The 72,089-nt window shown below is 38.6% G+C and overlaps 1 protein-coding gene and 1 pseudogene across 1 annotated transcript; one reads left to right on the top strand and one right to left on the bottom strand.

Moving 5' to 3' along the window:
* Positions 1-39,032: 39,032 nt before the first annotated feature.
* On the bottom strand, positions 39,033-41,657 carry LOC111891796 (uncharacterized; annotated as a pseudogene).
* Positions 41,658-49,158: 7,501 nt separating this feature from the next.
* On the top strand, positions 49,159-50,107 carry LOC111891795 (uncharacterized). Its single transcript, XM_023887851.1, has 2 exons — positions 49,159-49,425; positions 49,550-50,107. The coding sequence occupies exons 1-2, from the start codon at positions 49,159-49,161 to the stop codon at positions 50,105-50,107; spliced, it is 825 nt and encodes a 274-aa protein (XP_023743619.1).
* The last annotated feature ends 21,982 nt before the right edge of the window (positions 50,108-72,089 follow it).

Here is a 72,089-nt window from a genome sequence, read left to right as displayed (position 1 = left end):
CATGCGAGTGTGCACAGACGTCTACGCACCATCTTTGGGCCCCAAAAGTGTATAATCTTGTTTGTTGGGCCTAGCTAGCCCAATGACCTGATCTTAAGGCCCGAAGACCTCTATCTTACGAAGTGTTGGGTTTTACCGATCTAACACAACGTAAAAGGACTTTCAATGGCTTGTATACTACTGGTCCCCAAGGGTCCTTTGGTATTACTAGTAAAGTCTACATTTCATGCGAGGCGGGTCTGGGACCCTCGTACATTTTTATCCCCAACCGGTTAATGGAGTCATCGAGGTCTTCGTGTCCTCTTTCTCTTCGGATGTGGGACTACACATAGTCAGGGCGATTGGATAACGTGATTAATACGGACGACGCCTACGGGGTCGTTAGTATAGCTATAAACTGGTCGTTTGTGTAATGCGTGTTTGTAGCAAATAATCATGCTAAAAAATAATCCAACGTCGCCTGGGACTGACACTACGCGCTATGCAATGGTTTCAATGTGACTTCATGGAATTCAAAAAATTAGGAAAACATCGGGTTTTCCTAGGGTTTTTCAATACATACAGATTTGAAATGCATACAACTTCAATGAACAATTTTTACAAGCATAGAAACAAACAAGCATACCTATGGATCTTCACAAACGTTTTCAAAAGCTTTTCTTTTCAGAAAATATCGGATTTTCTGGTGGTTTTCAAACGATACGAACATTGTTTTTCTGCAAATACCGCTTATGAACTCACCAACATTTCATATGTTGACGTTTTTCAAAATACTTGTATTCTCAGGGAACCAGTGAAACAAAGGAAATCATATTCAGTGATGGCTTGCAGATTATTGATGTACGAATCGAACAAATTATTTTTGGGAATGTAATATTTAAACAATGTACTTCATGTAAACTTTACTGGTTGTACTATATTAATGCATGGTGACGAATGTTGTTACGTTTCATATATATACAATGTTATGGTATTCAATTGAGTCACAACAGCCCCCGGACGTTTCCGCCGTCTGGTTCGGGGGTGTGACAGGTTGGTATCAGAGCTTTGTTTATAGTGAACTAGCATGTCGAGCCACACATTGATATGCAACTATAAACCAAAAGGGGGACTAACATAACTCTGAACAAAACAAGTAAATAAAACACACTTGCTTGCATTAGGAATAAGGACCTAACGCCGAATCAAACACAATAATGCTGGTATCTCGGTTAATTCGGGACTGTTCTTAGTGATACCAAGGAGTGAATGTAGCCTGATCAACTAAATTCTCTCCAAATTAAAACTAACACACGTCTTGATGAGATTGGGATAGCTAGGGAACCTAAAACTATACCCTGTATCACCAAAAAGAGAATGTTCGCTTAGTCTGTATAATAGTCATAGTACCCTAGGAATAATGTTAGCATATTTGCATACTCGCGCAGACAGCATGGCTGGTTTTCATCACCCTGGAGACCCCTATTTCCCTAATCAGGGAAACAACGGGTGGCTAGAGGAGGAGGAGCCTGAGGAAGAGCAGCAGGGTATCCAGTTTCATCAGGTCCTAGTAGCTCACGGGATGCTTGTGGATGAGCCGGGAGAGAATCCAGGGGAAGCACACGACGTCGGACCCGACGAATACGTAGACACTGACTACGAATTTGGAGAGATCGACGATGATGACGAGGAAGGTCAGGTTAGGGACCAGGACCCCGTCCCGCCATGCGAGAACGAGGCACAGCCAGATCACCCCGCTCCACCAGTGAACCCCCCAAGAGAGAACCGTTCCCTCGAAGCTGAGATCGCCGCACTGCGACAATAGCTGTATGCTATGGAAGCTCGGGCAGTGCGAGCAGAGCATGAGAGGGATGAGGTTATTGGAGACATGGCAGAGATGGCGCAGCTACTGGCGCAACATTTCGGCATATGACCTCGGCACCACCCCCAGACGCAGCTCATCGCGGTTAGGGATAGACTTATCATAGTAGGTCATTAGGAACTATGCTATGTACTTCGGCTTTATGTTTAAGTGACTACACTACTCATGGAGCCGTTATGCTGTCGGATTAGTGTCACTTATGTATGCTCTTACGAGCAAATTTTCTTGTATTACATGCGGATAATATTAATGAACTTTTGTGCGTTTTGCTATGATATTACCAGTTGTTATGTGTTGAGACGTTATGATTGTATGCCCGATGGTAGTAATGTTTAGGTTCGTACCATACACCTAGTTAGTAGGATCACAACCTCACAGAAACCACGTACACTCAACATCTTTCCGTTTCATGACAAAAAGATGCCTCACCGAGCTACTCGTGGAAATCCCGAACCAACCCCGCCCGAAGTTGACACCATTGCTTTTCAGGCAGCCGTGTCTGGTGCGGTCACAGCAGCTATGGCACAACTTCACCGAGGGAACAACGGAGGAGGTAACGGGCAAGGATCCGGAAGTTCGAACAACGGGAAGAATCAAGGACCCACTAAAATGTGCACCTACAAGGACTTCGCAAACGCTAAACAACGGACTTTCAACGGCACTGGAGGGGTGATCACTCTGAAGCGCTGGATCGAGAAGGTAGAGTCGGTATTTGAGATATGCGATTGCCCCGAGCAGATGAAGGTGAAGTTCGCGGCCTGTACTTTTGTGGACCAAGCACTCACTTGGTGGAACGGACACGTGGAAGCTATGACGCTCCCTGTCACCAACTCTATCCCCTGGGCAGAAATGAAAGAAATGTTAATGGCTGAGTACTGCCCCCGAGGCGAAATACAAAAGATGGAGTAGGAACTATGGAACCTCACTGTGCAGAATGCGAACATCGATGCCTACATATCGAGATTTAGCGAACTATCTCTGTTGTGCCCGGGTATGATCACATCAGAAGGAAAGAAGGTTGAACGATTCATCTGGGGACTGACACCTCCCATTCAAGGGAATGTGATAGCTGCGAACCCTACAACGTTTGACAGTGCGAAGAGATTGGCGAAGTGGTTGTATGATCATAACAATAAAAAGGGTGAGAAGCCAGTGGAGGCTGAGAAGAAAAAGGAGGGTGATGGCAAGAAAGCGAGGAACAACAAGAGAAAGGGGCGTCAGGGCCCCGAGGCCTCTAAAAAGCAGCAAACAGTGGCAGTTAACGCTGTCACTGCACCGGTTCCAGCCACACCACATGCTCCTGCCTCAGCTGCTTCAAATGCTTCAAGACCCTATTCCGGTAATTTTCCCAAGTGCAACAAGTGCGGTTTCCATCACCATGGAGAATGTAAGGAGTTCCATTGCACCAGTTGCAACCGAAGGGGACACACTGCAAGGTTCTGCATGACTTATCCTCCCCAGAATCAAAATCAGGGAAACAACAACAACAACAACTACCGCAATAACAACAACACCAATGCCGGCGGCAACAATGCAGGGCCTAGCCACACCTGTTTCGGGTGTGGAAGGACGGGGCATTTCCGTCGAGATTGCCCTAACAACAACTCAGGAAACAGAGGAGCAGGAAGAATGCTGACTATGGGTCAGAGTGATGCAGTTCAGGACCCCGCAGTTGTGACTGGTACGTTCCTCCTAAACCACACTTATGCATGCATCTTATTTGATACCGGAGCGGAGCGAAGTTTCTTAAGCGAGAAGTTTAAACATTTATTAAAACAACAACCCCAGAAGCTAAATGAAACCTATGCGGTGGAAATGGCCAATGTAAAAACCGAATCCACTGGGGAAATCTACATCGGATGTACCCTAACCCTTAACCAACACGTCTTTCGAATAGACCTAATGCCAGTATCAATTAGGAGTTTCGATGTGATTATCGGCATGGATTGGTTAAGCCCCCACCATGCCATTCGCCTTCGTCTCCCAAATTATGAAACCCTAGTAATTTACGGGGACAAACCTAGCACGAATCTTCGTCTTATCTCGTGCATCAAAGCACAAAAGCATCTGCGAAAGAACAATTTGGCGTTCTTGGCTCACATAGTGGACAAGACCAAAGAAGAAACTAACATTCAAGATATTCCGGTAGCGTGTGAATTTCCGGACGTGTTTCCTGAAGATCTTCCAGGAGTACCCCCAGAGAGACAGGTTGAGTTCCGAATCGACCTCGTTCCAGGAGCAACTCCTCTCGCTAAATCGCCATATCGGTTGGCTCCGGCTGAAATGCAGGAATTGTCCAGCCAACTCAGTGAGCTTCTGGACAAGGGATTTATCCGACTTAGCTACTCGCCATGGGGAGCTCCGGTGCTCTTTGTCAAAAAGAAGGATGGATCTTTCAGAATGTGCATCGATTACAGAGAGTTAAATAAACTCACTGTTAAAAACCGCTACCCACTCCCACGAATCGATGATCTATTCGACCAGCTCCAAGGAGCTAGTTATTTTTCTAAAATAGATCTACAGTCCGGATACCACCAACTCAAAGTCCGAGAAGAGGATATTCCTAAAACCGCTTTCCGAACCCGCTACGGACATTATGAATTCGTCGTAATGCCCTTCGGTCTAACAAATGCACCTGCCGCATTCATGGACCTAATGAATCGAATATGTCGACCGTTCCTTGACAACTTCGTTATTGTGTTTATCGATGACATCCTCGTCTATTCTCGAAGCAAAGAGGAGCATGGCCAACATCTCCGACAAGTCCTAGAGACTCTGCGTTCGGAAAAGCTTTACGCCAAACTCTCTAAGTGTGAGTTCTGGCTCCGGAGCGTGAATTTTCTAGGCCACGTAGTTAGTCAAGACGGAATTCATGTGGATCCCTCTATGGTCAAAGCCGTGGAAGGATGGGCAACTCCGACTACGCCCATAGAAATTCGTCAGTTCTTAGGCCTAGCAGGCTACTATAGGAGATTCATCCAAAACTTCTCTAAGATCGCCAAGCCGCTTACCTTGCTTACGCAAAAGGGCGTGTCATTCAAGTGGACAGACCGACAAGAGATTGCGTTTCGAACCTTGAAGCAAGCTCTCTGTAGCCCTCCTGTACTATCTCTACCTGAAGGGACGGAAGATTTTGTAGTCTACTATGACGCGTCGAATCAGGGCTTAGGTTGCGTTCTCATGCAACGTGGAAGAGTGATAGCATATGCGTCCCGCCAGCTAAAGACGCACGAAGTAAATTACACGACCCATGACCTAGAACTGGGAGCCGTGGTCTTCGCTCTGAAAATTTGGAGGCACTACCTGTACGGTACAAAGTGCACCATCTTCACGGACCACAAGAGCCTCCAGCACATCCTGAATCAGAAAGAGGTGAACATGAGACAACGAAGATGGGTGGAATCATTAAACGACTACGAATGCGAGATCAAGTACCATCCAGGCAAGGCCAACGTGGTAGCTGATGCATTAAGTCGGAAGGAGTACTCTAATCGCCGTACAAAAACACACTCGATAACCATTCAATCTCATCTGGCCACTCAAATTGCATCAGTCCAGTCAGAGGCTATGAAAACGGAAAATAGAACTAGCGACGCATTGCGCGGGATGGAAAAGAACCTAGAAACAAGAGAGAATGGGGTATACTACTTCATGAACCGTATTTGGGTCCCAAAAATCGGAGGATTTAGGGAGGCCATTATGAAGGAAGCCCACAAGACACGATACTCCATTCATCCCGGTTCGGACAAGATGTATTTGGACATTAAACAACACTATTGGTGGCCTAACATGAAGGCGGAAATCGCGACCTATGTTAGTAAGTGCCTTACGTGCGCCAAAGTAAAGGTGGAATACCAGAAACCTTCCGGATTGTTACAGCAACCGGCAATCCCTCAGTGGAAATGGGAGGGGATTTCTATGGATTTCGTGACCAAGCTGCCCAAGACGTCGGACGGACTGGACACCATACGGGTAATAATCGACCGACTGACGAAATCTGCCCATTTCCTGCCAATTAAAGAATCCTACAAGATGGAGAGACTGACGCGTTTGTACCTACGAGAAATCGTAAGACTCCATGGAGTGCCAAAATCTATCATCTCAGATAGGGACAGTAGGTTCACATCGCGCTTTTGGCAATCACTCCACAAGGCAATGGGAACTCACCTCGACATGAGCACCGCATATCACCCACAAACAGACGGTCAAAGCGAACGAACCATTCAAACGCTTGAAGACATGCTTCGTGCATGTGTGATAGACTTTGGAAAGTCTTGGGATACCCACCTACCGTTGATCGAATTCTCATATAATAATAGTTACCATTCGAGCATCAAGGTGGCTCCTTTCGAAGCACTGTACGGGCGTAGATGTAGATCACCGTTATGTTGGGCTGAGGTAGGTGACACCCAGCTAGCAAGAACACATACGTCGGACAGGGCACTAACAGGACAGGAGATCATTCGCGAAACCACAGAAAATATCGTTCAGATCAGAGCTCGATTACAAGCATCGTGTGACCGACAAAAGAGCTACGCCGATAAACGGAGAAAGCCCTTAGAATTCCAGGTCGGTGATCGAGTACTGTTGAAAGTCTCACCCTGGAAAGGGGTTATACGTTTCGGAAAATGGGGAAAGCTGAACCCGCGATACATTGGACCTTTCGAAATCGTTGCCGGAATAGGCCCAGTAGCATACAGGCTACAACTACCTGCGGAACTAAACGGTGTACACCCCGTGTTTCATGACTCTAATCTGAAGAAGTGCCTATCATATGAAACCCTTGTCATTCCTCTTGACGAAATCGAAATCAATGAGAATCTCCTGTTCGTCGAAGAACCAATCGAAATCATGGACAGGGAGGTGAAGCGTACTAAGCAAAGTCGCATCCCGATCGTGAAGGTACGGTGGAACGCAAAGCGTGGGCCAGAATTCACGTGGGAACGCGAAGATCAAATGAAGCAAAAGTACCCTCACCTATTCTAGCATTCTCAAATCTAGCTTTCAAACAGAATTTCGGGACAAAATTCCCTCTAACGGGGGGATGATGTCACAACTGAAAATTTTGTGTCATGTAATCTATACACTCAAGCTAATGAGAATCAAAAAAAAAAAAACTTTAATCAAATACATCATACAAGTACTACAAATAGTCATCAAACAATTGGAGACCCTAGAAGTCCTTGTTTAAGACCATTTTGGACTAGGACTCGCTTATTGGATCCAAATGGACCAATAAGCTTCCAATTAGACTATCATGGGCTTAGAACCGTAATTGGGCTCTAATTGGACCCACACTAAATTATTTCAACATTTTGGGCCATGTTGGGCCTAGAATGAAATAAATTAATAACTATGAACCATAATTAACCTAATTTGACCCTAACAAGTCATAAAAATCACCTTTATATTTATTTGGACCAAAAATCACTCAACTTAACCATGAAAATTGGGCTTAAGCATTTAAGGCCCAAACATTCTCTTTTCCCCCACCATTCTCGGCCCAAGCCCAAATAAAAGGGAGGAGTTGACTTCTTGCATGACACATCATCTTTGTATGGAGGATATCTAAGCATTACCCTTCAAACATCCATGCATTCTCATTCTTCCAAGCAAACATCACCTCAAGGTCTTTTCTTCTCTCTCTCCCTCTCCCTTCTTGTTTCGGCCGAGAGTAACCCACACACACACACCTCACAAACTCTCTCTAAATTACCCAAGAAATCATCCCCTCTCTCCATTCAAAAGTCTTGAAAATTTGGCTTGAAGCCTAAGAATCATCCTAAAGAAATTCACCATCTAAGGTAAGTTAATGTTTAACTTATGATCTAACTCCCTCTACTTCATTAAAATCTCTTCTAAATTCATTCACTCTTGTGATCTTGCATCCTAGAGGTCGAAATCTTCATCAAAGGGTGCTAAGGCCAAAAATCACTTCGTTTTTCTTCCATCTTCTCTCCAAAAACCGAAATCACACCCAAGGTGAGCTTCATACCCCCTATTTTCTGTTTTTATGAGTTTTCGGCCCTAAGACCAACTCCACATGAGTTCACGTCCGTGAATTCATGGATGAGGGGTTTTATGGTGCTAAATGGTCAAATAACACTTGGGAAAGGTTGCTATGATTTAATCTAAGGCATAGGAATGAGTCTAACCATTAAGGACATTACCCAATGGAGTTTATGGCTGTAAGATCCTATGTGACCATTCCGTTCATGAATTTGTGGCCCTAGATCAATCACATGTGATTCAAACCAATTATACAAGCCATAGAATGAATTTAGGGCATCATATGACTTGTATATGTGAGTTTATGGCCCAGGCACCCATTCTTGGGGGGTTTACGTATGTGATCTCCAAAAGGGAAGGTTTTCATCATGTTTAAGGCCTCTAAATCAATTGTGGTTGGTTCTAGACTTTAATCCAAGGCTATTGGTGTGTTTAAGAGGCATTTAAACACTTGAAATTGAGTTTACTACCCATGATAATGAGTTTATGGCCCAAGCATGTTCTTGGGTAGTAAACTCAAGTTTACTCCCCAAAAGTTAAGTTCAAGGTGTTCTAAGTCCAATCCATTAAGCCATTTAGCCATATCTAAGCTCCAAAGGTGGATTGGAAGGGTTTTAAGGCTCAAAAACCCCATCTATGTGTGTTCACGGCCCAAGAGTGTTCCAGGGTCGTAAACACATGAATATGGTCCTTTTTCATAGATAAAACATGAATTTGAAGGCTAAGGATGTTAAGCTATGAGTTAGGGTAGTTACCTTGATGATTTGGAGCCTTAATTTGATGATTTTGGACCTAAAGCTTGGGTTTGAGGAGAGAGGTTAGAGAGAGAGTAGTGAGAGAGTGAAAAAGCTTCAAAATGAAGTCTTTTGGGCTTTAAATAGGTTCTAAGTTTGGGACACGGTGGAATTCTACCCGATACCGATGTTAGACGTGACTTTTGGTCGCACCCGATTAAGTTGCCGTAACCCGATATGGTCGATCCTAAAAAAATTTCTGATTCCTAAAATGGGGTGTTATTATGAGTTCTAATTGTTTTTGCACACCCATTAAGTCATATTAGCAAATCTCAATTTATGACTTAATTTAATGACGTAAACGGAACGAATTCAAAAAGGACGAATTTATTAACGGAAAGGGTTACAAATGTTGAAACGAACTTCGGGTTGTCACATTATCCCCCCGTTAGAGGGAATTTCGTCCCGAAATTCAGAATTAAGATACAAATCATGGATATGGGAAGAGATGCGGATACTTTTGTTTCATCGAGTCTTCACGCTCCCAAGTGAATTCGGGTCCCCACTTGGCATTCCAACGAACCTTCACTATCAGGATGCAACTTTGTTTCGTGCGTTTGATCTCTCGATCCATGATTTCGATCGGTTCCTCCACGAAGTTCAAGTTTTCATTGATCTCAATCTCATCTAGGGAAATCACGAGGGTTTCATCGGATAAGCACTTCTTAAGATTAGAGACATGGAAGACGGGATGGATGTTGCTGAGTTCATGGGGTAATCGAAGTTTATAGGCTACCAGACCGATCCTGGTGAGGATCTCGAAGGGTCCAATGTACCTCGGATTAAGTTTCCCACGCTTTCCGAAGTGTATCATGCCTTTCCAGGGCGAGACCTTCAGCAGGACATGGTCTCCAACCTGGAACTCCAGAGGTTTCCGTCAGTTGTCAGCATAACTCTTTTGGCAATCTCGTGAAGCTTTCAATCGTTGCTGGATTTTGATGATCTTTTCGATGGTTTCGCGGATGATTTCAGGACTAGTGAGAGCACTGTCGGGGACTCGACTCTTAGCTAGCTGTGTGTCCCTTACCTCGGCCCAGTACAGAGGGGATCCGCACTTCTAACCGTAGAGGGCTTCAAACGAGGCAGCCTTGATGCTGGTGTGGTAACTGTTGTTGTACGAGAGCTCGATCAAAGGAAAATGTGTGTCCCACAACTTCCCGAAATCAATGACACATGCTCTAAGCATGTCTTCCAGGGTTTGGATAGTTCTCTCACTCTGTCCATTGGTCTGAGGATGATAGGCCGTGCTCATGTCTAGTTTAGTTCCAAGAGACTTCTAGAGACACCGCCAAAATCTGGAGGTAAACCTGCTATCTCGATCAGAGATAATGGACGCAGGTACACCATGCAGTCGGACTACCTCTTGGATGTAGAGTCGCATGAGTCTTTCCATCTTGAATGATTCTTTGATCGGAATGAAGTGAGCGGATTTTGTCAAACGATCGACAATTACCCAAATGGTATCGTACCCACTCGGACATTTGGGTAACTTGGTGATGAAATCCATGGTAATCATCTCCCATTTCCACTCAGGTATCTCGGGTTGCTGGAGCAGACCCGAGGGTTTCTGATACTCGACTTTCACTTTGGCGCAAGTCAAGCACTTGCCCACGAAGGTAGCAATCTCGGCTTTTGGCCACCAGTATTGTTTCTTGAGATCCAGGTACATCTTATCCGAACCTGGGTGAACAGAGTATCTAGTCTTGTGCGCTTCCTCCATGACAATCTCCCTGAATCCTCCGAACTTTGGGATCCAGATTCGGTTCATGAAACAGTAGACTCTGTCACCTTTGATCTCAAGTTTCTTTTCCATTCCCTTAAAGGCTTCGCTTGACATGTTCTCGGTTTTGAGGGCTTCTAATTGGGCTTCTCGGATTTGCATGGATAAATGGGAATGGATAGTCATCGTCAGGGTCTTCACTTTGCAGCTCGAACTTTCCTTTCGACTAAGGGCATCTGCTACCACATTGGCCTTGCCGGGATGGTAGCGGATCTCGCACTGATAGTCACTGAGTAGCTGTACCCATCGTCGTTGCCTCATGTTTAAGTCTTTCTGATCGAAGACGTGCTGCAGGCTCTTATGGTCAGTGAAAATCGTACACTTCGTTCCGTAGAGAAAATGTCTCCAAATCTTCAGTGCAAAGACTACGGCACCTAACTCCAGGTCGTAGGTGGTATAGTTGACTTCGTGTTCCTTCAGCTGTCTCGAGGCATAAGCAATTAGTTTTCCTCTTTGCATAAGCACACAGCCTAAGCCCTGATTAAACGCATCACAATAGACAACGAAGTCTTCTGTCCCTTCGGGAAGGGACAGAACGGGTGCGGTGCACAAGGCTTGCTTTAATGTCTGGAACGCAGTCTCTTGCTTTTCACTCCAACAAAAGGGTACACCTTTCTGTGTCAGAGTGGTTAGAGGATTGGTGATTCTGGAAAAATTCTGAATAAATCTTCGATAATAGCCGGCGAGACCCAAGAATTGACGGATTTCAGTGGGTATCTTCGGTGCCGACCAATTCTCTATCGCCTTGATCTTGGATGGATCCACGTGAATACCCTCTTCGCTTACCACGCGGCCGAGCAAAGTTACCTTCTGAATCCAGAATTCACACTTGGAAAATTTCGCGTACAGCTTTTCAGATCTAAGTGTTTCCAACACTGACCTTAAGTGTTGTTTGTGATCTTCTTCACTTCTGGAATAGACAAGTATGTCGTCAATGAACACTATGACGAACTTGTCTAAGAAGGGACGACACACCCGGTTCATCAGGTCCATGAACACTGCCGGTGTGTTGGTTAGACTGAAGGGCATTATTACGAACTCGTAGTGTACATACCGAGTCCTGAAAGCTATTTTGGAAACATCACTCTCATGAACTCGTAGCTGATGGTACCCAGACCTAAGGTCTATCTTCGAGAAGTAGTTGGCTCCTTGAAGTTGGTCGAAGAGGTCATCGATTCGAGGAAGATGATATCTGTTCTTGACGGTCAACTTTTTCAGCTCACGGTAGTTGATACACATCCGGAAGGATCCATCTTTCTTCTTCACAAACAAAACCGGAGCTCCCCAGGGTGAGGAACTCGATCTGATGAACCCTTTGCTGAGTAACTCGTTGAGTTGACTGGATAACTCCTGCATTTCTGCTAGAGCTAAGCGATATGGAGACTTGGCTACGGGGGTAGCTCCAGGGATTAGTTCGATGCGAAATTCAACTTGATGCTCAGGAGGAATTCCCGGGAGCTGTTCGGGAAAGACATCAGGAAAGTTGCAGACTTCGGGGATGCTCACGACGTCTTTAACTTCCTGTTTCTCGTTAATGACATGGGCTAGGAATGCTTGGCACTCCTTCCGCAAAAGCTTTTGAGCTTTGATGAAGGAAATGATACGAAGATTGGAGCTAAGCTTATCGCCATATATCATGAGAGTCTGACCAGAGCGGAGGTTGAGACGAATGGATTTTTCGTAACAAAGGATATCATCATGATTGGGACTCAACCCATCCATGCCGATGATAACATCAAAGCTCTTTATGGAAACTGGCATAACATCAATGGGAAAAGAATGGTCGTTCAAGGTAAGAGTACAACCTATGAAGATATCGCTAGCATTTTCTTTCTCACTGTTAGCCATTTCGACGGTAAATGTTTCGGTTAATGGTTGGGGATTATGTTTAAGGTTATGCTTGAACGAATGACTAACAAAGCTTCTTTTGGCACCCGAATCGAAAAAAATACTAGCATAAGAGTTGTCGTTAAGGAACGTACCCGAGACAACGGTGGGATCGGCGACTGCCTCTTCTTGTCCCATGGCTAGAACTCTCCTGGTGTTATCAGCTGTTGCCTTCTTGGGGCAGTTTCTCTTGAAATGCCCAACTTCTCCACAATTATAACAGGTTTGATCAACACCTGCTCCAGAAGATTGATTGGCTGATTGGGTTGGTGCTTTGTAGAATCGGATCGTGTGCCCCTTTTTACCACAGTTGGTGCATGACAGATCACGGCAGGGGCCGGGGTTATCGTGGTATTTTCACTTTTCACACTGGGGAAGGTTACCAGCATACCTACTAGTAGGTGTTTTAGTTGTGGATCCCACAGCAGAAGCAGCAGCAACAGGGGTAGTAGCAGCATGGACTGCTACAGTCTGCTGTTTCTTTCCGGATCCTTGAGAAGGTTGACTCTTCTTCTTCTTCCAAAACTTTCTTTTCTCACCACTCCTCTTGGTCGGTTCAGGAGTGATGGTTGTTTCCTCAACATCATCATTGTGGTCAATCAGGGTATGGGCTAACCTTTTGGCGTTGTCATATGTATCCGGCCTTGCAGCTAACACATTTCCTTTGCTCGGTTGGGTCAGCCCCCAGATAAATCTCTTAATCTTTTTACTCTCCGGGGTAACCAATCCCAGACAGAGTAGCGCTAGGTCATCGAATCTGGAAGTATAGGCTACAATATCGGAACCCTTCATCCTTAGATTCCATAGTTCATGTTGCAATTTCTGTATCTCGCCCCACGGGCAATACTTAGCTAGAAGAAGTTCCTTCATGGCCTCCCAACCCATAGCATTAGGTACAGGTAGAGTTAAGGATCTAACTCGGCCGTTCCACCAAGTCAAGGCTTTATCAGTGAAGGTATAGGCAGCGAACTTCACCTTATCAGACTCCGAACAAGCACAGATTTCAAAGATAGATTCGATTTTCTCAAACCATCGGGTGAGGGAAATGACACCTCCAGTGCCATCGAAGGACGTGGGTTTCGCATTCATGAAATGTTTATAGGAACACTCCTTTCGGTGTCCCTGGCTACCTTCCTGGTTTTGGGGCTGGGGACCACCTCCTGAACCACCGGGGTTCATTTGCGACATGGCGGCTGCTACTGCGGCAGTAACGGCTGTCTAGAACATTACATGATCAAATTGGGGAGGAGATGGTGGCGGAGGAGGATTGTTGTTCTTTGAATTAGGTCTTTTTCTTGCAGGCATCTTGATCTATAATGATCAGGAAAGAGAGGATGGTAGGTCCTCTGAGTTGAATCAAGAGATATGACAGATATTGAAATCTATTAAGTGATAAAGCAGGAATGAGTTATCAAAGCAGATAAATTATTGCTAAAAGAATGATCAAGGAGCAATGTTGAAATGAGGATTTCTCTAACGAAGCTGGCACTAGAAATACTCCCATAGTATTTCATGATTCGCTGCGACGACGGCTCATCGTTTGGGTATTGGGTAAGTTTTAGGCATGCTGAACACTACAGTCACTCCTAAGCACATGTTGGCCGTGTCTCGAATGAATATACTTGGCCAGGCTATATTGTTCCTAGACACGACTACATAACTACTCAGGTTTAACTGCAACGTACAACACCAATTACTTATGTTTTGTTCTACTTGTAGTTACGGATTTTGACGGTTAGGTATACTTATATACTTTTTGAAAATACTTATATTTTAAAGTATACTTTTAGTTCAGTGCACTTAGGCCCCTTAGTGTTTATAGTCTTATACCATGTAAGGTTTGGTATACTTAATTCACTATAAACAAGGGCTTTGATACCAATCTGTCACACCCCGAAACCCAGGGCGAAAACGTTCCGGGGCGGAGGTGACTTCATGTTAAGTATCACAACCAATGTACATAGTAAGCGAAGTAACCAACATTACATTACATATTAGAATTTACATTTGTTTGAAAGTAAAAAGTTACAAGTGTTATACATATGTATATATATTCAAAAGTAAAGATGTGTCTTCTACGCACTCCGTCTTCGCCAAAAAGAATTATTGGGTACCTGTCTAATGCGGACCTGAGAATACAAGCAGTTTGAAATCAGCATAAAGCTGGTGAGTTTATAAGCGGTTTTGTTTTTCTGAAAATGTACAAGTTTCCTTTCGGTTTCTGAAAAAGTTACGAACCCAAGAAAATCCCGTATTTTCTTATATGTAAAGTTTGGTTATCTGTTTTGTTACACAAATCTGATTATGAACAACTGTTATCCCAGGAAAATCCCATATTTTCCTAAAAGTTGGTTACCAGTCTGAAATGTAACGTAAAAGATGTATACTGAAAACCTGGTTATCTTTGAGAAAGGTATTAGTTTTAACACGTATATAAAACTAATAAGTACAAACTAAACTAGTTACTAAATCCATTATTACTAACAAGTAAATATCTGTTATCCAAATTGGGAGTTCCATAACCATACGATAGACTAGATATGCCAGTAAGTAGTCCACATCACTTTATGACTTTCGTCACCCTTGAACTTTTCGGTTCGGCTATAGCTAGCAGCCAGGTGTGGGGTAGTCAGCCCCGTATAGATCTATACACTCAAGTCACGCTCCCAATCTAAGAGATTCTGGTTACAGAAGCGGTCCTCCACTCATGTATCTTTGTGGAGTGTTCCCGAGGACGTGTCTCCAATTTACTGGAATAACAAATTTACTAGTAATAATACAGAAAGATCCTGTTACAAACAATGATCCTCCACTCACGTATCTTTGTGGAGTGTTACCGAGGACAAAACAATGTACTAAGTTCATGTTCAAAGTTCAAAGGTTATGCTTTTAACCATTATAATGTGGAAAACCATTTGTGAAATATAAAACATAACATTTTATAACGTTTTTCAAAAATAATACGATATAGTGTTCTGCAAATTCAAATGGTTGTTTGTTACAATTGTCAGTGTTAAAAGCATATGAAATATGAAAAATAACACACATAAAACAAGTTTTGAGTACAAGTATTCCTTGTACTTTTCTTGTATTCCCCCCCTGAAAACATTGAAAAACACTGAAAAAGGGTAGGGGTATGAACTCACCAGGCGAGAAAACGTGACGGTTTGGATGCTAAGTGTCGGTTCGGGGCTTGATAACGTGCGAGGTTCCTATGTAATATGAAATGATATATAATTGTATCTAATTAGAGTTTAAATCACTGCTTAGATATGATAATACACTCCAAGATGCTAAAATGCTTCAAATCAATTGTTTGGAGTGACCCGGGTGACATCTACGGACGTATAGGGCTTTGGATAATGTGTTTACTCTTCAACAGTAAACTCCTCATGGAGTTTTCAGCCCTCAGACCAACTCCACATGAGTTCACAGCCGTGAACTCATGAATGAGGGGTTTTATGGTGCTAAATGGTCAAATAACACTTGGGAAAGGTTACTATGACTTAATCTAAGGCATAAGAATGAGTCTAACCATTAAGGACATTACCAAATGGACTTTACGGCTGTAAACTAGGATTTTACGTCCGTAAGCTCCTATGTGACCATTCCTTTCATGAATTTGTGGCCCTAGATCAATCACATGTGATTCAAACCAATTATACATGCCTTAGAATGAATTTAGGGCATCATTTGACTTGTATATGTGAGTTTACGGCCCAGGAACACATTCTTGGGGGTTTACGGCCATGAACTCCAAAAGGAAAGGTTTTCATCATGTTTAATGGCCCTAAATCGATTGTGGTTGGTTTTAGACTTTAATCCAAGGCTATTGGTGTGTTTAAGTGGCATTTAAACACTTGAAATTGAGTTTACTACCCATGATAATGAGTTTACGGCCCTAGCATGTTCTTGGGCAGTAAACTCAAGTTTACTCCCCAAAGTTAAGTTCAAGGTGTTCTAAGTCCGATCCATTAAGCCATTTAGCCATATCTAAGCTCCAAAGGTGGATTGGAAGGGTTTTAAGGCTCAAAAACCCCATCTATGTGTGTTCACGGCCCAAGAGTGTTTTAGGATTGTAAACACATGAATATGGTCCTTTTTCATAGATAAAAGACGAATTTGAAGGCTAAGGATGTTAATCTATAAGTTAGGGTAGTTACCTTGATGATTTGGAGCCTTAATTTGATGATTTTGGACCTAAATCTTGGGTTTGAGGAGAGAGGTTAGAGAGTGAGTAGTGAGAGAGTGAAAAAGCTTCAAATTGAAGTCTTTTGGGCTTTAAATAGGTTCTAAGTTCGGGACACGATGGAATTCTACCCGATACTGACGTTAGACGTGGCTTTTGGTCGCACCCGATTAAGTTGTCGTAACCCGATATGGTCGATTCTAAAAAAAATTCCGATTACTAAAATGGGGTGTTATTATGAGTTCTAATTGTGTTTGGACACCCATTAAGTCATATTAGCAAATCTCAATTTATGACTTAATTTAATGACGTAAACGGAACGAATTCAAAAACGACGAATTTATTAACGGAAAGGGTTACAAATGTTGAAACGAACTTCGGGTTGTCACACATTATTTGTATAACTATACATATCTAGGCATGAATTTGACAATATAAAAGTGTAAAAGAAGTTTTGTAAAACCTTTGAAAATTTTAATACTAAGAAACGATGACCTGATGTCAGTTTCTAAAACGATTGAAAGTATTTTGTTTGATAACACAGTTTAAGTATAAGGAAACCCTTTTTTTGAAAACACCTTTCTAACATAGTTTGAAAGGAAACTTACAGTGTGTAAGATAGTTTGATAAAGAGTTTTAAACATGTAAAAACGTTTAAGAAATTCATTTGTAGAAATTTGTTTGGTAAAACAGTTAACGTATAGTAGTTTCATTTGTATGCTAGTTATTAATCACATGTGATTGATATAATAACTAAACCTAATTCAACTTCTATCCCCCCATAAAGCATTTATAAACATTTAAAAGCATTTAAAATGTTAATTAAGGGGGTATGAACTCACTTGATTGATTGGGAGAAAGCGAGATGATAATCGAGCAGAACTTCGACTTGGAAAAGTTGATTTTCTCAGGAATCTCGGGAACACAAATCCTTCCTTCGGGACTTGAAGGTGAAAACTGGGGCTTTGGGAGGGCTTCAGGGGCTTAAACGCAGAGTTTCATCGCAAGAAAGAAGAGAACTGAGCAATGAAACTTGGAGCCCTTGAAATCTATTTATAGGGGCATATTTTGGGTGCCACGTCGTGGCAAAGGGTGTGGCATGTCGTGGTGAGTCAACCTTATCCTCTTACATTGATTGGACGCTCTCAGTCACTTGTCGGGTCGCGGCCAACTATGCCACGTCGTGGCCAGCCTGACAGCCTCGGATTTCGGGTCTTGAACTTGTAAAATCCGTAACTTTCGCGTACGAGCTCCGTTTTTGACGTTCTTTATATGCACGCGTAAGTGAGAATGTGCTCTACAACTCTCGTTTAGACTTCGTTGGCTAATGTTGAATTTATTTTTAATTATTTATTTTTAACAGGTCGGGACATGAAAAGTCCGTTAAAAATCCATAACTTCTTTATCTGATGTCCGTTTTCGTCAGACTTTTTACCGTTGTGCTAATATTGTTGAGACCTTCAATTCTCATTTAGGTTGTTTCGGCCAAAAGTCTCTCGAACTCTATTTCAAGTTTTTAGTTGTCTACTGCTATATCCGGATCTTGGAAAAATCATAACTTCCTCATATGCAGTCAGATTTGGATGTTCTTTTTACGTACATTTGAGGTTTGATGATATCTACGACTTTCATTTAGATACCTAAGGCTAAAAATTATTGTATTGAAACTTAGCGTTTGACATCTATCAGTGTTGCTGGTTTTGCCGAGAAACTTCGGTTGGTCATAACTGATGGGTTTTGAGGATTCTAACACTTCCTAAGTGTACATGCAACCCTAATAAACCTTGGATCTATGTTTGTCTAAGATACATGCAAATAATTATTTTTCCAAGGCTTATATCCTAACTAGCATGGCATGGGGAACTTGAATCAAATAAAGCTAGTAGAAACACTTACCTTGTAGTTGTAGTTGATTCCTTGGAGTTTTGGAGCCTAGCACCAATAATGTGGATGCCTCAAATGTAAGTCACAAATCACCACAAGCTTGGAACTTTGAGAGAATAGTCACACTTCTCTTGAAATCGGCCCTCACCTCAACATGTGTCAACTAGTCGTGATTTCAAGAGCCAAAGCCTCATTTATATAGTGTGGTGGATTAGGGTTACATCCATGTAAACCCTAATACCCATGTCTCTTCATTTCCATGAGATCCATGGGTTAAAGCTCCAAGGAGTATCCATGGACTTCTCCATCCAAGCCTAGCCCATTCCAAATAAGCATAAGCCCACACTATATAAATATAGAAGCCCATATTTAATTAGTAATATCTTTGATCACTAAATTAATCATAGATTAATTATAGATCACTACTAATTAAATAATATGATCTTATATTAATATATTAGAACTTATAATATATTAATAAATCATAACTTGTACTATTCTCAAATATTATCCATAAACTGTTCGGGTGAAGTGCAACCCAAATGGACCATGCCGGGTCGGGTCAAGTATGTACCAAATATAGTTATGGACTTAGACACTATATCCAACAGTCTCCCACTTGGATAAGTCTAGTAACTATATTTGCAAGTATAACTTCAGGAACCGATCAGCAATCGTAGCTCTTTAAACTCTGTTGAACTAGAACGCGCCATTTAGATAAGTGATCATATAATCCTCTGTTCTAGATATCAGCCGGACAAACACATGGAACATTGTCTTGCTTATTGTCCAGCATTTGTTTCCTGATTTCCGATTTGTTTGACATAGAACTCAACTGAACACATCAATTTAGTTCTGACCGGGCCCGGTACATAGGTCAAAACAAAATCATCGAGGGGCCCAGATATCAGCTTCTAATCCAAGAAGGAACAGATAAACTTCGACTCATATGTTTGTTCTACCACTCATTGAATTACACACAAAAGCACGTTTTATAACATCGAGTTACCAATGCGTTTACGTATAATCAATGCATAACCAACTCATAAGTAACAAATCATATATCTAGGTTTAAAGACTTATATGATATTACCGTCTCACGATCACTCGAGATAAAATTCCATGAAGTGATTCCAGTGAGCGTGGGTTGGGTCCAATGCTCAGAACTTATGAGCACTCATGATTGTTGTAGCCATGTCCAACACCTTAGACCTCTGCAACCAATCATGACAGTCTTGATTCATACCTACTTCCGACATATGACCGACTGTGGAGGTTTGAATAATATGATATACCAAACATAATTATTCTGAAAGTCAAAACATGCAAAAGAAATACAGTAAATGATCGACAAGAGATAGCAACACTTTACTCATAAATAAAACATCTTTTATTCATCATCAAATGTCAATTACACTTTACAAATTTCTGGGTTATCTAACTACTAAAACTTATATCATCCTTCAGCCCTATGCTCCGAGCATGCTGGAGATGCTTAACCCTACTCAGTCCCTTCGTGAGGGGATCTGCCGGGTTCTCATCCGATGATACCCTCTTCGCCATGAGGAGTCCTTCTTCAATTCGATGTCTGATAAAATGGTATTTTCTGTCGATGTGTCTGGATCTCCCGTGATCCCTTGGTTCCTTAGCTAAGGCAACCGCACTATTGCTGTCACAGAAAATCTCCATTGGCTCTTTTATAGCTGGTACAACTCCAAGGTCTCTGATGAAGTTCTTTAGCCATATCGCCTCCTTTGCTGCCTCGCTTGCTGCTATATACTCTGATTCACAAGTGGAATCAGCCACTGTCTCCTGCTTGGAACTCTTCCAAGAAATTGCTCCTCCGTTTAGGGTAAAGACCCAGCCTGACTGAGAGCGGAAATTATCCCTATCAGTCTGGAAGCTAGCATCACTATACCCTACAACTCTCAAGTCATCACTCCCACCGAAGGTAAGGACCCAGTCCTTAGTCCTTCGCAGGTACTTGAGGATTTTCTTTACCGCAGTCCAGTGTTCCTTGCCAGGGTTCGCCTGATACCTGCTAACCATGCTCAAAGCAAAAGCTACATCAGGTCGAGTACACGTCATGGCATACATGATCGATCCTACAGCTGAAGCATAAGGAAATCGACTCATTTCTGCTATCTCAGCCTCACTACTAGGGCTTTGTGTCTTACTCAATCTGGCGTTACACTGAATGGGTAACTCACCTTTCTTGGAGTTATGCATGTTGAATCTTTTCAACACTTTGTCCAAGTAGGTACTTTGGCTAAGTCCAATTAGCCTTTTACTCCTGTTTCTCAAAATCTTTATCCCTAGGATATAGGCAGCTTCACCAAGGTCCTTCATAGTGAAACACTTCCCAAGCCAGGACTTTACTTCCTGCAGGGTTGGGATGTCATTTCCTATGAGTAGTATGTCATCCACATACAGTACCAAAAAACTGACTACGCTCCCACTAGCCTTGATATAGACGCAAGATTCATCTTCACTCCTCGAAAAGCCAAATTCCTTGACTTTCTCATCAAAGCAAAGATTCCACCTGCGAGGTACCTGTTTCAATCCATAAATGGATTTCTCGAGCTGACACACTCTATTAGGGTACTCGTTGCTGACAAAACCCTCTAGCTGACTCATGTAAACATCTTCAGCCAACTTTCCATTAAGGAAAGCGGTTTTGACATCCATTTGCCATATTTCATAGTCATGAAATGCAGCTATGGCCAACAGAACCCGAATAGACTTAATCTTGGATACTGGAGAAAAGGTCTCATCATAGTCCACTCCAGGAATTTGAGAGAAGCCCTTTGCAACCAGTCTCGCCTTATAAGTGTGTACTTTACCATCCATGTCGGTCTTCTTCTTGAAGACCCATTTGTACCCTACAGTCTTACGACCAGGTACGTTATCAACCAAGTTCCAAACTTGATTGTCATACATGGATTGTATCTCGCTATCCATGGCCTCTTTCCATTTAGCAGCCTCAAGGCCTGCCATGGCTTCCATGTAGCTGTTAGGTTCATCCACACCTACTAGTGTCTCATCACTAATAAGTGTCTCACCTTCTACAGTAATATGGAAACCATAGTAATGCTCAGTTGCATTCCTAACTCTCGTGGAACGCCTCAGAGGTACAGGCTCATCAACTGGCTCAACAGGAGTTTCCTCCTCAAGTTGAGGGCTAGTGTTTGAAGTTCCTTCAACGCTTGATTCTTGAATTTCTTCAAGATCAATTTGCCTCCCATTGTCTCCTTGGCTTATAAATTCTCTCTCTCGAAAGACTCCTCTTCTTGCTACAAAGACCACATTGTCACTAGGTCTGTAGAAGAGGTAACCAAAGGATTGCTGTGGGTAGCCGATGAAAATACACCTCTCGCTTCGAGGTTCGAGCTTATCATGAGTCTCGCGTCTCACGAAAGCCTCACAACCCCAAATCTTTATGTGGTCTAGCTTAGGTACTTTGCCAGTCCACATCTCGTGAGGAGTTTTGGCAACTTTCTTTGTAGGGACAAGATTAAGAATATGGGCGGCAGTCTCTAAGGCATACCCCCAGAATGAGATTGGTAGCGTAGCTCGACTCATCATGGAACGAACCATATCCAACAAGGTTCGATTATGCCTCTCAGCCACACCATTCAACTGTGGTGTCCTGGGAGGTGTCAATTGTGAGACAATCCCACATTCCCTAAGATAGTCCAGGAACTCTGAACTAAGATACTCACCTCCTTGAGCGGATCGAAGCATCTTAATGTTCCTGCCCAATTGATTCTCGACTTCCTGTTTAAATTCCTTAAACCTCTCGAAAGTCTCTGACTTATGCTTGATTAAGTAGACATATCCATATCTACTGTAATCATCAGTAAAAGTCAAATAATAACGATTAGCATCCCTTGTGGCATGTTTGAATGGTCCACACACATCCGTGTGTACAAGGTCCAACAAACCTTCACCCCTCTCACACGAGCCTATGAAGGGTGACTTTGTCATTTTTCCAAGTAAGCATGATTCGCAACTATCATCTGACTTTAGGTCAAAACGACTCCAAGACTCCATCCTTTTGGAGTTGGCCTATGTGTTTCTTGCTTATATGTCCAAGACGACAATGCCATAATGATGCTTTATCCAAGTTATTATTATTAGTAGAATCAATACACAAAACATTATTTCCCAAGTTATCTACAACAGATACAGCTTCATACACACCATCACAAGGTAATGCTTTAAAATAAAAAACATTATTATACAAAACATCTATAGAACCAACTTCATTATTAAATGAAAAGGTAAACCCTTGTTTGTACAAAGCATGAAAGGAAATAATATTTCTTGCCATTCTTGGCGAACAACAACACTTATTCAAATCTAAATTAAACCCACTACTTAGCGATAAAGTATAAACTCCAATCTTGGTAACAGGTAAAGCTTTCCTATTCCCCATGATCAAGTTTATTCTTCCTTGCTCCACATTCTAACTTCTTCTTAGTCCCTGCAAGTCACAAAAAATATGAATACCACAACCGGTATCAAAGACCCAAGACTTAGAATGGGGTGAGTTATTAGAAATGATAGTGTAAGTACCTGCATGGTTGGGTTTGACTTTCCCATCCTTCACATCCTGCTGGTACTTTGGGCAGTTCCGCTTCCAGTGAGACTTTTCATGGCAATAGAAGCATTCAGCCTCTTTTAGGTCAGAAGAAGGAGTGACGAAACCTTTCTTGGTTCCACTTGAAGAAGAGCCATCAAGGTTCCGAGCCTTGGTAACCTTCGAGGACCTCTTTCTCTTCCTCCATCGACTTTTCCCAATTGCCAAAACCGGAGTTGAGTTTGGAGTAGGAGTGATAGCAACCGACTTCCCCTTAAGACTTGATTCTGCGGTCTTGAGAAGTCCCTGAAGTTTGTTGAGTGTGACCTCTTCCTTATTCATGTGATATGTCATGCGGAATTGATCATAGCACGATGGTAAGGTGTGTAAAATGATATCTATTGCAAGATCCTCAGGGAAGTTCACATTAAGCTTCAGCAAACGATCCACATACCTTTGCATTTTCTGCATGTGGCTCGTGACGGATTCCCCGTCCTTCATCATGGTTGTTATCATGGAGTAGATAATTTCATACCTCTCCTGTCTTGCACTTTGATGGTATCTTTCCATCAATCTTGGTGCATTTCATAAGGGTAGAAATCCTCATAAGAATTTTGGAGTTCCGCTGTCATCGTGGCCATCATGATGCAAGCCACTTTCGTAGCATCCCTTTCATGTGCCCGAAATTCAGCGATCTCCTGAGGAGTTGTAGTGGTCTCATCAATCTCCTTAAGCTCCTTGTCAAGGACATATTCTTTGTCCTCGTAGCGGGTAATCATCCTGATGTTTCTGATCCACTCATTGAAGTTGGATCCATCAAAGGTGACTTTCCCACACAAGTTCATAAGGGTAAAGGAGCCATTAGGAGTAGAGCCAGAAGCAGCATTGTTTGAAGACATCTAAAAAGAAGAGAACAAGATTAGTTTAGATATAAGAGAGTCCTTAATAAAACACCCAAATGTAATATTAAGGCTAGGATCCAATCACAATATAATATAACTTAGAAGAGGTATGCCGTAATCTAAGCTATACCATATTTGAAAGGTAGGTGAATGACGATTCACCAATTTCCACCACGAAAACCAAAATATTTAAGTATTAGGTTTTTGATTGGTTCTTAGAAATTCCTAGATTCATTGAGATTCAATGAAATTTTCAAATGCATGCTTCAATCTCGAGTGTGCCCTCCAAGTTTTGTGACTGGGATGCCGAGGATCACAAAACGAGGTGTGAAGTAACCATGCAAATCACTTGGTACCCCTTAAAGTTTATAACTCAATCGATGTGCCGGTAAACCACACACGCTCCAACGATACTATGATAAACCTTTAAGTCACCCTTTACCTACCTTGTTAAGTCCAAGTTAGTGTGCCGGTTAACCACACACGCTCCACCAACGACTTAAACAAAGTGTAAAGTGTAATTTCATGCATTAGCAACTTATTCACAGTTTTCCTAAGGTAACTAAGATTGGGAATTTAATAAAACATTTAGTTACTTTATAATATTCATCATACTTTGAATGAGAATTTATAAGTCCTTGTCTTACCCGTTCGGCTAACGACCCCCCACCAGTCAAGCAAGCGGTGGGTGAGACCCCATTAAGTCACCATTTTATAGGCAACAACCTTATACCCACCTTATAGACCGGCTTCGTGAATGAGGCGTACTAGCGGTAAGACGACTGTGTTCTTATACATATATATATAATTATTAAATCATAATAATATAAGTATAAGGGTTGAATTTTAACTTTTAAAATCCTAAGGGTTGGAACTAAAGTTTTAACTTGACTTTACTTGTTCCAAAACTTGAGGGCAAGTTTTGTAAACTTTCAAAACTTTTCATATCTTGTAACTTATGAGTTTAATAGAGTAATAAAATGAAGACTCTTCATTTTTCTAACTCTTGTGTTCTTTTAATGGTTTTCAATCCAAGAGACTTTTGGTTTTCCATAACTTGAGGACAAGTTATGGACTCCATTAAATAACACTATGAGCAAGAATTAATCTACCACATAGGTTACAAATAATTCCTATGATCATCTAAACATCATAAGAACAAGATCATGAACATGAACACTTTCATATATCAAAATCACACTTAATCTTTGTAATTTTGATAACTAGTTGTTGTAAATGAGTTAGAAAAGATATTACACCATCTAAAACAAGTTTTCAAGTACCAAAACAGTTTAGGGTAATGTTTCTAATCCATTTCCAGGAACTAAAGTCGAAAAACCACACTCTGTCGACCCTACTCGTCGAGTGCATGAACCTACTCGGCGAGTAGGTTGAAGATACAAGTGGACTCGGCGAGTCCCCCCATGGACTCGGCGAGTCCATCAGTCAAACAGCAAGATTTCGACTTTTTCAAGCATATTGCAACAAGTATCAAACAAACAAGCCTAGGCTCTGATACCACTGCTGGGTTTTGAGCACTCTAACACTTCCTAAGTGTACATGCAACCCTAATAAACCTTGGATCTATGTTTGTCTAAGATACATGCAAATAATTATTTTTCCAAGGCTTATATCCTAACTAGCATGGCATGGGGAACTTGAATCAAATAAATCTAGTAGAAACACTTACCTTGTAGTTGTAGTTGATTCCTTGGAGTTTTAGAGCCTAGCACCAATAATGTGGATGCCTCAAATGTAAGTCACAAATCACCACAAACTTGGAACTTTGAGAGAATAGTCACACTTCTCTTGAAATCGGCCCTCACCTCAACATGTGTCAACTAGTCGTGATTTCAAGAGCCAAAGCCTCCTTTATATAGTGTGGTGGATTAGGGTTACATCCATGTAAACCCTAATACCCATGTCTCTTCATTTCCATGAGATCCATGGGTTAAAGCTCCATGGAGTATCCATGGACTTCTCCATCCAAGCCTAGCCCATTCCAAATAAGCATAAGCCCACACTATATAAATATAGAAGCCCATATTTAATTAGTAATATCTTTGATCACTAAATTAATCCTAGATTAATTATAGATCACTACTAATTAAATAATATGATCTTATATTAATATATTAGAACTTATAATATATTAATAAATCATAACTTGTACTATTCTCAAATATTATCCATAAATTGTTCGGGTGAAGTGCAACCCAAATGGACCATGCCGGGTCGGGTCAAGTATATACCAAATATAGTTATGGACTTAGACACTATATCCAACAATAACTTCTTTGTTATACCTCGGATTTTAGGGTTCTTTATAAATACGAAAACCTTGATACGATTCCTACTACTTTATTTAACCCAAATAAGATTTTAGGAAAGTTAAATTTTGATCTAAATTTTACTGGTGTTACATTTTATTGTCTCGAAATATCGGGTTGTCATAGATAGAAACATGGAAATCATGCAAGTTGTATAGTATGATGAATGAGAACTTTCAGCTTTGGAAAATTAAGACTAGTTCCTTGTTCACATGTATATGTGAATCAAGTGAAGGACTAAGAGATCGAGTACACATTCTTGTGCACTGATCAAGTCCACCACAAAAGATCGATAAGATTATTCATCATAATTTACTATAGCTCAGTAAATATGGTTATACTTACAAGCTTAAGTGTAATTCTGAGACACTGGAAAAAGGTTCCAATGTATGGTAGAGCGAATAAGAAGAATCAACTTAGGCAGAAAGATAAAAGTTTCTCAAATCTGAAAAGATGGGATAGTACTTTAGTATCATGTTTTAAGACCATCTTAATGATTTTAAGACCTTATCACAATTCATCTTCTAAGTGCATTTTTATAGTTAAGAAGAGGAGTTATGAATTGTTGAAGTGGTTAAATAAAGAAGATGATTCATACTTCGTTCCAAAAACAATTCTTAGAGTTATACCCTAAGATTGTAAGTTGACTGACACATTTTAAAGAAGGTTTAAAACACTTGTCAAATGTAAGAGTAAATGTTTTCTACTCTTGTACATTTGAAATTGGTAAGTTGTGATGTTATGGATAAAACAAAGACCAACTAAGGCCAACTGTGTGAAGTGTTTGTCTTGATAAGTATCCACACTATGTCTTTAATATCTGACAAGAAAGTATTATATGTCAAGAGGACAGTGGGAGTCTTAAAGGTCTTGAAAGTCTCAAGAACTAATCAAGAATAAAATCTGACGTTCATCACTAGCACACGACTTGAGGTTTATAACCTATCGTGTTGACATATTCTATGCCCATTCCAATTAAAGTTGGCTTTGCATATGAGTTCCTAGAGTTCTCAATTGGTTGCACAACAACTTGGAAGCAATGACAGGCCCTTGAGCTGCCAGATGGCAAGAAATTAAGATTGAGTTCAGTCCATATGAGTTTGGATTTGTCATTATCCTTGTATTGTGACTATGGTTTTTGACAATTCACATGGATAAGAACACCTACACCATTAAATCTAACTGCCATAAGGTTTCTCTCTGATTCATGAAAATGATGGTGAGGAAACACTTTCACTAAGTAGAGTTTAGCTAGATAGCAATTGCGATATTTGCATTCTCAAAGTCGTTAGTGGAGCGTGTGTGGTTAGTCGGCACTCTAACATGGACTTGTGAGAAGTGGCAAAGGTCTAAACAATCGAGACAATGATTATGGCATCCCTTTTCATAGTTCTTAAAATTGATTAGACACACTTGAATGCTATCTAAGATAAGGTGTATGATATTGATAAAGTTTTATCAAAGCAATCTAGTATCAGAAATCTGAACTTTGGTAACAAAGTCAATGAAGTATTGATTTCTAGAAGTCTAGCTAATTTCTGAGTATATGTCAAAGCTAGTAGGAGCATAAGTGGTATGCTAATAATCATCGTGTTAGTGGGAGCATGCTAATTATGATAAGTATTGCAAGTTAACAATGTTAATTATAGAAAACAGAAGGTTTCAATTGAGAAAAAGTTGTTTTGCTATAATTAAGGAGAGGAAATTATACTTCATCTCAAATCGAAAAGCTTAGATTGAGGTTTTAATCGTATTTAGTCAAGTATATATATGAATGCTATGTTGGAATGGCTCAACATAAGAAAATTCTAATATATGGGTCCATTATTAGTGTTCTAAAATTCGATTATGATTACGGCATCCCTTTTCATAATCTGATTTATGAGAACTTGGCAAATTGAAATGGAAATATTATAGCAAAAGACTGGTTTAGTCTTTATGTGAGACACCATGAATCGTGTCCCATATGCTTCAGATATAGGATCGATTACATGTTCTATATTCATCCTTTCTAAAATTTTCCAAATGTCTGGGGCATTAAGAAGGGAAAAGGTCTAGAATTGGATATGACTAAAAGGATTAAGCAATTGTCGAGGAAAATCTAAGGTTTACCAAAGATTGATTGCTCAGGGACATTTGGAAGAATAGTGTTAATTCTGGAAGGACCATATTGACATAATCTGTAAAGAGGCAACTCTTGTTCCAAAGTGATAGTCAAAATGGAATATGGAAATGTTTCAAAATTAGAAATTATTCAATCTATGTAAGATTAGAAAAACTTAATGCAAGAAGGATGTTTCCATGGATTTGATCTCCATTGGAATGCTCTGTAATGTTTGTTGTCAAGTCCTTGTGACTTTGTGCATAATCATTACAAGAGGATCAATGCATATAAGTTTAGAATCTAATAGATTTTAGTAAATGACATGAATTTGGAATTCTTGCATTTGCATTAAGGATTTGGGACTGTGAAATGAGAATTATAGGATTTATGTTTAATTGGTCTATTTCGCAAAGTAAAGATCATAGACAAACATAGTATGCATACTTGGTGTATGGCATGACTAATGTTTAGAAAACATAGTGTACATGCGTGGATCATGGGACAACTACTATTTTAAATTCAAGAATAAAGTTGATAGCTAAAACAGTATGCAATGAATAATGTGTAATCATATGGTGATAAATAAAAGGTGTTTTATTTATATTCATAAGTTTTGAGACCATATTGGATTCGATTATTATTGTGTTTCACTTTGCACGTTTTGAATTCCAGAATAACTAGGTCATTGTTCTGGATGACTAAGTTATTCAAACCATCCACAGTCGGTCATATGTTGGAAGTAGATATGAATCAAGATTGTCATGGGTTGGCTTGTAGAGGTCTAATATGTTGGACAAAGGGCTACAACACTCATGAGTGCTCATAAGTTCTAAGTATTGGATTCAACCCGCGCTCATTGGAATCACTTCATGGATTTTATCACGAGTGATCATGAGACGATAATATCTTATATTCTTCAAACCTAGAGATATGAGTTGTTACTATGAGTTATTTATACATTGATTGCACGAAAACGCATTGGTAACTTGATGTTATAAAACGTGCCTTTGTATATGATTCAACAAGTAGTAGAACAAGCCATATGAGTCGAAGTTTATCCATGGTGATGACAAATGTAAGTGCTCGGCCAAGCATTGACTGATTTGATTTGTTCAATTAGTCAGTCGTCATCAATCGGAAATCAGGAAACAACAAATGGACAGAGAGAATGATTATAATCCATGTCTCAGTCCATATGATATCTAGAATGGAGAAATATATGATCCCTTATCTAATGGACAAGTCATTGACAAAGGTCAGAGATCATCGGCAAGGTCAGAGTTCGACAGAAGCTTTTGAGAGCTACGATTGCCAGTCGGTTCTTGAAGTCATACTTGCAATAATAGTTTTAGACTTATCCAAGTGGGACACTATTGGATTAATGTCTAAGTCCATAACTATAATTGGTAAGACTGGACCCGACCCGGCATGGTCCATTTGGGCTGCATGGCATCATGCATTTGGATAGACTAAAATGAGAGAAATAACACTTAAGGTTTGTTAATCTATTATAAGTTCTAATATATTAATAAGATTATTTAATTAGTATTGATCAAGAATTAATCTAGGATTAATTAAGTGATCAAAAGAAGACTAATGAAATATATGGGTTGATAGTGTAAATCATCCATGCTTGTATAGTGAGCTAAGACTCCATGGATTATCTAGTTGGGCTAAAACCTATAGGATGCTCCATGGATGCTCCATGGTGTATTTGAACCCATGGATCCAAGGAAATGGAAAGCCATGACAATTAGGGTTTACCCTATTTGTGACACTATATAAAGATCATATTCTTGGGAAAAATCGGTCACTATGTGTGAGAGAAAGGGCTAGCCGATTTTATGAAGTGTAGATTTCTCTCTAATCTATTCCAAGTGTATTTGGTGTTGTGTAAACCATTTGAAGTGTCACACTTGGGGCACTAGGCACTCAAGCTTCATGAAGACACTCTACATCAATGACGTATGTAGTTCTAATTTGATATATTCATATGAATAAATGTTATTATGCTAGTAAGGATGAATACCTTGGAAAGTTCATATTTGAATGTATAATAGAGAAAACATAGATCCAAGGTATTTAGGGTTGCATGTACACTTAGGAGTGTTAGAATTCTCAAACCCCAACAATACCCCCATAAACATACTTAAGAAGCCCATAATCTCATCCAAAGAGAGGAGGAATACCAAAGATAATCGAAATAATACATCAATCAATAACACAAAACATCCTCACGAACAATCGAAATAACATCCCCTACTTGATTGAGACTGAACAGATTACACCAATATGGAAATAGCTCGAGAAGACTTCCAAGGTGATCCTGAAGGTTACCAAAACTTGATTCTGCTATGAACTAAGTTCCTACTCCACCATTGATGGTAAACCTACCTAAAAACTAAAGTAACATAGAACATATTGAACTTTATCAAAGATTAACTCGACCACCGAATCTCGGCTAACACAATTAAACTTTCGAGTGAACCTCCACTAAAGGATGAACCCCACAACTAGTGGTCAAGTACATTTTGACACTTAATCCTGAGAATCAAGACCCACATGGAACTGCACATACCCGCTTCTGGAAAAGATCAACTGATCAACATATACCCAATTAATCTGAAAAGAACAATCTAACAATGAATTCGCAAATCCCTCAACGGCTAAAATACTCAACCCGAGAGTCCTGATTCTCCCCCACTTAGGGCTCGCACTACCACTCGATAGCGCTAAAACGAAATCATAACTCGAACATGCATAAGCAGATACTACCCTTCCTAACTTTGTAAATTACGAGTCTACTCACTCCTTCTCAGAAATCGGAAGAACAGAAATAGCATAACCCTTGCCCCAGATAACAAAATTCCAATCCAATAATCAACCATCCCACTTCCATCTGGAAAACCCAATCCGATCATAATCATGGTCCCTCTTATAAGTCCCATGACTCGAATACCCAGCCTCGAGGAAAACCACTGAGGCGTCAAATCTATAAGCTCTTTAGGTTTTCACCAAACAACCCAAATCAAAAATTCCACCAGGGCTTAAAACACTTATCAGGTCCATCTGCATGCCTAAGCAGCCACAACCAACAGATTAACAAGGACAAAAACATTGTCACGAATCATGGTATCCAACCATGCAATCTTCCCCAACCAGCCCTTAGAATCCCCAAAGCTTTCCTTGATTCGAGTATGGATCATGTGCTTCCAGTAGTACGACCCAATACTACCTTCCACACATATCCATACTTTCCACAAGAATCAACTCGGGTCTTATAATTCGTAGGCATAAAGTACTCCTAAAACCTGCTTCTTAGCGAAACAGCCGCCCTAAAAAGTCCCTAGGCTATCATAGGGCTCACCCACACCCTCTCTGCCATCAATTGTTGAAGAACCCCTACCAATGCCAACCAACCACTTCATGAATACAATTACATGCAACCAAGCCTAAATAATCCTTCGACTAAACGACTCAGGCCTACAATAGTTGGACTTAAACAAGCGCTGCGCAATAGGTCCGAGTCCTTCATTCTATGAATATTTAACCTTCCTGACATGTAATTTTATTGTATTCATTTGATGGTTAACTCTCATCAACATGAGTCCCATAAAGCATAAAGCAAGCAGCATTCGAGCAGAGAAGTCGACTGGCACTAAAACGCAATAAAATCAGACAGATCATCATACAAAATTCTCAATCTCAAACTCTCCGCGCCACAAGCACACCTTCGCCTTGCTCTCACTTTCCCCAGAGTGGCTAATCATTCCTCGCAGTGACCCGCTATACACCGCACCCGCTCATGAAACTTCCACCAACCCTGTAGTACTCATATATGTTAGCCATACATAACTCTGGATCCTATAGACAGTCGAATATATGATCCTACCCAAAGCCCTTCATCAAACAAGAATAAGAAATAAGGCCAATTCAAACATTCTCAGGCTATAGAATCTTAATTATGTACAACATGAAATAAGGCCAATCCAAACATCCTTAGGCTATAGCAAGTACAGTAATGATGCCAATTTCATATAAGGAAGAACCCTAGGCTATCAAACATCATATACTCAGTCACTTCTATCATGCAATCCTTGTAGATCCCTAGCCTATCACTAGCATGTTGTTTTCACATATTCACAATATCAAAGAATAGTGTGGTAATTTGGGGACAACTTACTGGATCCGACTGATCGTACACATCACATCCTATTTTGGTTATTTTTAAAGCAAATTTGAAAGTTATTTTTAAAACCCTTACTTTGAAAATCATTTTTAAAACCCTTTCTCGTTAGTTTGAGATTGGATTCACACGAGTGTTCCTCCAATTTACTCAAACCAAGGCTTTGATACCAACTTGTAACATCCTAAAAGTTTCAAAAAATTAAAACTTTTTTAAACAAACCATATATTAAAAATGTGCTTACAAAACATGATTTAAAATTAGAGTCTCCCAAGATCCAAACCATTGCAAAACCAAGGACGTGTATGGTAACGCCTTTGCCTTGCCATGAATCATCTAAAGAACCTGAAACCGTCAACAACACTGTAAGCATAAAGCTTAGTAAGTTCCCCCAAAGTACCAACACACAACCAAATAGCATATATACAACAACAACATGCATTGGTTCCACAACTAAAAGAATGAATTACTCCTAAGCCCACAATATGAGTCTGGCTTGCCTAACGGGCCCATAGCTCATGCTTAGCCTGCTCTTGAGCCCACGAAATAAGTCTAACTTGCCCCTAGGGCCTACAGCTTATCTCTGGCTTGCTCCCAACCCAATCAGTTGTAGAATACCAGTGTTCGGTCCTCAATACGAGTCTGCATGCCAACCGGTCCTTAACTCGTATCTGGAATGCTACCGAGCCCTCAGTATGAGTCTGGCATACCAACCCGGCCCTCAGCTCATATCTAGATTTCTCCAATACCCTCAAGCCCTCAGTATGAGTCTGGCATACCACGGGGTCCTTATCTCGTATCTGGAATGCTACTGAGCTCTCAGTAAGAGTGTAGCATGCCCTACCCGACCCTTAGTTCATATCTGGAATGCTTCAGGGTCTGTTGGCTATAGCACGAAGTAGTACAACCTTAACCCAACACAATATGTCGACAGATAACAAACATATATAGATAATCATGCAGACAAAATCATAGGTAGTCCTACAGATCTACCATATTAACATACTGGCAACTAGCATAATCATGCATATTTATTCCATAGTCACCATATCAGCAATATCAGGTTATCAAACCAACGGGTAGGCCTTGGTACCTTCGACCCGAAATTATAATGAGGAAAACTCACCTCGCTCTGCCAAAACATACAGACGATCTTTAGATGCTGGCGGATAGATTCTCAAATCGCCAATATCAAAACATCACCCCACCAGCAGTTGATCTCACAAACGATCTATGACTATAGATCCGCTAAAATCCACGCACTATCAAATCCACAAAGACAACCCATCAACATCCAGCCCCTGACTCACACTATGAGTTCAAATTAGAGTAAAAGACATTTTTACCCTTCCACAAGCTTGGCCCAAGGCCAAGGCCCAGACTAGATGACTCAAGGCCCAAAATCTAAAAACAAACATCTAAGGCCCAAATATGGCCTAATTTTCCAAATTGGGCCCAATTACTATCGTGGTCCTTCACCCAAGAAAGTCCAACAAGACAAGAATCCCAAACCATAAAATCCAGATGGCCCAACATGGCCCAAGACAAACCGATCCAAAGACAAAGAGGCCAGATACTGTCGTGTATGTGGCGCGTCCTCTGGAGGTACGCTCAACGTACACGAGGCTACGCATAACCCACCATTAGGGTGGCTGATTAGCTACGTAGGGCATACACATGCCTACGTGGGGAGTCCCCTCACAAATCCCATTTTCTTCATAAGTGCTTATGGGCTTCAGCACTTAATCTCACATTTCAGATCTAAGGTCCAGATGTATACTAGGGTCATAAAGTCTCAAACTTTATGACCTTACATGTTCATAAAGTCCTTAATCAATTGTCTTAATCCATTTAAACCTTCTACGATAAGCATGGAGCCAAACTATCTAAAGGGACCTCGTTTTTATGGCTTAGAACCCTTCCTAGGGTCTGGAAAGACAGCCCAAAACATCCAAAATCAAACATGCATAACAATGGGACTTTTGGGACAAGAAGAACATCATTAAGCTACCAAAATGAGGTCCAATCAAACAAGGAATAAAGGTAGCAAATTTTTACCTTCTGGAGCTTCCTAAGAAGGTGATGATCTAAGATCCACAAGTTTGCTTCAACTTATAACATCCTTGATGCAACTTCTACTTCCTTAAGCACACAAAGATCACACTTTTAGCTAAAAACACTCTCTTATAGGGTTAGGGTTTGCCAAAAATGACTCAAGGGCTTAGAGGATGAAAGGATGAGGTCAAATGATCCATAAAGGTGTTTAAATACCCTTAAACCCTAAAATCTTGGGTTTCAATCAGACCTCAGTGCGTACTAGGGCGCGCCCTAGTAGGCTTAGTGTACTCACATGTACGCTCAGCGTACAACTCTTGCTCCCAAAATTACCATTTTTCCAGTCAGGCTTCTTGCGTCTACTTCCTTCCAAAAACAAGTACCGGAATAACATCCTTTAAAACCAAGAGATAAATTTGAAATTACCTGAAACCAGGGTGTTACATCTTGTTTCAAAATTATGTTCATGCGGCCACTCAACATAAGGCTAAAAACACATTTTTTTACATCTCTACAAAAGTCTGTTTATTTGATAGAAAACGACACATTATCCCAACAATGTAGTTTGAATTTACCCATTTAGTCCCTTAACATATTTTCTAACTTTATGAGCGAATATAATTGTGTTTCTCGGGTCTAATAGGTTTCATTTGACAAAACGAATGGGTAAATCAGTTACTCCTTTTCCACATGGACGCTTGTTGACTTTGAAAAGTATAAAATTATTGTTACAATGGGAATCAATGGCAACAAGAGAGGAAGACGGTCTCATAAAAATGGTGGCGGTTTCACTTTACAAACGGAGTCAAAATCATTGATCTTGAATCCAAGTCCCACATCTACAATACAAAATTTAACAGTTCAATACTAGTATACTATGAACACTTTAATGAACATCACTTATTACGAACCTCGAATTCATCATTCTAGGCCTAAATTAATATAAAATATGTACAATTTTATGAGCTTCAACCCCTTCAAGAATAAAGTTGTAAGAAATCATTTGTTGCAGCTGCAAGTAAGATACATCTGAAGAATGCCATGCAAATTCTTCTTCAATTTTTTTACACATCCAAGCTTGAATATGGAATGTGGGAAGAAAAGTTAATCAACAAGAATATTCGTTACTTTTCAGCAATAATTTTCAAATCGAAAAAAATTATGGCTTATTTGAAATTAATTACTTATGAATTCATGTCATTCTTCTCTACAGAGACGTATACTACCATTATGAGCGATGTGATGGTGATGGCTGCGATGAGATATTGAATGGGCCCATATATATATATATATATATATATATATATATATATATATATATATATATATATATATATATATATATATATATATATATATATATATATATATAGAGAGAGAGAGAGAGAGAAAATCATGGTCAGCACCACAACTAACCAAACTCCTGACTTGGTCTATAATTCATCATAGTATAGGTCCGAAGCAACACCAAACATCCACTAGCTCCTACATCGGACTAAGGAGATCTACTTGACAATTCCCTTTTTAACATGAAGAGATCTACAATTAGTATTTCTACAAGAATGGTTATATGCGACACCTTTGACTTATCTAATCTTCATAATCACACAAAAGGCATCACAATGTTGCTTCTCCCAACCCAGTTTAATGAAGATAATTAATTAGGTATCCATGCTAGTATACCTTTGAAGCATTGGTAGGCATCGACTCGCTCCTACTTGAGACTTGGGGTAATTATTGGTACATATCTCTCAACGTACCTTTTTCCAAGTACATATAAACATAGTTCAACCAAATATGGTTATGCCAATATGGTTCGTCCCTTCAGTCAAGACGATTTGGCCAAATATGGGTCGGTTCATCTCGACAATATGCATCAATTAGGTTAAAAAATATCGTTCGATCCAATTTCAACAATACAGTTTGATTTTCTCTAGAAAATATGTTTCGATTCGGTATCAGCAATATGGTTAGGTTGGGTCTTGACAATATTGTTCGGTCTAGTACCAAAAATAAGGTTCGTTTCAATCTTGACAAAATGGTTCAATTCAGTCTTGAAAATATGGTTCGATTTGGGATCATCAATATAGCTTGGTTCGGTCTTGTTAATATGATTCGGTTAGGTAATATATTGTGCTTCTTCCCAAGGCAAAAGGTACTCCCGTCACCTCATGTACAACTCTCATGCTTACCTTCCCAATATATAGTTGTTAGCTTTCTCCCCAAACTAGAAGGTACTTCCAGGTGTGTGTGTTTGTGTGTATGTGTGTGTCTATATATATATATATATATATATATATATATATATATATATATATATATATACTAGTGGGGTACCCGCGCGATGCAGCGGTTTCAAATAGTTTCATTCGGTAAATTTTTCTTGCATCGATTAGTTTGATTTACAACTTAATAAAGCTAAACTAATGGTGTTGAAAGGAACCTTGTTGCGTTCAAATTAAATTATGTTTCGGTTTGGTTTACAAATAAAAATAGAAATTTATTTATAAAAATAAAATTATTATGTAAAATGTCATTATTATTTATCCTTAAATTGTGGTAATCTTTCAGATGATCTCATTAATAGCTTTAGTTTATTAAAACCATTATTAACTTTAGCGAAAACATATTATAGAAAAGTCAAAACTGCACAAATGGTCCCTGTGGTTTGCTCAAAATTGTCACTTTGGTCCAAAAAAGTTTTCACTAGCACCACAGGTCCAAAGTTTTCATTTCGTTGCAAGTTTGGTCCAATTTGATTTTAAAATATTTAAAATGACGGATTTACCCTTGTTATTTTCTTTTTCTATTTTTTTATTTATTTAAATATTTTTTCTGATTAAAAGAAAAATAAAAAAGAGTCTCTCTCTCTATATTTCTCCCTCTCTCTCTCTCTCTCTGTCTCTCTCTCTCTCTCGTCGAAAAACCCAAAACACAAATCGGAGGCTGCTGCCTCCGATCAAGCTATCCAGCCTCTCCCCTCGTATGTCGACTAGCGAACCCAAACACCCTCTGATCAGGGTCGATCTCCACTAAAACAATCCCGATCACAGGCAACTATGTTTATTTATTCACCGGAAAAGAAAGGTAGTCGAGCATCTTCCACTTTGCCTTATGTTTCGATTCCCAAACAGTTCCCTCGTCATTTCCTGCTTCATCCATCTAGGGTTCGAATTACCCTCTCTTTGCGGTTTGATTTTACCAGATATTGAAGCTTGCCCCCGACAATTTTGATTTAGGTGTGATTAGGGCTCGAAAACCCTCAACAGGAGCAACAATGATAGCATACCTGCAACTCGAAATTCAGATGACATGAATAGCGTACCTCTCCTCCTAAAACTAATATTGTCGGCGACTTCAACCTCTCATTGCCATTCTTACGTAGTAGCAGCAGCAGGATAACAGAGGTGGTCGATGATGGAGACCAAGAGCAGATCTATGGTGGTAGGAGGTTGCCCGACAGCCTCTCCGCTGCTTCCTTTTTGCTTATGTCGGCAGTGATCGTCGGAGGGGAAAAGGGAAGAGGTAAGGCAGCAGGTTGGAGGGTTGCTTGGGGGTTGTTGTGTCACCAGAAGAAGTAGCGATAATGGGTTGTGAAATGGTGGTACACGGTGGTAGAAGGTGGCAGTGGGGTGATGATTGGTGGCTGCCACGTTTTCCTTTGTGTTTCTTGGAAGAAAATGGACGAGAAAAAGGATGGAAAGGAGTGAAGAAGGTCTGAGGTATGTTGGTGGAGTGGGTTTCGATCCAGAGAGAGAGAGAGAGAGAGAGAGAGAGAGAGAGATTTCATTTTTATTTTTTTATTTGGTTGGAAAAAATTATAAAAATAAAATAGAAAATGAAAAGTTTCTTTTTTATTTTTTCTTTTAATCAAAATATATATTTAAATAATAAAAAAAATGAAAAAGAAAAATATAAGGGCAAAATAGTCATTAAGAAAAGGTTTATAGAAAACTTGACCAAACTCGCAACAAAATGAAAACTTTGGACCTGTGGTGCTAGTCAAAACTTTTTTGGACCAAAGTGGCAATTTTGAGCAAACCACAGGGACCATTTGTGCAGTTTTGTCTATAGAAAACGGATGCATTGAATTTTCTTATTTCTTTTGGACAAAATTGCAAAATTGGTCCCTGTGGTATGCAAAATTTTTGGGTTTTAGTCCAAACCCCGAGTTTTTTGGATTCATGGTCCTTTTGGAGTGGTTTGTATGTGGAACTGGTCCTGAATTTAACTTTTGTTAAGTTGTTCTTGTTAACCCCCTTATGTGCCTCCCACATGAGGGTATATTTGTCTGTTCACTTATAAGGGACAATTTTTGCAATTGAAAACAATATATCCCCGTTTTTTTAAAAAAAAATTAATACCTATTTATTTATTTTAATAATTAAAAAATAAAAGATCTCTCTCTCTCTCTCTATTTCTCTCTCTCTCTCTCTCTCTCTCTCTCAAGAATAATATCCCTCAAACCTCTATTCAAAAAACAATGTCTCTGATTTTGAATTCTGAATTCCATCGCCAAGATAATCCCACATGACATCCCTCAAATCTTCGAATTTATTGTAGTTTGTAAAAAACCTACTCATAAATTTCTTCAATTCATCGTCTCCAAGATCATCAGTGAAAGGTCTAATGGGGATCGCGTTTTCCGGTTGAAAACCATAGGAATTAGGGTTGTCGTCAACAATCACAGCCTTCTTCAAATCCCGCCCTAGATCTGATAAATCTTTAACAAACCTACCTCGAATTCCATACATGAATTCCCATACAATCTATGTGAAATCAAACCCCTACAATCCAATTTATTCAAAACCAACTAAGTATATTCCTCGATTCCAGCTGTGAAAACCACAATTTCGTAGTTATTTGTGCTCAGGAACCGAAGAAATTCGTCAACAAATGGGCGTTTCAGCACAAACAAATCAACTCTTTCTCCATCCAGCAATGGCCTCACTAAGAAATCATAAGTTCCCAGAGGTGATACTCCGGTGGCAGTTGTGGAATGAATTAGGGTTTCGTTAAGGTCAAGGAACACCTTTTGTTGATCAGGGGAGTTTGGTGGTGGGAGGGCGGCGGAAGAGCGAGCGGTGGACGGTGGTGATTTGATTGTCGGTGCAGTTGGGGAACCTTTTTTTAGGACTTTGTAGCCTTTTGACGGAGGATTTACTCTTGGGAGTGGTAATACAAACGATTTTGGAGAAGAGTTTGATGAGGCGGCGGTGGCAGGTTTAGAAGGATTCATTGATCGTGGCAACTACTATGGAGGTTGTCTTGGTGGCGGTGGTGACAAGAGTCTTCTTGCGGCGGCAAAGGTTACAGTTGGTCGGAGATCCTTTTGACTTCTTAGCTTTGAGGGATACTGTTATTGAGAGAGAGAGAGAAAGAGAGAGAGAGAGAGAGATCTTTTATTTATTTACTTATTAAAATAAATAGATAGGTATTAATTTTTTTTCAAAAAAATAGGGATATATTTTTTTCAATTGCAAAAATGGTTCCTTACAAATGAAAAGACAAATATACCCTCATATTGGAGGCACATGAGAGGGTTAACGGCAACAACTTAACGTATGTTAAATCCGGGGACCAATTCCACATAACCATTCCAAAAGGACCATGAATCCAAAAAAACTCAGGGTTTGGACTAAAACCCAAAAAATTTGCATACGGCAAGAATCGTTTTTGCAATTTTGTCTTTCTTTTCTTTTGTAGTAATTTCATTTAGATGTTGTATTTCTAACTACATATAATATTAACAAATTTCATAATAATATCCCTATGGAATGTTAATGGGTTTTGTAAATCACATATATTCATCAAACAATGCTATTATTACGATTTATAAATAATGTGTGCATCTATTGGTATATTTACATAGCATAGTTAAAAAATGTGAAGTGATTTATTATTATTATTTTTAAAATATATGGTAGTAATTATGAAATTTTTATGAGGTTTAAAAACCAATTACTAATTACAGTGTGATAGGTTTTCTATGTTATGTTAGTGGAATATGAAAATGTTACAATGTTCGTATAAAAATTAAAAAGAAAGTAACACTTCAAATGCTCGGTTACTATATACATATTATATATTTTATTTTGTTTAAATATAGATACCAAATAAAGTTAATATTACAATTATAAGTGTTACAAGATAAATCTCCCTTTTTAATAAAAGAAACCTTATCGACGTGTCACTCTTATTATTGCAGAATTCTGTCATTTTGATTTTACTGTGATGCCCTTCCTTTAGAATACAAAAGTTCCTGCGCTTTTAAATTCCTGTGAATTTAAATGATACAAAAATAGATATACATATATTTGCTATGAATTGGTATGAATCCCTCTACGTACATTTTTTGGAATCATTATTTTAATCCAAAATTAACTCACTAACTCCAAGATTTAAGGAATTAAATGAGAATTAATTATGAATAAATATTGGTTTATAAGTTTTACTAGTTTATAACCCGTGAGAACCACGGTTATAAAATTAATTAAATTTTTATATTAAAAAATAAAATTTATTAATCAATTATTTTTAAAAAATTATTATTTAAGAAATATTTTTTTAGTTGTATAAAGGGAATTATAATCAATGATTTAAATAAATATGTAAAGTTATATCACCTTATAATCTATATTAATTTTATTTTATTTTTCAATCTAATGTTATTAATTTAATATAATTAAAGTGAGAAAATTAAAATTTTGAAATTTAAAATAAGGAATCAATTATTAATTTAATGTAATTAGAATGGAAATTTAAAATTTGAAATTTGAAATTGATAATTAATAAAATGACAAATGGCATGATAGACGATATATAACATTAATGATGAGTCCTAATTGTATGACACTTGTCAATAGGAGATTAAATTTATTCTTTTATTAGAATATGGGTTAGTTTTGCCAATTATTTTTTCAAATTTGAAATTATACTCATATTTAATATTCAATATATTTAATATACTCAAATTTATATTATGTTTTATAAATATATATTAATTTTAAATAATCAATACAAAAAGTTTTAAACAAACTTAACTCTTATTAATAATATAAATGTTTTATAAATTTTTTACCAGTAGTTGCCATAGGTTGTAATCTAGTAAATAAATAAAAACATTCACCCCTATTCTTTAATTATAAAACTTTACCCAATATCAATATGACTTATAAATCATACTACACGTCCACTTTTGCAGATATAGAGCCCACCGAGCTTAGACATAATATGTAAACTTATAGATGAAAACATAAAACACGTAATAATCAAAATAAAAAAAAATATTGGAGTCGGTGATAATAAGAAAATTATTCTCATGTATTGTTAAAAAGTAAACTAAAAAATTATCTTTTTAACATTTATATTATTTCAACAAAATACTGCTTACAAATTTGAAATTTAATTTTGAATTTATCTTTAAAAAAACATCAATGATACATAGTAAAGAAATTTTAAAAAATTAATAAATAAGAATTCATTAGTATTATAAATTTAACAAATCAAAATTCATCGTAAGTTGTAATTTGGCTTTTCTTTTCATAAAAGTGTTCCAGTAATTGGAATCTTATTTTACTTCACAACCTTTTAATATTCATTATTATTTTACTTTTTACTTGCATGCAATAAAAAGTGATAGAAATATCTATCTTTGTTTATATTATCATTGGCAAAAAATATTCTCATAAAAAAATCGATGACAGTACGTTAAAGCAAAATGATTGAATTTAATTTGTTATTCAAAATTGCCAAGAACACAAATCAATTGTGGATGAACGTAACCTCTATCATAAGTATAATTTATTAGCAAATTCTTGGTATTATACATTCTAACAAATTTTCTTAAAAATCTGAAAGAAATCTATAAATACAAATATTGCACAAAATTTATATTAAATTTTTTTACTAAGAAACTTGCATTATATAACAACTTTGATAAAAGAATAACAATCAACCCAAATATTAAAATATAAATATTAAATGTGCTTAAAAATAAAAACATCTAAAATACTCACATATATAGATGCTAACGTCGAGCACAACATCCTCTAAACTAAAAGATACATAATTACACTACACATATCAATATAAACACTAATCTTTTTAGATTAGGATTATTGTTTTCTTATTCCTAGTCTTTAGTTGTTATCTTTTATTTGCATGTTCCACAAGCTTTTATCTTATATATATGTCCTGCAATTGATTAAATAAATATAGAATCTGGAACATATTTTTCCAGTTTTCAGTTCAATTATCAACTCATTATGGTATCATAGCGGGTTTATTGATCTGCAACTAAATCAACATGGTTGACGGTGTTGTCACCAACCCCAGCGGCAACAGCGATTCAACCAACCCTTCCTCCGATCCAAACTCGCCATATTACATCCACCCCAATGACTATCCAAGACAGATGCACGTTAACGAGAGCCTCACCGACAGCAACTATTCCGATTGGTCTAGAGAGATGAAGGATTTCTTGTTTGCTAAAAATCGGGCAAGATTCATTGATGGATCTATTACTCAACCAACCCCAGACTCACCAGATTTGAAGCCATGGCAAAGGAGTGATGCTATTATAAAGGGGTGGCTCACAACAGCCATGGAGAAAGACATTCGGAACAGCGTAAAGTATGCTAATACTGCGAAAGAAATTTGGGACGACCTTGAAGAGCAATTTGGAAAAGAAAGTGCTCCTCGAGCATATGAATTGAAGTGGACCTTGACTGGTCTAAGACAAGAAAAGGCCTCTGTTTCAACCTACTACACCAAGATGAAAGGGATATGGGATGAAATTCTATCGGTTTCACCCGTTGCCAAATGTGCTTGCGGCAAGTGTACCTATGATCTAGGAAAAAGACTTTTTGAGGCCAAGGAGAAGGAACGGGTCTATGAGTTTCTCATGGGACTCGATGAAATTTTTAGGACTATTAAAACACAAATATTGAGCACGAAGCCCATGCCATCCCTCGGCACCACCTATCATCTTGTTGCTGAAGATGAACAGCAACATAACATCACCACAGCAAGAAAAGTGAATGTTGATGTTGCTGCCTATCAAATTAATGCTCAGTTGAATAGTGAGAAAAGCCAAAATGAAAAGAAAAACTTAGAAAGCTTGAAGTGCAAACATTGTGGAAAAACCGGTCACACCATTGATGGGTGTTTTGAGAAAATCGGTTATCCGGAGTGGTGGGAAACACGTCAACGAAAGGCAAATGGAGACCAACGAAAGCAGGCAAACCCAAAGCCAAAGGCAGCAAATGTTGAAGTTGATTCCAGTCCAATACCAGGGTTAACCTAGGAACAATACACCAAGTTGATAAAGCAGCTAAGTGAGACACAAAAACCTGAGATTAACATGGCTGGTAAGCACATTTTCAATATTCCTTGGGTGATCAATTCAGGAGCCACGAAGCATGTTGCTTGTAATAATGATGTTCTTTTCAATTTAAGAAATTCAAAAGATGATGTGCCAGCTAGAATACCAAATGGTGATAGTGTTCCTGTTCAAGGAGTTGGGAATGCTAACCTCCCAGATAACATCAAAATAGATGATGTTCTCTATATACCTAAATTTAGATGCAACCTCTTGTCAGTTAGTAAAATTACTAAGAGTCTTAATTGCATCATGACATTCTTTCCCGATTTTTGTTTCATCTATGACTTACCTACGAGGAAGCTGATTGGCATGGGTAGATGTGAGAATGGTCTATACAATATGGAAGACATGCATAAGAAGTTTGTAATCATGGCAGTCAAGATCGATTCTGAAATATGGCATAAACGACTCGGTCATTCATCTAAATTACACCAGATTGAATCTATTGGTAGCGTAGTTAACATAGAAAATTGTGATTCTTGTGTACGGGCTAAACAAACTCGACTTCCTTTTCCAAATAGTAATATTAAAACTTCTTCTTGTTTTGAGCTAATACACTATGACATATGGGGTGGTTATAAGGTTCCCTCACTTTCGGGTGCACATTATTTTCTTACAATTGTAGATGATTTTAGTAGATCCACTTGGATTTATTTAATTAAAAACAAGTCAGATGTTGGTGAAAATCTGATTGCATTCTACAACATGATTCAAACACAATTTGGAAAAGGTATCAAGAGAATAAGAAGTGATAATGGGGGGGAATTCGCCTCTAATTTCATGATGAAGTTGTATGAAGAAAAATGCATGATACTAGAAACGTCTTGTGTTCACACCCCGCAACAAAATGGGGTGGTTGAACGTAAACATAGACATTTGCTTGAAGTTGCGAGAGCCCTAAGATTCGAACCAAACTTACCAATTGAGTTCTGGGGAGAATGTGTGTTAACTGCTACGTATATCATAAATCGAATCCCATCTCGTTCTATCAATAATAGAACACCATATGAAGTTTTGCTTGGACAAAAACCTTGTTATGATCACATGCGAGTTTTTAGCAGTCTGGTATATGTGAAAGAGAATAAACAAGGAAGAGATAAGTTTGAAGAAAGGGGGAGGCCATATGTGTTCATCGGATACCCACAAAGGTAAAAGGGGTATAAGGTTTTTGACATACATGAAAATAAGATCATAGTGTCCCGAGATGTCAAATTTGTTGAATGTAACTTTCCATATTAGGAACAAACCAGTAACAAAAACGTTGAAGAGACTAAGACTATTCAACCTATACAAGAAAATGTTTTTGATCAAGCAAAGACTAATGCACAAACTTGGCCGGTCAATATTGCTGAAGAAGAGTCTCGGTCCACACCTGATGTCCAAAATCAGCAACCTATGTCTACTTTTGTTGGGTCCGAATTTGTCCCAGCTGAAGCAGAAAGCGACAATGGTCAAACATTGAACTTTAGAGGTAGTCGGCGGCCTGAGAGAGTTTGAGTAAAACCTCAGAAATACGGGGAATATCAAGTCGACTTGCCACCTTCCATAGATCATTCTCTCACTCCTAGCAATTCAGCAACCTCAACGGTACATCCTTTATCTAATTATGTGTCTTATAATCATTTTATTGCTTCTCATAAAGCCTTTTTTATGGAAATTACCACACAAAGTGAACCCAAATCCTTTTCTCAAGCCGCCAAATGCCCACAATGGCAAGAGGACATGAAGAATGAAATCGAAGCTCTTGAAAATAATAACACTTGGACACTAACTCATTTGCCACCAGGTAAGAAAGCTATAGTTTCCAAATGGGTTTACAAAATAAAATACAAACCTTCAGATGAAGTAGAAAGATACAAAGCACGGCTAGTTGCAAGAGGTTTTACTCAAGAAAAAGACATTGATTTCCACGAGACCTTTGCACCGGTTGCAAAATTAGTGACTGTCAGAACAATTTTGGCGGTCACTGTTCAAAAGAAATGGAGCATCCACCAATTAGATGTCAATAATGCCTTTCTTCGAGATCTTAACGAAGAAGTGTACATGAAAGTATCCAAAGGATTCGTTAAAACGGGTGACACGCGTGTGTGTAAGTTGAGGAAATCCTTGTATGGTTTACACCAAGCTTCAAGGAATTGGTGTCGAAAATTCACAGAAGCACTCTTAGAAATTGGTTTTCGGCATTCAAAAGCTGACCACTTGTTGTTTGTATTCAAAGCTAATAATAATTATGTTGCAGCTCTCATTTATGTTGATGACGTCATTCTTCTTGGAAATAATGATGAGCACATTGATAAAGTCAAGACGTTTTTGCATAAAAAATTCAACATTAAAGATTTAGGACCTTTAAAATATTTTCTCGGAATCGAAGCTATTCGTACAGAAGATGGTATGGTGTTGAGCCAACGAAAGTATACGTTGGATATTCTTTCAGATAGTGGTCTTCAAGGGTCTCGTCCTAGCTCCATCCCAATGGAAACTAATGTCAAACTCGATCATGCTATTGATGCTCCGCTTGTTGATGCAGAACAATATCGACGTCTTATTGGGCGATTACTTTACTTGCAAGTTACAAGACCTGACATAACTCTTGCTGTTAATACATTGAGTCAATTTGTCTCTTCCCCTAAAAAACCCCATCTCAATGTTGTTCACAGAGTTTTACGCCATCTTAAAACCAATCCAGGTCAAGGGATATTTCTTCCTTCTGTTGGAAATCTAACTCTGCGTGCTTATTGTGATTCTGATTGACTTGGATGTTCATTTACCCGTCGTTCTAAAACTGGTTACTTCATTACTTTGGGTGGAGCACCAATCTCCTGGAAGACAAAGAAACAGTCTGTGGTGTCAAGGTCATCGACTGAGGCTGAATATCGATCCATGGCTACTACAGTTAGTGAACTCCTTTGGTTAAGATGATTACTTTCTGATATGGAAGCTCCCCAATCTGGTCCTACTTCTCTTTATTGTGACAACGAAGCGGCTCGTCATATTGCCAATAATCCTGTCTTCCATGAACGTACAAAACATGTGGAGATGGATTGCTATTTTGTACGTGAACGTGTGGAATCTGGACAGATCAAGCCTTTATATATCAGCACCAACGATCAAGTTGCTAATATTTTTACTAAACCTCTCGGAATGGATCGATTCCGGTTTTTACGTGGCAAGCTTGGCGTTCGAGATCTTCACGCTCCAGCTTGAGGGGGAGTGTTGGATATCTTTATCCGATAGTTATATATTAATCTTTTTAGATTAGGATTATTGTTTTCTTATTCCTAGTCTTTAGTTGTTATCTTTTATTTGCTTGTTCCACAAGCTTTTATCTTATATATATGTCCTGCGATTGCTTAAATAAATATAGAATCTGGAACATATTTTTCCAGTTTTCTGTTCAATTATCAATTCTTTATTATGCAACTGCAATAGTTAGAAGAACTCATCATGTATATTTAATACAAATATTTACCATAAAAATCCTAAAAACAAATACAACACATGTAAACGCACGAAAACAAAATAAAAACAAAAAAAAATAAGTAAATAAGGCAAAAAATATATCAACAAACGTCTTATATAAAACTTTATTCTAAGAGGATAAAACAATGTAGAAAAATATACACATAGAAAACCTTTTCAACCAAATTTGAAAATCATTTTCATAATAATCTCATTTTGCCTATTGATATGAGAAGTCCACTACATAGCGGATCCAATTAAAAACAAGAAAAACTTGTTACTATTTTTCTTAACCAAAAAGCTTTACCGAAACATAAATCAACTTGCATATCATTAAAAAAAGATAAAAAAAAAACCAAAAGATAAAACAATATAATGTAATTATATGTACATGGGTTTTCACGCATTCCAAAGCTCCGGTCGATATGGGTTTTCTTCCTATTCAAGCTCCAAACGCATTGTTATGCATTTTTTTCAAGCTACAAAAAAAAAAAAAAAAATTATCATAAGAATATCTTGGTGGTGAATGGTGATAGCAGATGGTGACTGATTAGGAAAAAAAGGTCACCAAATGTGGTAATATTCCTTAAGGTAGACGGGTGGGGGAAAGCAACAATGCAGAACAAATCCAAACCAAACCTTAATCAATTAAAATCTAAAAAAGATCAAGAAAAACATATCTATATGCAGATCTGGGGATAGATTTGGATCCAAACAAATGAAATCGACACACATGGATGCATTGTCCGACCATTCTGGTGACATTTAGATAGAGAGAAAAAGGAGAAAAATAGGAGTTGTTGCTGGTAAAAGACAGCAATTGATGTTTTAGATCTAGGTTATGGTGGAAGGCAGCGATAGGGAAGGTGGAGATGGTAGACAACGAAGGGGGTGTTTGATTTAAACTTACCGGGTCCGGTCAGACTGCTGATTCAGTCAGCAGTTGGATGCTTGATAATTACAAAATATAGTTGATTCAGTCAGCCAAATCAACTTACCCATTAAGCAAAAAAAGACCTCCCGACTAAAAGCTATGCGTTTTTGCCCTTTGATCCGTCTCTCCTCCTTCGCCACTCGCCAGTACCCTAGACAAAAGGTGCTCCCCTCCATCGCCAACACCGGCTGATTGCCTCATCCATCGCGATTTCATCTCCTGCCCAATTTTCTCCGGCGACGACGCACACAGGCCGGCGATTCCTCTGCACCGACGACGAACAGGTAAGATTTATGCGTTATTATTTTATTTTATTTTTGCTTTTCTTTTTCTGAAATCACAAAACCCTTCATCTCAGTTGTCAAATTACTGATTTCATTCTGAAATCAAACTTTGAAATTACTACTTTTATTTTTCTTTGATTCAATTAGTTTAAGGGATTAGCATAAAATCAATTCATAATGTGTTTTTGTGTATGAAATCTGATGTTTGCTATATGAATGAATGAATATTTGTGTATGAAATCTGATTTTCTCTATATGAACTAATGTGTGATTTTAACATTAACTAATGTTTGAATAAAATCAGATTTTAGGTTGTTGAAATGAACTTATGTTTGAATATGTTGTACATGTTTGTGTGAAATCAGAAATTAAAAAGTGTTATATGCTTATGAGATCAAAATTTATTTGTATGAAATCAAAATATATGTTGTATATGCTGTTAAAAATGTGACGAAATCACATTTATGCTTGATTTATTTGTAAATGTGTGTTATGTGGATGACTAGCTATTTTTCCCCCTTTTTACAATAGAAATGACAGATAAAAGAATTAGGGTTAGTTGGAAGTCGGAATTGGTGGACAAAAGTTTTTTGGAATCATATATACAAGAATTGACAAGCAATGGCCAGGAGGGTAATGGTGTAAAAGCAAGCTCATGGGCTGTGGTCGCAGAGAAATTGAAAACAGATCATAATTTTGTTGTCGAGAAAAAACAAATGAAAAACCGATACGACTATTTAAAAGCAAAGTATGCAGTGTGGTTAAAACTTAAAAACAAAACAAGAAATATTTATGATCCTGTAACGAATTCTTTTAACATGACTAATGAAGAATGGGAAGCGGAAGCGAAGTACATATATACATATTTTTTAAATTAGATTACTTTTTTAATACTGTAATAATATTTATTAAATTTTCAAACAGTTGAACAAGTATGTAGATAAGTTGAGAAATACATCCCTCCCTTGCCCTGAACTTTGTACCCAACTATTTGAAAGGGCGACCTCGACTGGTGTTCACAGTTGGGGGCCATCTTCGACACTACCTCATCCCAATGAAACCTTTAGTACACATGATTTTGAGGATACAGAGATGGATGAGCCAGCACCTCATGCAGATACCCTAAGCTCAACAGTACCTCAACCTACTATTGAGGAATCATTTGGGCGAACAAGAAACAAGGGAGGCAAACGAAATGGTCCTAAAGAAACCACACTAAATGATGAGTTGAAAGAAGTTGGAAAAGAAATTATCAAGGCTACACAAGCATTCACGGAAGCAAATAATCTTGACAATGAGATGGATGCTTGTATGGCGAAGTTGACAAGCTTGGAGTGGGGAGAATATGATCTGAAATACATCACTGCTCTTATGTTATTTGCTGAAAGTGCTGGTAATAGGAAAATTTGGTTGCGGCTTAACTTGTCAAATTGTGAGTCGTGGGTAACAAATGCGGGAAGAAAGTTTGGATTAGTTGGTTGACTTTAGTATGTCATGGTTCATTGTTTGACATTAGTATTCTATGGTTTAATTATGTTATGGATTGTTTTCTTAGGTGCAGTTATGTTATATGAATTTATATGTTATGGAATGTTATGCTTTTAGTATTTACATGTTACAGTTTGTTATGTTATCGATTGTTATGTTATTGAGTGTTATGTTATTGATTTAAATGTAATTTGTATTTGATATCACACAAGACACATGGACAAAGAAGGTGAATTTTTATATTTCCTTATATTCTCGTGGTATTGGTTGATGTTGGCCCGACAAAGGCAAAGAATAGTTAAAAGAATAAGAGCTAGTGAACAAGTAGCAAAGGGGTATGTGTATACACAAGATTTGATACACGGATGTCATATACAATGTTATGATATGATACGTGTGACATCCCTAAAATCTCGGCCAGAAAAGACCGATTTTTTTCATTTATGCTTTTAAATATTTTCAGAGTAAATCCTTTTGATTTGAAAGAGTTGTGGAATTTGTTCCCAAAAACAAAACATGATAAAACAATGTTTACCGAAGCATTTCATAAAAGAAATGTATTTTCATTATAATCAAAACTCGGGGTGTCATGTTCCGATACAGACCAATAAGCATAAATGAATACATTACAAGTCATATAACAAATATAAACATATGCAGACTTGTAAAGAAAACAACTTGATGGTTCATCCATCTCATGCCCTTCCGCCACTTCTTGTAATACAATTTAAAACTGAGTGGGTCAGGCTTGGGAGCCTGGTGAGCATATAGGGTTTTCAACCCACAATAAATATCATATTTAATTTTCACCAACCAACAATAACCCAATTACCCATTCCCGTTATTCTCACTTTAATGTCCCTAAAACAACTAACATAAGGGACCTAGTCTAAGAATACTTCATTGGGGCGACAACACATGCTTCGGGGGTACCTCAGCAATATAAGTCAAATAAGGCAACCATGAGGGGGATGGAGTACAACGAATGAACACCCAAGTTCATTAACACCTACAGGTGGCGAACCTGCTAATGTTTCCACAAGACTATCTAGAAAAGTATGTGGTCGTCATCTAAACTCCGCTAGATGACTAAATCAAACAACAACGAGGCCTCTCATCCGTTTATTACACACCAATTGTCTACCCATGTTCTACCCAACATATTAGTAGATACAAAATATACATTTGTATACATAGTTTAAAAACCGGTATAGCATGCTTTAATCAACACATATATCACATAACAGATGAGGAACACACACGCATAACACATATCTCATAGAGAAATAATCAGATCTATAAGATAGAAGAGAGTGAATACACATTCACACATAACACAACCAATATATACACATAGCACGTATTTTATATAAAATACTTCATATTATTGTATTTGGAAAGAAAATAACTACACACTCACTTGATCAGAAGATGATCCGACAGCACTACGACTTATAGAAGTAGTAATCCTCAGCAGATCTGGAAGATCTCCTCGAAAATCGAACTTCTCGCGGGCAGAGCTTCGACTCGGGAACCGCACTTCTCGGGATCTTCGGGATCTCGGGACTTGCCTCGGGGCTAGAGTATGATACCGGGGCTTCGGTGTATTTCTGGCACGCAAAACGATGCAAAACGGGAGAGAGAAGAGAAGAAATGAACAAAACTCTCGGCTGCCTTCAAATCCCTTTTATAGAGGCTGGAGCCTCGGAGTACGCGAGGCGTACTGCAGTGCGCAGCGCGTACTGCTTCCGAAATCGTCACTGCATGCGTCATCCGAAGTGTCGACAATATGCTGAGTACGCGGTAGCGTACCCTCGTACGCGGGGCGTACTCCGGATCACACCGGTGACTCGTCTTCGGATAAGGCTTCCGATTTTATAATTACATTTAAATACAAAATGATTAATAAACTTCGGAAATTCATAACTTATTCATACGAACTCCGTTTTCGACGTTCTTTATATCCATGGAAAGGTGAGACCACGCTCTACGACTTTCGTTTTGACTCTGTCGGCTAATTTTGAATTTATTTTTATTAATTATTTTTAATAGGCCGGGACAGAAACTTTCGTTATAAATTCATAACTTCTTCGTTTGACGTCCGTTCTCGCCTAACTTTTTATTGTTTCGATACCAACAATGAGATCTTCGATTCTCATTTAGATTGTTTCGGCTAAAAACCGCTCGATCTCAAATCGAGTATTTCAGGCTGCATACCGCTAAGCCGGAACTTCGATAAATCATAACTTCCTCATACGAAGTCAGATTTGGGCGTTCTATATATATTCGGAAACCTCATTTCAACTACCACAACATAGATCAAAGATATTAAGTTTATTTTACACTTAAATTTTGACATTGATTTTTATTCTTAATTAATCAAACCACATAATTAAGCAATTAAGCACAAAACACATAATACTCAAATAATACAACCTTATTATATGAAAACGGGCTACAAAGGTTAACCTACACCATTACATTGCTAAAAATGGCAAGCCCGGAAACACAGGCGTTACAATTCTCTCCACCTTAGAATGATTCCGTCCCCAGAATCACACATCGACAAACAAATGCGGATAGCGAATCAACATGTCACCCTCCGTCTCCCAGGTGAGATTCGGCCCATTCGCGTGTGTCCATCGGACAAGCACTAACCCAACCATTTTGCGTCGCAACTTCTTAGTCTTTCGGTCAACAATTTCCTCTGGTTCTTCAATCAACATTTTGTTCTCATCAATTCTCAATTCAGAAATTGGAATTATATCGGGAACTTCTCCCGTGAACTTCCTCAAATAACACACATGAAAAGTGTTGTGAATTCCATTCAGTTCTTCGGGTAATTCGAGCTTGTAAACTTGGTTCCCAATCCTCTGAAGGACTTTAAACGGTCCAATAAACCTTGGACTCAACTTTCCCCTTTTACCAAATCTTATAAGTCCCTTCCACGGCGAGACTTTAAGCAAAACCGAATCTCCAACCTCAAAAGTCATCGGTCTTCGCTTCTTGTCAGCATAGCTCTTTTGACGATCTTGAGCTGCTAACATTCTTTCCCTAATTATTTTCAACTTTTCAGCAGTTTGATGAACCATCTCCGGTCCCATAAACTGCTTTTCCCCAGCCTCAAGCCAACAAGACGGTGTACGACACTTCTATCCTTACAAAGCTTGATAAGGTGCCATCTTAATGCTCGAGTGAAAACTATTATTATAGGAAAATTCTACCAACGGTAAATGCTCATCCCAATTACCTAGGAATTCCAAGGTACATGCTCTCAGCATATCTTCAAGTGTTTGTATTGTTCTTTCACTCTGACCATCAGTCTGCGGATGGTAAGCTGTGCTTAAACATAACTTGGTACCCTTTTCCTCTTGTAGACTTTTCCAAAACCTTGAGGTGAAACGGCTATCACGATCCGATACAATCGTTAACGGAACACCGTGAAGCCTCACAATTTCCTTCACGTAAGAATTCGCAAGCTTTTCCATAGACCATTTCTCCCTGGCCGCTATGAAATGTGCACTCTTAGTGAATCGATCAACGACCACCCAAATCATGTCGTGACCATTCTTTGTTCTGGGCAGTTTAGTGACAAAATCCATAGCAATGTCTTCCCACTTACCCATAGGCACAGGCAATGGTTCTAAACTCCCGTAAGGTTTCTGATGTTGTGTCTTGACTCTCGCACAAGTCACACACTCGGCCACATACTTTGCAACATCAAGCTTCATCGTCGGCCACCAGTAGTAGGGTTTCAGGTCCCTATACATTTTAGTGCTACCTGGATGAATTGAGTACATGGTTTTGTGAGCTTCTTCCATCAGAAGATCCCTAATTCCTCCTGACTTAGGTACCCAAATACGATCTTGGAATACCTTCAGTCCATGACCGTTAGTACCAAACACCAACGTTTTACCCAAACGTTCCTCCTTTCGGTCATTTTTCTCAGAAGCTTCCTCTTGAGCTTTCTTTATACTTTCCACAATGGTCGAGACAACTTCAATTCTCAACGCTCTTGGCCTCCTCCTTTCAAGATTGACTTTCCAACTGAGAGCATCAGCAACAAGATTAGCTTTACCGGGGTGGTAAAGTATCTCGCAGTGGTAGTCTTTAAGTAATTCTAGCAAGCGTCGTTGCCTCATATTCAATTCTTTCTGATTAAAGAGATATTGGAGACTCTTATGATCAGTGAAAAGTTTGCACTTCGTGCCATAGAGGTAATGCCTCCATATTTTCAGAGCGAAAACTACCGCTGCCAACTCCAAATCATGAGTCGGGTAATTCTTTTCATGCTCTTTCAGCTGTCGAGACGCATATGCTATCACCTATTCTCTTTGGGTCAAAACACAACCCAATCCAACACCAGACGCATCTCTATAAACAGCGAAGTCTTCAACTCCATCGGGTAGAGAAAGTATCGGTGCCTCGCATAGCTTCTTCTTTAACTTCTCGAATGCTTCTTTATGCTTCTCACTCCAAGCATAAGTAGCTCCTTTGTGGGTCAAAGCTGTTAATGGAGTAGCAATCGAAGAAAAGCCTTGGATAAACCTGCGGTAATATCCGACTAATCCCAAAAAGCTTCGAATCTCCGTGGGACTTTTCGGTTGTTCCCACTTCATCACAGCTTCAATCTTCGCTGGATCAACCATTATCCCTTCTTGGTTGACCACATGATCCAAGAATTGGACTTCACAAATCCAAAAATCACATTTGGAGAACTTTGCACAAAGCTTCTCCTTCTTCAAAACTTCTAACACTTCTCGCAAGTGTCTGCCATGCTCCTCCTGGCTTTTCGAGTAAATCAGAATGTCGTCTATGAACACTATCACAGATTTATCGAGGAACGGGTTACAAACCCTATTCATCAAATCCATGAATGCTGCCGGAGCATTGGTTAGTCCAAACGACATAACCAAGAACTCGTAGTGTCCATATCTAGTTCTGAATGCAGTCTTCTCGATATCTTGCTCTCTTACTTTTAGCTGATGATATCCTGACCTAAGATCGATCTTCGAGAAATAGCTCGAACCTTGCAATTGATCAAACAGGTCATCAATCCTCGGCAACGGATATCTATTCTTTATTGTTGCCTTGTTCAGCTCTCTGTAATCGATGCACATTCTCATACTTCCATCTTTCTTCTTCACAAATAACATCGGATCTCCCCAGGGCGATGAACTAGGTCTAATGAAACCTTTGTCCAATAACTCCTGAAGTTGCATCATCAGCTCCTTCATCTCCGTCGGTGCTAATCGATAAGGTGCTTTTGCTATTGGCGTGGTTCCTGGTAACAAGTCTATTCTGAACTCCACTTGTCTATCAGGTGGTAATCTAGGAAGATCCTCGGGGAACACTTCCGGAAAATCACACACCACTGGAATGCTCTGCATCACCTTCTTTTCCATCTTAGCATCAATCACAAATGCTAAATATGATGTACATCCCTTGGTCAAACACTTTCTGGCTTTCATTAGATAAATGATCTCAGAATTCACTCGCCGTTTGTCCCCATACACCATAAACGAATCTTTTCCAGGCGGGTTTACTTTAACTATCTTTTTCTTGCATAAAATTTCGGCATCATTGGCACTAAGCCAATCCATTCCCAAGACGATGTCGAAACCATTAAGTTCGATAGGCAATAACGCCTCGTAAAACTTATTCCCATTTAGGTCGACTAAGACGTTTTTCATACGATGGCTAACAGGTACAAACTTGCCACTAGCTACTTCGACTAATAAAGCATTATCTAGTCTATCAATAGGCAAAGCTAGCTTTCTACCAAACTCATGCGAAATAAAGGAGTAGTTGGCTCCAGAATCAAACAATATATGAGCAGGTAATTCGTTTACGAGAAAGGTACATGAAGCGACATCAGCTTCATCCTTTGCAGCCTCAAGTGTCATCTGGAAGGCTCTCGCCTTCGGCTTTGGTGGAATGTTGGGCTTTGCTGCCTCCTTCTTCTTCGGACAGTCTTTCAAAATATGCCCCTCTTCATTACACCCAAAACACATCCTTTTGTTGTTCGGACATTCATTGGCAAAATGTCCAACCTTTCCACACTTGTAGCAGGTCACATCCTCGCTACATTTCCCAAAGTGGTTTTTCTTACACTTATCACACCACTTTGCTTCGCCTCCTTTTCCTCCAAACTTTTTCGAATCAGATTTCAAAAATTTTCCTTTCTTACCAGAACCAGATGTTCCCTCAAACTTTCTTTTCTCACCAACATCAACCTTGTCGGTGGTTCTCCCCTTGATCATGTTCTCAACAGACTTGGCAGCCCAGATAGCTGCCTCTAGAGTAAGTGCCTGACGTACTGGCACCTCGTACTCCCATGGAAGTCCCTTCGCATACCGATCCACCTTTGTCAGCTCATCTGGAACGATACGCAAGGCAAACTCCATCTTATCGGTGAAGTTATTGGTGTACTCATCCACTGACATGCTACCCTTCGTCAATGTCAAAAACTTATTCTCCAACTCCAACAGATTTTGAGCCGAGCAGAACTTGCGCTTGAACTGCACCAAGAACTCTACCCATGACAATTGCAGTGGCTCATTAGGGCTTAAGGTCCTCCCTAGAGTGTTCCACCAACGAACGGCTCCACCTCAGAATTGACGCACGACATAGATAGTTTGCAACTTACCTCTGCAGCCACACGTCATGAAGGCTAGCTCCATTTCGGAGATCCAATCCATAACCCCAATCGGATCCTCCTTTCCATTGAAGGTCGATGGTTTGCAAGTCAAAAAGTCCTTGTACTTGCATCCCATTCCATCATTCCTTCCTTCATGGTTATCTTGCCTAACTACCGGTGGGTTGGCTGGACCAACAGACCCACTGAAGTTTCCACCTTCCGAGTGCCCTTCATTTAATTCAGGCTCTTCCACACGAATCGACAGTTCTTCACGATTTTGTTGAAGCAACCGTCTAGTTTCATCCATCTGACGATCCAACATCGTCTGAATCATCAATTGCACACCAGCCATGGTTATTGGCTCAGGTGCTGCTGCTACGACAGGTATTGGCTCAATCACTGGTGGTTGATTCCTGTTTTCATCAACATTTCCAACTCCACTTCTTGTTCTCACCATTTTGATCTACACACCAAATAAGGTGAAATTAGATCCTCAATCATGGTAGATATTCAAATCATCCTTATCACTCCGAAACGTTTACATGCTAGATCTAATATCGTAGATGTACGCTTACAATCCTACACACATAAGGTTTCTAGATCCGGTCGGCAACAGACCATAGATCCGAACAAATAATATCATATATGACAACATATAACATTTAGCACATAAAAGCATTTTAGGCAACTTTCCTAAAATAAACTAATGCTCGTGTCTAAATCACAACAGACACACATCTCAAAATTTCACTTAGCATTCTAAGTTTAAGTCTAGAAATCCTACAAATTCCTAGTTCGCTTAAACTAATGCTCTGATACCAACTGTGACATCCCCAAAATCTCGGCCAGAAAAGACCGATTTTTTTCATTTATGCTTTTAAATATTTTAAGAGTAAATCCTTTTGATTTGAAAGAGTTGTGGAATTTGTTCCCAAAAACAAAACATGATAAAACAATGTTTACCGAAGCATTTCATAAAAGAAATGTATTTTCATTATAATCAAAACTCGGGGTGTCATGTTCCGATACAGACCAATAAGCATAAATGAATACATTACAAGTCATATAACAAATATAAACATATGCAGACTTGTAAAGAAAACAACTTGATGGTTCATCCATCTCATGCCCTTCCGCCACTTCTTGTAATACAATTTAAAACTGAGTGGGTCAGGCTTGGGAGCCTGGTGAGCATATAGGGTTTTCAACCCACAATAAATATCATATTTAATTTTCACCAACCAACAATAACCCAATTACCCATTCCCGTTATTCTCACTTTAATGTCCCTAAAACAACTAACATAAGGGACCTAGTCTAAGAATACTTCATTGGGGCGACAACACATGCTTCGGGGGTACCTCAGCAATATAAGTCAAATAAGGCAACCATGAGGGGGATGGAGTACAACGAATGAACACCCAAGTTCATTAACACCTACAGGTGGCGAACCTGCTAATGTTTCCACAAGACTATCTAGAAAAGTATGTGGCCGTCATCTAAACTCCGCTAGATGACTAAATCAAACAACAACGAGGCCTCTCATCCGTTTATTACACACCAATTGTCTACCCATGTTCTACCCAACATATTAGTAGATACAAAATATACATTTGTATACATAGTTTAAAAACCGGTATAGCATGCTTTAATCAACACATATATCACATAACAGATGAGGCACACACACAGATAACACATATCTCATAGAGAAATAATCAGATCTATAAGATAGAAGAGAGTGAATACACATTCACACATAACACAACCAATATATACACATAGCACGTAGTTTATATAAAATACTTCATATTATTGTATTTGGAAAGAAAATAACTACACAGTCACTTGATCAGAAGATGATCCGACAGCACTACGGCTTATAGAAGTAGTAATCCTCAGCAGATCTGGAAGATCTCCTCAAAAATCGAACTTCTCGTGGGCAGAGCTTCGACTTGGGAACCGCACTTCTCGGGATCTTCGGGATCTCGGTACTTGCCTCGGGGCTAGAGTATGATACCGGGGCTTCGGGGTATTTCTGGCACGCAAAATGATGCAAAATGGAAGAGAGAAGAGAAGAAATGAACAAAACTATCGGCTGCCTTCGGATCCCTTTTATAGAGGCTGGAGCCTCGGAGTACGCGGGGCGTACTGTAGTACGCAGCGCGTACTGCTTCCGAAATCGTCACTGCATGCGTCATCTGAAGTGTCGACACTATGCTGAGTACGCGGTAGCGTACCCTCGTACACGGGGCATACTCCGGATCACACCGGTGACTCGTCTTCGGACAAGGCTTCCGATTTTATAATTAAATTTAAATACAAAATGATTAATAAACTTCGGAATTTCATAACTTCTTCATACGAACTCCGTTTTCGACGTTCTTTATATCCACGGAAAGGTGAGACCACGCTCTACGACTTTCATTTTGACTCCGTCGGCTAATTTTGATTTATTTTTATTAATTATTTTTAATAGGCCGGGACAGAAACTTTCGTTATAAATTCATAACTTCTTCGTTTGACGTTCGTTCTCGCCTAACTTTTTATCGCTTCGATACCAACAATGAGATCTTCGATTCTTATTTAGATTGCTTCGGCTAAAAACCGCTCGATCTCAAATCGAGTATTTCAGGCTGCATACCGCTAAGCCGGAACTTCGATAAATCATAACTTCCTCATACGAAGTCAGATTTGGGCGTTCTATATATATTCGGAAACCTCGTTTCATCTACTACAACATAGATCAAAGATATTAAGTTTATTTTACACTTAAATTTTGACGCTTATTATTATTCTTAATTAATCAAACCACATAATTAAGCAATTAAGCACAAAACACATAATACTCAAATAATACAACCTTATTATATCAAAACGGGTTACAAAGGTTAACCTAGACCATTACATTGCTAAAAATGGCAAGCCCGGAAACACAGGCGTTACAATACGTCTTTCACAATATGCTTTTGTACTATTATGTAATCACTTTACACAAAGAAATTGGTTGCAATGTAGTATAATGATAAGCATTGAAGAGAAGATGGCTATGCTTTTACATGTTATAGGACATAATGAACGTTTTCGAGCCGTTAAAGAAAGATTTAATCACTCCACACAAACGATTCACCGATGTTTTCATGAGGTCTTACGTGCAATGATGTGTTTTGCACGAGAAATTATAGTACCAACCTCGTCTAATCAAACAAGAAATACCTCAGAACGACATAGACGGCTAATGCACATATTTCCTGGAGCAATAGGTGCACGAGATGGAACACTTATACATGTAGTTGTACCTATTGATCAATAAAATCGTTATAAGGGAAGACAAAAAGGTGAATGTTATGAAAATGTAATTGGGATTTGTAATTTTGATATGATATTTGTTGGATATAGTGTCGAAGTCCATAACTATATTTGGTATGTACTTGACCCGACCCGGCATGGTACATTTGGGTTGCACTTCACCCGAACAATTTATGGATAATCTTTTGATAATAGTATCATTTATGATTTATTAATATATTATAAGTTCTAATATAATAATATAAAATCATATTATTTAAGTAGTACTGATCTATAACTAATCTAGAATTAATTTAGAGATCAAAAGTATTACTAATTAAATATGGGCTCTTTTATTTATATAGTGTGGGCTAATGCTTATTTGGAATGGGCTAGGCTTGCATGGAAAGTCCATGGATACTCCATGGAGCTTTAACCCATGGATCTCATGGAAATGAAAAGACATGGGTATTAGGGTTTACATGGATGTAACCCTAATCCACCACACTATATAAAGGAGGCTTTGGTTCTTGAAATCACACTAGTTGTGGTGAGTAAAGCAAGAGGGCCGATTTCAAGAAAGGTGATTACTATTCTCTCAAAGTTCCAATTTTGTGGTGATTTGTAATTTCCATTTGAGGCAACCACACAATTGGTGCTAGGCTCTAAAACTCCAAGCAATCAACTACAACTACAAGGTAAGTAATTCTACTAGCTTTATTTGATACAAGTTCCCAATGCCATGCTAGATAGGATAAGAACCTTGGAAAAATAATTATTTGCATGTATCTTAGTCAAACATAGATCCAAGGTTTCTAGGGTTGCATGTACACCATAGGAGTGTTAGAATGCTCAAAACCCATCAGTGGTATCAAAGCCTAGGCTTGTTTACTTGATACTTGATGCAAATAGCTTAAAAATCGAATTTTTTTGTTCACTGCCGTATGAACTCGCCGACTCCATGGGGGGACTCAACGAGTCCATGAAGAAATACATGCTACTCGTTGAGTCTGTTCATGCACTCGACGAGTAGAGGCTGCAGTGTCCAATTTTTTCGACTTTTGCTGCTGGAAATGGAGTAGAAACATTACCCTAAAATGTTTTGCTGTTATAAAACTTGTTTTAGATGGTGTAGTGTTTATGCTAATCCATTTACAATGGCTATTATCAAAAATTACAAGTTTTATGAGTAATTTATGATTCTTGAAATGTTCATACTCATGTTCTTGAACCTAAGAAGATTAGATGATCATAGGAATTGTTTGTAACCTACTTGGTAGTTTAATTCTTGATCATAATGTATTTTAATGGAGTCCATAACTTGTCCTCAAGTTATGGAAAACCAAAGGTCACACTTTAATAAAAACCATTAAAAGAACACAAGAGTTAGAAAAATAAAATGTCTTCATTTAATACTAAATTAAATTCATAAGTTATAAGAAATGAAAAGTTTTGAAAGTTTACAAAACTTTCCCTCAAGTTTTGGAACAAGTAAAGTCATGATTAAAACTTTAGTTCCAACCCTTAGAATTTTAAAAGTTAAAATTCAACCCTTATACTTTATAATATTCTAAGTTAATGATATATATATATATATATATATATATATATATATATATATATATATGTATATATGTATATATATATATATATATGTATGTATATATATATATATATATGTATGTATATATATATATATATATATATATATATATATATATATATAAGATCAAGTCGTCTTACCGCTAGTACGCCTCATTCACGAAGTCGGTCTATAAAATAGCAACTTAATGGGTGTCCACTCTCACCCACCGCTTCTTTGATCGGTGGAGGGTCGTTAGCCGAACGGGTAGGACAAGGATTTATAAATTCTCATTAAAAGTATAATGATAATACTAAAGTAACTAAGCTTTATTGAATTCCCAATCTTAGTTATTTTAGGAAAATGTGAATAAGGTATTAATCCATGAAATTACACTTTACACTTTGTTTAAGTCGTTAGTGGAGCGTGTGTCGTTAACCGGCACACTAACTTGAACTTAACAAGGTAGATAAAGGGTGACTTAATGTTTCTCATAGTATCGATGGAGCGTGTATGGTTAACCGGCACATCGATTGAGGGGTAATACATTAAGGGTACCAAGTAATTTGCATGGTTACTTCACACCTTGTTTTGTGATCCTCGGTATCCCAGTCACAAAACTTGAAGGGCACACTCGAGATTGAAACATGCCATTGAAAAAAGTTTAATGAATCTTAAAGAATATAGGAGTTTCTAAACAAAATAAAACCTAATTAAATATTTCATTTTTTTATGGTGGAAATTCGTGAATTGTCATTCACCTACCTTCAAATATCTTATAGCTTAGATTACGTCATCCCTCTTCTAAGTTATAAAATATTGTGTTGGGTCCTAGCCTTACTATTACATTCGGGTGCCTTATTAAGGACTATATATAAATCTAATCTAATCTATTACCTCATCTTTTCAGATGTCTTCCAATAATAATGCTTCTGGCTCAAACCCTACTAGCTCCTTCTCTCTAATGAATCATTATGGGAGAGTCATCTTTGATGGGTCCAACTTTACAGATTGGATCAGAAATATCAGGATGGTCACTCGGTATGAGAACAAAGAATATGTTCTCGACAAGGAGCTGAAGGTACCCGAGCCAACTGCTACTCCTGGAGAGCTTGCTGAATACGAGGTACATGAAAGAGATACTACAAAAGTGGCATGCATCATGATGGCCACCATGACAGCCAAGCTCCAAAAGTCCTATGAGGACTATTATCCTTTTAAGATGCACCAGGACTTGATGGACCGCTACCATCAAAGTGCTCGTCAAGAGCGATATGAAATAATATTCTCCATGATAACAGCCCGAATGAAGGATGGGGAACCCATCACGGGCCACATGCAGAAAATACAAAGGTATGTGGACCGTTTACTGAAGCTAAATGTGAACTTCCCCGAGGAGTTAGCAATAGACATCATTTTGCACTCCTTACCATCGTGGTATGATCAATTCCGCATGACATATCACATGAACAAGGAAGAAGTCACCCTCAACAAACTTCAAGGACTCTTGAAGACCGCCAAAAGTGGTCTAAAGGGTAAGTTGGTTGTTACTACTCCAACTCCTACTCCAACTGTGGCCAATGTCCTGGCAATCGGGCATGGAAAAGGGCAGAAGAGAAAGAACCCTTCTAAGGGTACCAAGGGTAAGACCCTTGAAGGCTCCTCTTCAAGAAAAACCAAGAAAGGTTTTGTCACTCCTTATGCTAACCCTAATGAGGCTGAATGCTTCTATTGCCATGAAAAGTCGCACTGGAAGCGAAACTGCCCAAAGTACCAGCAAGATTTGAAGGATGGGAAAGTAAAACCCAACCATGCATGTATATACATTATATTGTCTAATAACTCACCTCATTCTAAGTCTTGGGTCCTTGATACAGGTTGTGGTATTCACATATGTTGTCATTTGCAGGGACTAAGAAGAAGTGAGAATTTGATCATGGGAAACAGGAAAGCTTCACCTGTCACCAAGATAGAAGTTTATTCCTTAGTGCTAAATAGTGGGTTTACATTAGATTTGAATAAATGTTATTATTCGCCAGAAATGGCAAGAAATGTTATTTCCTTTCACGCATTGTATATAAAAAATGTTTTACCTTTTATTTTGATAATAAAAATGGTAGTATTGATGCTTTCTTTAATAATGTTCTTTATTTTAAAGCATTACCTTGTGATAGCGTGTATGAAATTGTATATGTTGTAGATAATCTAGGAAATAATGTATTGTGTATTGACTCTTCACTAGCTTAGATAAAGCATCTTTATGGCATTGTCGTTTTGGACATGTAAGCAAGAAACGCATAGGCCAACTCCAAAATGATGGAGTCTTGGAGTCATTTGACCTAAAGTCAGATGATAGTTGTGAATCTTGTTTGCTTGGTAAAATGACAAAGTCACCATTTACTGTCACTTGTGCTAGGGGTGAAGGTTTGTTGGACCTCATACACACGGATGTGTGTGGACCCTTCAGAACCGTCACAAGAGATTCTAATCGGTTCTATGTGACTTTTACTGATGATTTTAGTAGATATGGATATGTCTACCTAATCAAGCATAAGTCAGAAACCATTGAGAAATTCAAAGAGTTTAAGCAAGAAGTGGAGAATCAGTTGGGCATGAACATTAAGATGCTTCGATCCGATTGTGGTGGTGAGTATCTTAGTACTGAGTTCCTTGAAAATCTTAAGGAATGTGGGATTGTCTCACAATTGACACCTCCTAGGACACCACAGTTGAATGGTGTAGCTGAGAGGCGCAATCAGACCTTGTTGGACATGGTTCGTTCCATGATGAGTCGAGCTTCGCTACCAATCTCATTTTGGGGGTATGCCTTAGAGACTGCCGCCCATATCCTTAATCTAGTCCCTACAAAGAAGGTTGCCAAAAAACCTCCCAAGATGTGGACTAGAAAAGTTCCCAATCTAGACCACATCAAGATTTGGGGTTGCGAGGATTTTGTGAGACGCGAGACTCATGATAAGCTCAAACCCTGAAGCGAAAGGTGTATTTTCGTCGGCTACCCGCAGAAATCCTTTGGCTATATCTTTTATACACCTAGTGATAATGTGGTCTTTGTAGCAAGAAGAGGATTCTTTCGAGAGAGAGACTTCATGAGCCATGGAGACAGTGGAAGGCAAATTGACCTTGCGGATATTCAAGAGTCAAGTGGTGAAGGAACCTCAAACACTAGCCGTCAATCTGAGGAGGAAACTCCTGTTGAGCCGACTGAAGAATCTATACCTTTGAGGCGTTCCACCAGATTTAGGAATGCACCTGAACATTATTATGGTTTCTATATTACTACAGAAGGTGAAACACTTATCAGTGATAACATACTGGTAAATCTGGATGAGCCTAACAGCTACATGGAAGCCATGGCAGGCCCTGAGGCTGCTAAATGGAAAGAGGCTATGGATAGCGAGATACAGTCCATCTATGACAATCATGTTTGGAACTTGGTTGACAATGTACCTGATCGTATGATAGTTGGGTGCAAATGGATCATCAAGAAGAAGACTGACATGGACGGTAATGTACACACTGATAAGGCACGACTGGTTGGAAAGGGTTATTCTCAAACTCCAGGAGTTGATTATGATGAGACCTTTTCACCAGTGGCCAAGATTAAGTCCATTAGGGTTCTGTTAGCAATTGATGCATTTCATGACCATGAAATATGGCAAATGGATGTTGTAACGACGTAAATTTTCAAAACAAATTTTCATTTTTAAAACATAATTTCATTCAAGACAAAACCATAAAATCCAATGTAACATGGTAATTATACAAAACATATCAAATCCCAAGATCAAACATATCCAAATACGCCTGTGTGTGTATGAGTCAAGCCGACACCTTCCCACGGTCCTCACTAGTACCTGAAACACATTACACATAAACACTGTAAGCAAGAAGCTTGGTAAGTTCCCTAATATACAACTTACACACATACGCCTTTCCAGGCCATACTTGTAACACCCAAAGATTCAGGTGCATATCTTTCATCATTGCTCTTTATTGAATTGTCATGTTTGGTCCTTGAGTGGAGGATGTGTAGCAAGTGAGTACGCTGGGCGTACCAGAGGGGTACGCTGCGCGTACTCACACGCTTAATTTGGACGTAGAGTCGCCAAGGTACGCTAAGCGTACTAAGAGTTACGCCGGGCGTACCCGGCCAAGGTGCAAAAACCCTAATCCTCATTGTGCACTATATAAAGGGTGTTATGGCTCATTCCTTAGCCTCCATGTCAGTGAGTGAAACCCTAAAAGAGAGCCCCATCGTTCTTAGAGTGTGAGAGTGTTGATTTGAGCTTGTTAGTGCTTTAGTGGCTTGTTGAAGAAGGAGGAAAGGAGATCTTGGAGGCTAAAGCTTGAGGTGCCATTTTGGATCTGAGATCTACAGAGGAAAGAGCTACTCTTGGAGGTATAGAGTTCAAAACTTTCCTCTTCTTTTGGTTGTTGTTGTATGTGTCCTTTTTAGGGCTAAAAACCTCAAAGGTGGAGACTTTATGAGTGTAAAGTGCTCCATGGTACGAGATCTGTCCCTTTTCCGTGTTATTAGTGATGTAGAGCTATAAAGTTCCCATCTTGGATGTTACTTTGGAGTCATGCTTGTGTTTTAAGACTTATAGAGTTGAAGGTTGGATCATTTTGGGAGTTAGTGACTTGTTCAACCATGCAAAGGGTTATAGTCATCAACTTTATGGATTAAGGGGCTTGGAAGGGGTCAGATCTAAAATATGGACGTAGGTCTTAAATGTTTAAGACCCCAAGAGAAAAAGGGCTAAAGCAGGAGAGTACGTCGGGCGTAATCCCTAGTATGCGCCGCGTCCTGGGTGGCGCTCCCCGATTCTGTGGTGCAGCCGGGTACATCCAGCGTACACATCTGGTACGCGCAGCGAAACCCGGAGAGTTGACTTTTGGTTGACTTTCACGGTATGGTCTAATGTGGGGACTTTAAGCTATGAGAGGGGTAAAATGTATTGGATTAGTGTCTCAGTCCATAACTATTTTGGTATGTACTTGACCCGATGGTGCATGGTCCTTTTGGGTTGCCTTCACCAAAGCAACTTGATAGGATGAATTATGGAGAGAAAGGATTAAATATGATTTATTAATATATTATGAGAATAATATATTAAAGGAGAAATCATATTGTTTAATTAATATTAGTCAATAATTAATTGGTAATTAGTTTTGTGACTAAAAGAGATTAATTAAACCTAAGGGACTGGAATTGTAATTATAAGATAATTGCAATTTGGGCCATGGATTGCCTTATATTAAGGAGTGGACGAATTCTATGGGGAAGCCCATAAGGAAATCGTCCAAGGCCTTAAGGAAAGGGATCCATGGGTTGCTTAGGGCTTAAGCATCCAAATTAGGGTTTCCTTATTAGATAACCCTAATAGCCTCACTATATATAGATCCCTAATGCCTAAAAAACGTGGAGAAGACTTCTCTACGGTTTGTAGATGGTTTTGGGCAGCCTCCATTCTCTCTCCTCCTCATCCTCTTGCTCTTGTTGTTTGTGAACCATTAGAGGAGTGACATTTGTGACTCTAGGCTTTCTAAAGTCAATACAAGGAGATTTGGGATTGTTATTACTGCATAACAATCAAGGTAACATCTTAAACCTATTCTTATGTTAATATGATTACTTGTATGCTAGAATTAGGGTTTATAGTCTTGGATAACATGCATGTACAATGGAGAAACCTAGATCCAAGCATTAGGGTTTGTATTAGCACATAGGATGTTCTTAGGACCAAAACTCATCAGCGGTATCAGAGCCTAGACTGGTTTCTATTGTATTGATGCATTGTATGATTGAAAAATTCGATTTTTGTGGTTCTGGAGGCTGGACTCACCGAGTCCATGCCTGACTCGGCGAGTCGGCTCGTCAGAAGGAGGGAAAACCGGAATTTCTTGTTGTTTTTGCTTAAGGATAGTTGCCTTATCATATTAGATCAATATAAATCCGATTTTATGATATATTTGACTATATTCTTGATCTAATTGAAGATATTTATCAATGAATAAAATATTTGTTTCCCTATGTGATAATTGATTAATTATTTTGATTAAATTGATAAACTGTTTTGCAAGAAATCATTAAATAAATCAAATATGGATAATTATGTGATTACTTGTTAATTTAGATTATTTGTTATTTCATCCTTGTGTTATGAAAAGTTTCATATTTTCCCCTTTAGGTTTTATAGTTTAAATTTGAACCCAAAAGTTTTGTTGTTTTGAAATTTAAATAGTTAAAACCCTAATGTTTTGAAAAAGGTTTCAAAACTTGCCCTCAAGTTTTGGAATTTAAATCTTGATTAATTGTTTAATTTTGATGTATATTTAAATTCTAAACCCAAATTTTTTGAAATGTTTCAAAACTTGCCCTCAAGTTTTGGAATTTAAAAGTTGATTAAAAGTTTAATTAGGAATGTTAAATTCTAAAACCCTAGTATTGCTTTCAAAAGTTCAAATCACACCCTTATGGTTTTATTAATTAATTAAGGTATATAATTAAAAGAGGTTTAATAAATCCATAAAAGTTTAGGTTTACAATTAATTGAATTAAAAGTATAATTGTTAAATTAGACCACCTAGTATTTTAAAAGTGTAAAATACACCCTATGCTATATATAACATTAAAAGTCTAACATTATATATATGTATGAGTAAAAGTCAGTCTTACCGTTAGTAGGCCTCATTCACGAAGCTGGTCTATAAGGGGTGTTTAAGGAAATTGCCTATTAAATCGTGATTGAATGGGTATCCAATCTTACCCACTGAACTCTTGACTAGTTGAGGGTCGATAGCCGAACGGGTAGGATAGGACGAAAACCTTCCATTATAAGTATAATGAATTACAAAAGTAACTAAATGTTTTCATAAAATTCCCAATCTTAGTTACTTAGGCAAAAGTGAATTGATGCAATTCCATGAAATTACACTTTGTGCCCTTGCGAAGACGTTCGTGGAACGTGTGTGGTTTACCGGCACACTAAATGGTTCTAAGCAGAGGTAGCAAAGGGTGACTCAATGTTTGTCATAGTTCGGTGGAGCGTGTGTGGTTTACCGGCACATCGAATAGGTGACTGTTAACATGTGAGGGAACCATGTAAGTTTTCATGGTTATTCACACCCACTTTGTGATCCTCGGCATCCCAGTCACAAACAAGAGGGGCATATCGAGATTTAAACATGCCATTGAAATTTTCAATGAATCTCAAAGGATCTAGGAGTTTTCATAGATTTAAAACTTAAATTTCTTTTTCGTTTTTCATGGTGGAAATTGGTGAATCGTCATTCACTTACCTTCAAATATTCTGCAACTAGATTACGGCATCCCTTTTCTAGGTTGTAGAATATTGTGTTGGGTCCTAGCCTTAGTATCTCATTTGGGTGATTTACTAAGGAATCAATCAATCAACTAACTTGAATTCGTTTTCTCCCGTTTTGTAGATGTCAAAGTTCGACAACTATGGTCTTCCCAAATCCTGTGGAACAAGCTTTCCACATGAAGATGATATTCCACGATTCGATCAAGGAACAAGAGATCATGCTTCACTTCCTCCACCTCCTCCAATTATTCTCCCTAACCCACAAGTTCAAAGGCTTGAAAAGTTCAAGATCAGTCAAGCCCTTTTGGGAAGTAATGTGACAACCCGGAATTTCCATTCTGTACAAACTATATCACTTCAATAGAAGTTGTAGCAGTCACAGTTAATTTTCAGACTTTTCGCGTAAGTTTGAGAAATTCAGGGTTTACACTTCAGGAAATATCAGGAGAGTGGGTGCACTAGGGTTTTGTGCAACACTGTTATTCCAACACTCTATTAGATTAGAGATCATTACAGGAATAAAAATATTTTCTGCCAAAAATATCTCAGGACTATAAATAGAATTCTGAACCAAATTCATTCATTATTCACATTTCCAACTAGAGAAAAGCCATTTTCTCTCTCACGGATCTTCGGGTTTTTATCCCAAATCGTGAGTACCTCTTTCTAGTAATGTTAGAAAGCTTTATATGTGTTTATAACATGATTTAGCAAGCTAAATCACTAGATCTAGGAGTTTACTCCCCAAGGTGTTCTTGGGCGGTAAACTCCCGAAACAAAGCCGAAACCGACCCTTGTATTATACAATTGCCTTAGACTCATATGTATGTGTTTTAGGGACAAGAAAACAACTAAGAATCACCCAAGTTTGGGAGTTCACGACCCAAGAGTTTCTTAGGCCGTAAACTCCCTTTTCAAACTCAAAATGGTGTTTAAAGGCACCTAAAGCTTTAAGACTTTTATCAAGACTAGTTCCCATTTAATCTAAGGCCTTAGGCACGTCAAAATCATTTATCAAAGTGAGTTTACGGCCAAGACTTTGTTATTGGGCCGTAAACATGAAAGAATGGCAACAAAGTGTGCCTAATGTGTTCATATGCTTGGAATAAAAGTCTAGAACTTCTACCACCTATGCTTGAGACTTGAAAACAACAAGAACACCATTCCAATGGAGTTTACGGCCATAAACTCCAAAGGAAATGGCCTTAGGGCCGTAAACTCCTAAATGGAGTGTTTCTAGACCTTAAACCCTTTCAAGAATTGAACCACCAAGTTGGAATAATTCTAGGAATCATTTGGAACTTCAAAACACACAAAACACCCATGGTTGGGAGTTTACGGCCGTAAACTCAAGAGTTTACAACCATAAACTCCATGTGTGTTAGTATATGAGGAGTAAACTCGTATATGGGGTCCTTTGGAACCCTAAACATAAGTGCCTTGTCCCACAATAGCTTAGATGCAATCCTTAGGGCCTAAAACACTTATATAAAGTGTTTATTATGTATAGGATGTCTTAACATTATCAATTAGTGATTTGAGACTAACTGAGTGCATATATGTGTGATTATATGTTCATTAGGATCGTAGTGTGTGTACAAGTCCTCGCTTGACACCTAGCAATCCTATACCGTTCAGTTCATCCCAATCATCAACTACAGGTGAGTTCATACCCCTAATCAATGTTTTAATTGATTTTAAATGCTTTAATGGGGGGGGGGGGGGGGGGAATACAAGTAGAAACAAACATGTTATTGAATCATTGATATGTATTTTATAACTATGTTTGTCATTTAACAGATTTCACATGCTACAAAATGTAATGCATGAAATGGTTTTAAATCTTAAAAAAACACATTGTTATCAAATGTTTTACCTTTGAAATGTTTATTAAAATGACATCAAGTCATTGTTAATTATTGTTCAAAACCCATAAGATGTCTTACAAAACCATTTTACATTCTTGAACTAAATTATGCATATACACTTATATTCTTATATATGTATTGATGTTATAGTTTACATCTTTCATTTACTTTCCTACACCCTTGAGTAGTAAGAGTGTATAAACCTACATGATCAACCAATTATATTACAGTAAATTATCATAGGGATAAGTTGAGGATATCAAACATTACTTCTATTACCAGGAGTCGCACAAGAGTCAGTTCATTCATGAGTCTATACTAGTACATTACCTGATACATGAGTACTTACAGATGTTTACCTGATACATGAATATGTTTACATATACTTACCTATTACATGGACACACATACATGAATACCATACAAAAACACTTTTACATAGGTGCATTATCATGTATTCACTTACCTGGATACTTGTACTTAGAACTACGTGGATGATTTATTAGTACTTACTGTGTAAATTATCTTTCCTATCACTGTTCAATGGGATAGCTCGGCGGGACTTACCATTCCGAACCCCACTGATTAGCACTAGTGGTCGATGACCATCTACGGAGGTCTAAGGTTACTACTTATACTAGGTAGATCGATAACCGGGGCTAACCCCTCCACCCACCTGCTGCTGCTACAGAGGACAAGTGGACAATCTTCGATTGTTCATAGGTTATACCTTTCGCTTATTGCGATGTTGTGTTACTCCTAGTACCCAGCGATGACACTTACATAATTACTTTTTTTTGGACAATCTTCGGATGTTCATTAGGTTACATATTTTGCTTAATGCGATGTTGTGTTAGTCCTAGTACCCAGTGACCACACTTATAGTAGTATATTTTCCTGTTTACTTTATTTTGTGATACTTTCACATAAATGATGAGTTAGACTAAGTACTTTAGTACTAAACAATTAAAGGAAAACTATCATTTTACTTACAAAAAATTCGGGTCTTGGTAGAAGACTACATTGTCATAACAAAACATCCGGGTCTTGGTAGAAGACTACATTGTCATAACAAAACATTCAGGTCTTGGTAGAAGACTACATTGTCATAACAAAACATTCAGGTCTTGGTAGAAGACTACATTTCATACATACAGAAAATAAGGGATTTTCTAGGGATTTCATACTTACATCAACATTTTCATTTAAAGGTTTACATGGCTTTCATAACAGATTTTCATACGCAAGA

Source organism: Lactuca sativa, chromosome 8 (assembly GCF_002870075.4).
Source record: "Lactuca sativa cultivar Salinas chromosome 8, Lsat_Salinas_v11, whole genome shotgun sequence".
Classification (NCBI taxonomy): domain Eukaryota; kingdom Viridiplantae; phylum Streptophyta; class Magnoliopsida; order Asterales; family Asteraceae; genus Lactuca; species Lactuca sativa.
This window is presented reverse-complemented; position numbering and strand designations above follow the sequence as displayed.

Coding starts and splice junctions, on each gene's coding strand:
- LOC111891795 (XM_023887851.1), top strand. CDS start 49,159: ATGACAGATAAAAGAATTAGGGTTAGTTGGAAGTCGGAATTGGTGGAC. Junction 49,426..49,549: donor CAAGAAATATTTATGATCCT/GTAACGAATTCT, acceptor ATTTTCAAACAG/TTGAACAAGTATGTAGATAA.